Raw genomic sequence first — 72,089 nt, 5'->3', positions numbered from 1 at the left:
GTGGGCAGATGCATGGCAGATGCAGTATAATGTGTTTGAAAAGTCCGGGAGCAGAGCAAGGACGCCCGTTGGCTGAGCAGTAAAGTAAGTGCTAATCACAGTTCAACAGGCAGTTTAAAAAGAGCGCCAAAAGGAAGTAGTAGTCAGTTTGAAAAGTCCGGGAGCAGAGCAAGGACGCCCGTTGGCTGAGCAGTAAAGTAAGTGCTAATCACAGTTCAACAGGCAGTTTAAAAAGAGCGCCAAAAGGAAGTAGTAGTCAGTTTGAAAAGTCCGGGAGCAGAGCAAGGACGCCCGTTGGCTGAGCAGTAAAGTAAGTGCTAATCACAGTTCAACAGGCAGTTTAAAAAGAGCGCCAAAAGGAAGTAGTAGTCAGTTTGAAAAGTCCGGGAGCAGAGCAAGGACGCCCGTTGGCTGAGCAGTAAAGTAAGTGCTAATCACAGTTCAACAGGCAGTTTAAAAAGAGCGCCAAAAGGAAGTAGTAGTCAGTTTGAAAAGTCCGGGAGCAGAGCAAGGACGCCCGTTGGCTGAGCAGTAAAGTAAGTGCTAATCACAGTTCAACAGGCAGTTTAAAAAGAGCGCCAAAAGGAAGTAGTAGTCAGTTTGAAAAGTCCGGGAGCAGAGCAAGGACGCCCGTTGGCTGAGCAGTAAAGTAAGTGCTAATCACAGTTCAACAGGCAGTTTAAAAAGAGCGCCAAAAGGAAGTAGTAGTCAGTTTGAAAAGTCCGGGAGCAGAGCAAGGACGCCCGTTGGCTGAGCAGTAAAGTAAGTGCTAATCACAGTTCAACAGGCAGTTTAAAAAGAGCGCCAAAAGGAAGTAGTAGTCAGTTTGAAAAGTCCGGGAGCAGAGCAAGGACGCCCGTTGGCTGAGCAGTAAAGTAAGTGCTAATCACAGTTCAACAGGCAGTTTAAAAAGAGCGCCAAAAGGAAGTAGTAGTCAGTTTGAAAAGTCCGGGAGCAGAGCAAGGACGCCCGTTGGCTGAGCAGTAAAGTAAGTGCTAATCACAGTTCAACAGGCAGTTTAAGTGAGAAGTCAGGTAAATTGGACAATCAGGCAATTTAAATTGGTGATATAAGCAAGGCTCACAAAAGGGTGCAGCCCTGTTCAGGTGCAGCCCAGTGAGAAAAGTGCGAGTCTTTGGCTGCGAGTCTTCGGCGAGGAGGCTGAGGTGAGGAGGATACCATTGTTTTAAGCCAGAGCTGGTTATAGGCACAAGGTGATGGCGGAAAAGTTGGTGCGGTGTGTTTCCTGCAGGATGTGGGAAGACAGGGACGTCGCGGGAGCTTCTGGGAGCTACACCTGCAAGAACTGTGTCCAGGTGCAGCTCCTGAAGGGACGTGTGGTGGAGTTGGAGAGGCAGTTGGATGACCTCAGGGCCATCCGGGAATGCGAGAGTTTCCTCGACAGGACCTATTGTGAGGCTGTCACGCCAAGGGTCCAGGTCGAGCGAAGGTGGGAGACTGTTTCCGGGGGGAGTGGACGTGGACTACAGGAGACCCCAGTGGCTGTGCCTATTGCAAATAGGTATACCCTCTTGGGAACTGTCGGGGCAGAAGACGTTTCCAGTCCGAGTGGCGGACCTGTTGGCAAGGATACACGACAGGGGAGACCGAAGTCTGGAAGAGCCGTAGTGGTCGGTGACTCCATAGTCCGAGGTACGGATAGAAGATTCTGTGGCAGCAGGAGGGACTTGAGGATGGTCTGTTGCCTCCCTGGTGCCAGGGTTCAACACATCACAGACCGCCTTCAGAAAATCCTAGCGAGGGAAGGCGATCAACCTGAAGTCGTTGTGCACGTGGGCACGAATGACGTCGGGCGGAAGAGGAAGGAGGTGCTACAGCGGGAGTTTAGAGAGTTGGGAAAAACGCTGAGAAGTAGGACGTCGAAGGTAGTTATCTCTGGACTGCTACCGGTACCTCGTGCTGGTGAGGCCAGGAACAGAGAGATAGAGGGTATGAATTTATGGCTGAGGGACTGGTGCAGAGAGCAGGGATTTAGATTTCTGGACCACTGGGATCTCTTCTGGGCTAGGGGTGACTTGTACAAAAGGGACGGGTTGCATCTTAACAGCAGGGGGACAAACATTCTGGCAGGCAGGTTTGCTAGTGTGACACCTGTGGCTTTAAACTAAGTAGTGGGGGGGAGGGGTTAACAAATTGTGAATATGAAGATGAGGTAAAAGGGAATACAGGAGATATTGCAAAAGACTCTAGGAAGAATGGGAACAGAAGTTCCAGAGCGGAAAAGAAATTAAGGGCAGGGCCAATTGTGAACGATGTGAGAGGGGAGGTAAATACAGAAGTTAAAGTGTTGTACTTAAATGCGCGTAGTATAAAAAATAAAGTGGATGAGCTTGAGGCTCAGTTAGTCATGGGCAAGTATGATGTTGTAGGGATCACTGAGACATGGCTACAAGAGGACCAGGGCTGGGAACTGAATATTCAGGGGTACACAACGTATAGAAAAGACAGACAGGTGGGCAGAGGGGGTGGGGTTGCTCTGATGGTAAGGAATGATATTCATTCCCTTGCAAGGGGTGACATAGAATCAGGAGATGTTGAATCAGTATGGATAGAAATGAGAAATTGTAAGGGTAAAAAGACCCTAATGGGAGTTATCTATAGGCCCCCAAACAGTAGCCTCGACTTAGGGTGCAAGTTAAATCAGGAGATAAAATTGGCGTGTCAAAAATGTAATGCTACGGTGGTTATGGGAGATTTCAACATGCAGGTAGACTGGGAAAATCAGGTTGGAAATGGACCCCAGGAAAGAGAGTTTGTAGAGTGCCTTCGAGATGGATTCTTAGAACAGCTTGTACTGGAGCCTACCAGGGAGAAGGCAATTCTGGATTTAGTGTTGTGTAATGATCCTGATCTGGTAAGGGGACTAGAGGTAAAAGAGCCATTAGGAGGCAGTGATCACAACATGATAAGTTTTACTCTGCAAATGGAAAGGCAGAAGGGAAAATCGGAAGTGTCGGTATTGCAGTATAGCAAAGGGGATTACAGAGGCATGAGGCGGGAGCTGGCCAAAATTGATTGGAAGGAGGCCCTAGCAGGGAAGACGGTAGAACAGCAATGGCAGGTATTCCTGGGAATAATGCAGAGGTTGCAGGATCAATTTATTCCAAAGAGGTGGAAAGACTCTAAGGGGAGTAAGAGACACCTGTGGCTGACAAGGGAAGTCAGGGACAGCATAAAAATTAAGGAGAGGAAGTATAACATAGCAAAGAAGAGTGGGAAGACAGAGGATTGGGACTCTTTTAAAGAGCAACAAAAGTTAACTAAAAAGGCAATACGGGGAGAAAAGATGAGGTACGAGGGTAAACTAGCCAATAATATAAAGGAGGATAGCAAAAGTTTTTTTAGGTACGTGAAGAGGAAAAAAATAGTCAAGGCAAATGTGGGTCCCTTGAAGACAGAAGCAGGGGAATTTATTATGGGGAACAAAGAAATGGCAGACGAGTTAAACCGTTACTTTGGATCTGTCTTCACTGAGGAAGATACACACAATCTCCCAAATGTTCTAGGGGCTGGAGAACCTAGGGTGATGGAGGAACTGAAGGAAATCCACATTAGGCAGGAAATGGTTTTGGGTAGACTGATGGGACTGAAGGCTGATAAATCCCCAGGGCCTGATGGTCTGCATCCCAGAGTACTTAAGGAGGTGGCTCTAGAAATAGTGGAAGCATTGGAGATCATTTTTCAATGTTCTATAGATTCAGGATCAGTTCCTGTGGATTGGAGAATAGCAAATGTTATCCCACTTTTTAAGAAAGGAGGGAGAGAGAAAACGGGTAATTATAGACCAGTTAGTCTGACATCAGTGGTGGGGAAAATGCTGGAGTCAATTATAAAAGACGAAATTGCTGAGCATTTGGATAGCAGTAACGGGATCGTTCCGAGTCAGCATGGATTTACGAAGGGGAAATCATGCTTGACAAATCTACTGGAATTTTTTGAGGATGTAACTAGGAAAATTGACAAGGGAGAGTCAGTGGATGTGGTGTACCTCGACTTTCAGAAAGCCTTCGACAAGGTCCCACATAGGAGATTAGTGGGCAAAATTAGGGCACATGGTATTGGGGGTAGGGTACTGACATGGATAGAAAATTGGTTATCAGACAGAAAGCAAAGAGTGGGGATAAATGGGTCCCTTTCGGAATGGCAGGCAGTGACCAGTGGGGTACCGCAAGGTTCGGTGCTGGGACCCCAGCTATTTACGATATACATTAATGACTTAGACGAAGGGATTAAAAGTACCATTAGCAAATTTGCAGATGATACTAAGTTGGGGGGTAGTGTGAATTGTGAGGAAGATGCAATAAGGCTGCAGGGTGACCTGGACAGGTTGTGTGAGTGGGCGGATACATGGCAGATGCAGTTTAATGTAGATAAGTGTGAGGTTATTCACTTTGGAAGTAAGAATAGAAAGGCAGATTATTATCTGAATGGTGTCAAGTTAGGAGGAGGGGGAGTTCAACGAGATCTGGGTGTCCTAGTGCATCAGTCAATGAAAGGAAGCATGCAGGTTCAGCAGGCAGTGAAGAAAGCCAATGGAATGTTGGCCTTCGTAACAAGAGGAGTTGAGTATAGGAGCAAAGAGGTCCTTCTACAGTTGTACCGGGCCCTGGTGAGACCGCACCTGGAGTACTGTGTGCAGTTTTGGTCTCCAAATTTGAGGAAGGATATTCTTGCTATGGAGGGCGTGCAGCGTAGGTTCACTAGATTAATTCCCGGAATGGCGGGACTGTCGTATGTTGAAAGGCTGGAGCGATTGGGCTTGTATACACTGGAATTTAGAAGGATGAGGGGGGATCTTATTGAAACATATAAGATAATTAGGGGATTGGACACATTAGAGGCAGATAACATGTTCCCAATGTTGGGGGAGTCCAGAACAAGGGGCCACAGTTTGAGAATAAGGGGTAGGCCATTTAGAACGGAGATGAGGAAGAACTTTTTCAGTCAGAGGGTGGTGAAGGTGTGGAATTCTCTGCCTCAGAAGGCAGTGGAGGCCAGTTCGTTGGATGCTTTCAAGAGAGAGCTGGATAGAGCTCTTAAGGATAGCGGAGTGAGGGGGTATGGGGAGAAAGCAGGAACGGGGTACTGATTGATAGTGATCAGCCATGATCGCATTGAATGGCGGTGCTGGCTCGAAGGGCTGAATGGCCTACTCCTGCACCTATTGTCTATTGTCTATTGTCTATTAATGTGGGTAAATGTGAGGTTATCCGCTTTGGTGGCAAGAACAAAAAGGCAGATTATTATCTGAATGGTGTCAGTTTAGGAAAAGGGGAAGTGCAACGAGACCTGGGTGTCCTTGTACATCAGTCGCTGAAAGTAAGCATGCAGGTACAGCAGGCAGTGAAGAAAATTAATGGCATGTTAGCCATCATAACGAGAGGATTTGAGTATAGGAGCAACGAGGTCTTTCTGCAGTTGTACAGGGCCCTGGTGAGACCGCACCTGGAGTATTGAACGTAGTTTTGGTCTCCTACTTTGAGGAAGGACATTCTTGCTATTGAAGGAGTGCAGCGACGGTTCACCAGGTTAATTCCCGGAATGGCGGGACTGTCATATGATGAAAGAATGGAATGACTGGGCTTGTATCCACTGAAATTTAGAAGGATGAGAGGGGACTTTACAAAAAAATTATTAAGGGATTGGACACGTTAGATGCAGGAAACATGTTCCCGATGTCGGGGGAGCCCAGAACTAGGGGCCATAGTTTAAGAATATGGGGTAGGCCATTTAGAACTGAGATGAGGAAAAACCTTTTTCACCCAGAGTTGTGAATTTTTGGAATTCTCTGCCTCAGAAGGGAGTGGAGGTCGATTCACTGGATGCATTCAAAAGAGAGTTAGATAGAGCTCTTTGGGCTAGTGGATTCAAGGGATATGGAGAGAAGGCAGGAACGGGGTACTGAATGTGGATGATCAGCCATGCTGGCTAAAAGGTCTGAATGGCCTACTCCTGCACCTTTTTTCTATGTAAGTATGTATGTATGCTGGTTTAAACCAAAGATAGACACAAAATGCAGGAGTAACTCAGCAGAGTCTGAAGAAGGGTCTCGACCCGAAACGTCACCCATCCCTTCTCTCCAGAGATGCTGCCTGTCCCAGTGAGTTACTCCAGCATTTTGTGTCTATCTTTGATTTTCCCCAGTGATACCTGACTGGTGGGTAGGTCCCACTTCCCAGGCAGTCACTCGCTTATTCAAGTCCCACCACAGAGAAGTGATCGTAATATCAAAATATCAAGGATGATGCTTTTTCATTGCGCTCCTGAATGGCGGAAGTGGTATAATTTGAGCACCCGCCTCCATGCTTATTGTGAAAGATTGCAGACGTGACTAAAAGAAGTGAAAGGGAGATAATTTCTCTGTCCAGGGTAATCCCTTGACCAATATCACACTAGCAAAGAATCTACCCACAGTGCTCTTACGAAGTACTACTGCAGGCAAATTGTCTGCTTTCGTTCATACATTATAGTGGCCATTACACTTCAGAAGTGCTCAATTGGTTCTAAAGCATTTGGGATATTTAGAAAGTGATAATGAAAGAGGTTACATAGAACACAGAACATAGAAGAGTACAGCACAGGAACAGGCCCTTCGGTCCACAATGACCGTGCCGAACATAATGCCAAGATAAACTATTCTCATCTGCCTCCATAACCCCTCCATTCCCTACATATCCATGTACTACCCAAAAGCCTCTTAAACACCACTATTATATTTGCCTCCACCACTACCCCAGGCAGCATATTCCAGGCACCCAGCGCCCTCTGTGTAAAAAAATATATCCTTTAAACTTTCCCCCCTCGCACCTTAAATCTACGGCCTAAAACATGACCTAAACAGAAGTGCTTCTTGATTTCATGGTATGTCCAGGGTCAGTGAGCTAAACAGAGTTGGGTGCTTTAATGGACCTTACTGCCCCAGAACGAGCAGGGGAGAAATGACCCTGGGTTTCCCAATCCCCATGATTGCTACTGGCAACATATCACATAGTGATCAGCCATGATCACATTGAATGGCGGTGCTGGCTCGAAGGGCTGAATGGCCTACTCCTGCACCTATTGTCTATTGTCTATTGTCTATTATCACCAAAGGGACTCTAGCTTCCAGCTGAACACTGGAATGTGAATTATGTGGGCAAATTGCAGCTTCATTTACTTGGCTGATGCAATTATCTGACCTTTAGACATGAAGCATACACAAATGTAAAGGTAAGTGTTGCCACAGGAAGGGAAGGGAGAAAGAAGTGCTACTGGAGCAACCAGGTTAACCTTTAAGGAAAGTTGTCCTGAGCTGTAAAATAGATGGATGTATGAATGTGTTAAGAATAAGCATTCCACTGATTCTTTCAGTGAGGACGATGTTAATTGGGTCACATTCAAGACACAGCTCTATTTGGTGACTACAGGCAGTGAATAGCCTTTGGCACTCTGTCCAGTATAACCATGGTGTTTGAACTCTGACACAGAGTTGCATTGTCCTCCTTCACTTACATTCACCAAGTACGCAATGGGGAAGAAATGTATCTTTGTTTACAAGGGGGAAAGTATGTGAGAGTTTCGGGCGCTGGTTGTGTTCACCTCTGTTGCCCTCCGTGGAACTTAATGCGCAGAGGTTAGTACAACCTGTGACCTTAACCTCAATTGTGTTTAGTGCCTTCGGCCAAAGACAGATTTCTCACTATTTATCTTGAAGGAAAACAAAACAAACAGATGAATAATTCATTTTTATTTTTTCATGGCTAGAACTCCAAACTTGTTCGTCCTTTAAAATCATGTAAATTCTCTACAAAGTTGGGGATTTTTGTAGTTCCTCACGTTAGAACAGGGGAAACTGAATGGATATTGAACTGTGGCGCACAAAAAGCTGGAGTAACTCAGCGGGACAGGCAGCATCTCTAGATAGAAGGAATGTGTGGCGTTTCGGGTCGAGACCCTTCTTTCGACTCGAAACATCACCCATTCCTTCCATCCAGAGATGCTGCCTGTATCGTTGAGTTAATCCAGCATTTTGTGTCTATCTTTGGTGTAAACCAGCATCTGCAGTTCCTTCCTACACACGTGGACAAAATTATGAAGGGCTGAGAAAAAAAACAAGAAGGATCTATTTCCCTGAACATGGGACGGTAGAGGTTTAAATTTACTAGAAATACCAATAATACCATCTGGGGGATTGTGAGGAATTAAATCTCAATGTCTGGAAGGGTGGTGAGGCAGACATTCTCAGTGCATTTCAAGAGTATTAGATGTGGATTTGAAATGTGGAAACCAGCAGATTTATGGAGTATGAGCTGGGAGTTAGTTTAGACAGATGCTTTTTGAGGCTTAAAGACAAGAGGCCTCCTCTTGTCTTATGTGCCATATTTTATTATAGATGAAGAAAACTGGCATGGCATACAGTACTGAGAGGAAAGACTCTTCAAATGATGTAATTTTCTCAAAGTATCTCCGAAGGAATAGACCAGCACAGTGGTGCAGCGGGTGGAACTGCTGCCTCACAGCTCCAGAGTGCCAGGTTCGAGCCTGACCTCGGGTCAATAGTCAATAGTCGTTTATTTGTCACATACACATAAATGTGTAGTGAAATGAAACATTATCCGCAGTTCAACAGTAAGACCAATAAGAATAATCAATAAAAATGCAATAACACATACAATCATAAACTAACACCAAACAAAAGAAACATCCATCACAGTGAGTCTCCTCCAGTCCCTCCTCACTGTGATGGAAGGCCAGAATGTCTTTTCTCTTCCCCTGCCGTCTTCTCCTGTGGTCAGGCTGTTGAAGTTGCCACGTCGGGGCGGTCGGGGCTCCCGACATTGAAGCCCCCGCCGGACGGAGAAAATCCGCTGGTGTCGTTTGCATGGAGTTTGCATGTTCTCCCTGTGACCGTGTAGGTTTTCTCCGAGCGCTCCACTTTCGTCCCGCATTCTAACAATGTGCCGGTTTGCAGGTTGATTGGCCCTCTGTAAGTAACCTGAGTGTGTAAGGAGTAGATGCAAAAGTGATATAACATGGAACCAGTGTGAACGGGTTATCGAGGGTTGCCGTGAACGCAGCGGAGCGAAGGGGCTGTTTCCAAACTGTGTCTTTCAATCAATTCAATCAACACCTCTTGATTTCATTCTTTTTAAAATTTTCTATTTCCTTGCCTCAAAAGCTGCCAAGCTAACTCTTATCTAGGGTGGCCATGAACACAAGAGGCTCACAGCTTTTGTATCCTGCCCCATCTTAACATACGTGTTGGAAAGGCCTTTATATCATATTCTGAAGTACGTAGTGATGAATAAATTTCAATGCTCTATTAAGAAATAAGAAACAATAAAACCTTTAAATAAATATACATACACAGTTGAAATGATTTTTGCCTGTCCTTGAAGTTAAAAAAACCTCCATTTCAGTTCAACAATTCAATTAGTTTTATTCTTTGAATCTCAAATGTTTCATGCAGCTCAGAGGACACTCCACCTGCTTCAGAAGATGGACCTTCTATGGTGAGAGCGTGTGGAAGCATCCTCCCTCTCCCTCTCCCTCCCTCTCCCTCTCCCTCTCTCTTCCCCCCCTCTCTCTACCCCCTCTCTCCCCCACCTCTCTCTCCCCCCTCTTTCCCCCTCTCTATCTCCCTCCCTCTCCCTCTCCATCCCCTCTCTCTTTCCCTCCCTCTCTCTCCCCCCTCTCTCCCCCCTCTCTCCCCACCTCTACCTCCCTCTCTCTCTCCCCCTCCCCCTCTCCCTCTCCCCTCTCTTTCCCTCCCTCTCTCCCCCCCTCTCTCCCCCTCTCTCTCCCACCTCTCTCTCCCCCCCTCTCTACCTCCCTCCTCTCTCTCTCCCCCCTCTCCCTCCCCTCTCTCTCCCCCTCTCTCTCCACAACCTCTTTCTCCCCCCTCTCTACCTCCCTCCTCTCTCTCTCCCTCTCTACCTCCCTCTTCTCTCTCTCCCTCTCTCTCTCTTTCTCCCCTCTCTCTCTCTTTCTCCCCTCTCTCTCTCTCCCCTCCCTCTCCCCCTCCCTCTCCCCCCCTCTCTCCCCTCCTCTCTCTCCCACCACCCCCCCATTTCTCTCTCTCTCTCTCTCTCTCTCTCTCTCTATCTTCTGGCAATACAGCTGTGGAACCAATCCTGTTCATGTTTAAGTGGTACTTGATTCTAATTTACATAATGATTACCATACAGCCCCTGAGGTAATGTCATACTTACTAAATCAATTATAAATGTTACAATTCACATGTACCCGTCGTCCTTGTTCTAGATGATAGATGTTGTGTCTCTGTAAAACATTGTCACCGGAGCTTTGGTGAGCTGCTGCTGTACACCTTGTGTGTGGTCTGCACTGCAATCCCACTGAACCAGTGGTAGAGGGGAGTGAACTGAAAATGGAAGATAATGTATCAATCAAGTATGATTTCTTATTTGGCCTGCGTAACGGTGAGGTTCATGAGAATTGAAGCTGTGTCCATGCGGGCAATGATGGAAGCATTCCGTCACTGCCAGCTGTAGACAATGGAAAGCCTCTGGAGAATCAGTGGAGTGCCTCACTGAGCTTCCATACTCCTGGAGCGCCGTATTTGTGTGCGTTCGGTCTACTATATTCCAGAGAAGATAAACAGGGAACAACTACAACGTTAATGGATTGCAATATTATCCATGCTATTACCATTGAAAGTCAAGAACATGTGATTGGACTTGCAGTTATCTGGAGTTTATCTTTGTCTCACACTTTGTCTACACCCATCTCCTGCTCCTCATTTATTCACAAAATGCTGGAGTAACTCAGCAGGTCGGGCAGCATCTCGGGAGAGAAGGAATGGGTGACGTTTTGGGTCGAGACCCTTCTCCTGCTCCTCATTGCCCTTCAACCTGAAGCACACACATATTTCTCCCACCATCTCCCACCCCTCCCATCACCACGTTCCTCTCTCCTCCTCCATACGTTTGTCTCTCACCCCTCCCGTCTCTGAGTAGGGCATTTCCCGTTATGCCCCTTTTTCCCCCTCCCCCCCCCCTTCCTTTGGCTTTACATTTCACTCCACTTCTTCTTTCCTTATCAAACACTCATTTGTCTCCTTTTCACCTCTAACCTTTGTCACTAAGGTCATAAGGTCATAAGTGATAGGAGCAGAACTAGGCCATTCCACCCATCAAGTCTGCTCCGCCATTCAATCATGGCTGATCTATCTCTCCCTCCTAACCCCATTCTCCTGCCTTCTCCCCATACCTGGCACCTGTACTATCAAGAATCTATCTATCTCTGCTTTACAAATATCCATTGACGGCCTCCACAGCCTTCGGTGGAAAAGAAGCTCCACCCATCTGTCGATCACCCCCACCACCCACCCCTCACCTACATCCACCAAACACTTGCCAGGCTTTGCCCCACCTCCACCTCTCTTCCAGCTTTCTACCCCACTACAACATCAGACTGAAGAAGGGTCCCGATCCAAAACATCACCTGCCTATTCTCTCCACAGATGCTGCCTGACCCACTGAGTTCTTCCAGCATTTTGATTTTTTTTTGTTTGACACAAACTGTTTGACTCAAACCTTTTTTGGTACTTCAACGCTGAAAGTTTGCAAAGGACAAGGGCAGCTCCATCATCTGAGGAGATAAAACAGAATAATTGTCAGTGAATTTAGTTTTGTTTAGCGTGGAAACAGGTCCTTCGGCCATCGAGTCCGCACCTGATTACCCGTTCACGCTAGCTCTATCCTACACACTCGGGACAATTTACAGAAGCCAATTAACCTACAAACCTGCAGATCTTTGGAGTGTTGAAGGAAACCAGAGCACACGGTGAAAACCCACACGATCATAGGGAGAAGGTGCAAACTCCGTACAGACAGCACCCGCAGTCAGGATAGAACCCAGATCTCTAGCGCTGTAAGGCAGCAACTCTACCACTGTGTCACTGTGCAGCTTTTCTGACCTTATTCCCTATTCCTGACCTTATAATGATGGGAAGGATGCAGTTTAGAACACTGGGTCCAGAATACTGGGCCCTGTGGAGGGGAATCTCTACGATGTTCTCCTGTAGCTGAGCTGATTTGCTTCCAACAAACCAGCTTAAATTTATTTCTCTACTTCCATTACCTACTTCAATCTCACCCCTCTAAACGAACAGCCCTCCACTCACTCACCAACAATCCTAGCACTGTTATTCACCCAAACCCCCACTACAAACAGTCTGAAGAAGGGGCCCAACCAGAAACGCTAGCTATCCACGTCCTCCAAAGATGCGACCTAACCCACTGAATTACTTCAGCACTTTGTATCTTTCTTTGTAAACCAGCATCTGAAGTTCCTTGTTCAACAATTTACTCTTGCCCTGGATTGACTTCAACCATGGGGAGTCTACTCATATGTTCTCACTGATTTCAATTTTATTCGGTGTTCTTCATAGCTCATTTGGTTAAATAGATTCGTAGAGTGATACAGTGTGGAAACCGGCCCTTCAGCCCAACTTGCCCACACCGGCCAACATATCCCATCTGCACTCGTCCCAGCTTCCTGCGTTTGGCCTATATCCCTCTAAACCTGTCTTATCCATGTACCTGTCTAAATGTTTCTTACCTCTTGCCACTTGTTCCATACACCCACCATCCTTTGTGTGAAAATAAAAGAGTCCTTAACCTCATGGGCAGTCAGATTTGGAATTCCGTTCTCTTATTTGCATTTAGATCAAACTTTAAATGATTTCTAGAGCTGCTTGATCCTGGTGAGCCCCGACTGAGAAGGTTAGTACTGAATAAATGTAGGCTGATGCCACCAGGATAATCCTAAACATCACTTTATTAATGACACAGAGTAGGCTGGTAGGATGATCATTGACCAGTTTGGATCAGTTCTACTTTGGAGATGGATTTGCCTGGGTAATCGTTCACTCTGATGGGAATATTGTAGCTGCGTTGGAAAGGCTTGGACAAAGGTGCATCCTGGAACACATCGATAGGATATTAGTCACTAGAGTCTACAGATACTGGAATCTTGAGCAAAGATCAAAATACTGGAGGAAGTCAGTGGGTTAGGCAGCGTCTGTGGAGGGACTGGACAGATGATGTTTCAGATAAAGTCCCGACCTGAAACGTCATCTGTCTATTCATTCCACAGATGCTGTTTGACCCGCTGAGTTCCCCTAGCACTTTGTTTGTTGATGGAACGTTATCTGGCCTTGTAGTTGGATCCAATGTGCCCAGCCATTATTACTTGATGTTATGCGCAGTGAAAATTAATTGACTGAAGATAGATTTTTGTCATCGTGAGGATCTCAAGAAAGAACCTAGATGGACAGTTTTAATTGAAGATGGTTGCAAATACCCCAGCCTTGCTTTTGGCATTGACAGAAAGGGCCCAGTTCAATGCTGTGTTACGTCAATAGTCTTATCTTCCGCAGAATGCTCTAAAAGTAGCATTGCCTCAGGAATGACATAACTTGAAGGACAACAGATGTGAAAGTCATATCACGAGCAAGGGTGATGCATATCCAGAAGTGTCCGGTTGAAAGTCAGCATTGACACAAAATGACCTGGAACTTGCTGGGAGAAATTCATTTTCAGTTATATAATGCCAAAAAAAATAATGGTTAAGCAAATGCATTTTTAAATAACTCGGGAGACACACGCAAAAGTGGCAAAGGATTGGGTAATAAAATACCAGCCTAACAGTGAAAACTACATTCCACAAATGACAAAAGCTTCATATTTCACTGTTGACCACATCGCCTGATGCCTGACCTGAGCCACCACTCCATTGTTGAACAGACTGTTCCTGGGGTTTCAGTGCCTTGTGATTAAGAACCGCACAGACACTAGAAGTCAATGTACCCTTCCTGATGTAAAACCTTATGAATGCAGAAAACCGTACACCATTACTCACAGGTACTGTGTACTCACTTGCCCTGTGGTGAAGCCAAACTTAAGGATGATGTTTTGCAGTGTTATAAACTGAAGCTCAGTTAGCACACTCAACTTCGAAGTTAATGGAAATAAGCACGCTTCAAATTATTATGAAGCTATAATATAAAGAGTTATATAACTAAACGGGCTGCACGGTGGCGCAGCGGTAGAGTTGCTGCCTTTAAGCGAATGCAGCACCGGAGACTCAGGTTCGATCCTGACTACGGGCGCCGTCTGTATGAAGTTTGTACGTTCTCCCCGTGAGCTGCGTGGGTTTTCTCCGAGATCTTCGGTTTCCTCCCACACTCCAAAGACGTACAGGTATGTAGGTTAATTGGCTGGGCAAATGTAAAAAATTGTCCCTGATGTGTGTAGGATAGTGTTAATGTGCGGGGATCGCTGGGCGGCACGGACCCGGTGGGCTGAAGGGCCTGGTTCCGCGCTGTATATCTAAAATCTAAAAAAATATATTTTTAAAAAATCTAAACTTCGAAGAAGATTCAGCAACCTGAGCACTAAAATCTAGCCTGTACTCTTGTGCAGTACTAAGGGAGAGCTACATTAAACAGGACCTTTGGCCCAACTTCCCCCTGCCAACCAAGATGTCCCATTCACAACTACCTGCATTTGACCCATACCCCTTTAAACCTTTCCCATCTAACTACCTGTCCAGATGTCTTTTAAATGTCTTTATAGTACCTCCTCTGGCAGCTCATTTCATGTTCTATATTCTATCAGATGAGAAATGAAAATGAGGTAATTTCTGCTCGCTCATATATACAAAAAAGATCTTGAAGTAATGTGTTGCAATATTTAAAATAGGAACAGTAGATGATCCCTCTATAAAAAAAAATCTAAAACAGTTTATCTATTCATTATTATTTTGTGGTTTTTGGGACAAATGTGGTTATTATATTTAGCAATTACTACTTTTCAAAATGAATTCATTGGCCGTAAAGTGGTTCAGTGTATTCTGAATTCTACATAAAGGACACCACAAAAGTACATGTCCTTCCATGTTTCTTTTCAGTGGTGTTCAGTGGTGCATGGTGGGAGAATAACGTAAGCAATGCCTCGGGAAAACTGCCCTGTGTGTAATTAGTTCGGCCTCTTAACACACAGGTCAAAAGTAGGCATTCTGTTAAATTTCACTCACCAACGACTCAACCTGTAATGGAATGGAACCTATTTCTTAATAAGCATGCTTCATAATAATTTGCAGATGTATCCTGCATTCTCAGAATCAATAAAGAACCAGTCTTGTACAATCATAGCTTGGTACATGGTCCATCAGTAGAAAATCAAAACCCTGTTTAAATTTGTTCGCCATAATTTCCACAGGTCAAGAATGAAACATGCAATTATTCATTTTTGATTCCGTATATTATGCACTGCATCATGCTTAAACTGATTTATATGATGTCAAATGAATTTATTGTTATGTTTTTGCACTATGTGTAAGCATTATATAACTAAACCTGTCTTCTCCACTATTGGAAAAGGATCGTACCAAATAGGTGCAATGCATCATCCTTTTATCTGTAATCTAACACTGTGATGGTGTTATCACTCTCATTTTCAGAATGTTAAAGCTTTTCTTCATATTAACTTTTAATCTAAGCCCTTTTAGATTTCCCGAGCATTTGGGCTGTAGAAAATACCAAATAAATTAATAATGGTGTGCACTCAGGATTTCCTGCGAATCGGTCTGAAAGTTATTTTCATGATGTGTTAATAATAATAATAATAATAATAATATTCATTTATTGTCATTGCAACGAGTACAACGAAATTAAAAAAATAGCCAATCCTGACGGTGCGTACAAACATATATGCAATAAATGCAAAAACAAATAAATACATAAATACAATTAAATACAATTATATTAAGTACAAGATTTTTTAACGGTGTTGCCTAGTGCAAAGGTAGTGTTCAGTTCTCGTATGGCCCTGGGGTAAAAACTGTTCTTAAGTCTGTTTGTTCGGGATTTGATCGACCTTAAACGTCGACCAGAGGGCAGATGAACAAACAGACGGTGGCCGGGGTGGGATGGATCTTTTATTATTTTGCCTGCTCTACTGAGGCAGCGTAGGCTGAACAGGTGCTCCAGGGAGGGCAGTGAGCAGCCGATGATCTTCTGGGCCGTCGTGATGACCCTCTGAAGGGCCTTCCTGTCCTTTTCTGAGCAGCTGGCATACCATGTGGTTATACAGTATGCCAGCACACTCTCGATGGAGCAGCGATAGAAGGACAACATGAGCTTCTCCTGCAGGTTGGTTTTCCTGAGGATCCTCAGGAAGTGGAGTCTCTGCTGTGCCTTCTTTACTGTGGTGATGGTGTTGGTAGACCAGGTAAGATCCTCTGCGATGTGCGTACCCAGGAACCTGAAAGCTGGTACCCTTTCCACACAGACCCCATTGATGTAGAGTGGGTCGTAATCTCCACTGGTTTTTCTAAAGTCAATTATAAGTTCCTTTGTTTTGGAGGAGTTCAGGACCAGATTGTTCACTGAACACCATGCTGCCAGCCTTTGGATTTCATCCCTATAGGCTGTCTCATCTCCTTCTGAGATGAGTCCAACCACAGTCGTGTCATCCGCGAACTTGATGATGGTGTTGGTGGGATGGGTGGGGGCGCAGTCGTGAGTGTAGAGGGAGTAAAGGATGGGGCTCAACACACAGCCCTGTGGTGAGCCGGTGCTCAGTGTAATGGTGGAGGAGAGGTGAGGGCCTATTTTGACGGTCTGGGGGCGGTTGGTCAGGAAGTCCTTGATCCATTGGCAGATGGTTTGGGAAAATCCAAGGTCGGAAAGTTTGGTGACCAGTCTGCTCGGGATGACCGTGTTAAAGGCAGAGCTGAAGTCGAGGAAGAGCATCCTCACATAGCTCCCCTGGTGTTCAAGGTGGGTCAGTGCAGTGTGAAGAGCAGTGTCGATGGCATCCCCTGTAGACCTATTTGCTCTGTAGGCAAACTGGTGTGGGTCGAAGGTGGGTGGGAGGCTGGCTTTGATGTGCTGCAGGACCAGTCTCTCGAAGCACTTTGTGATGACCTGTGTGAGTGCTACCGGACGGTAGTCGTTAAGACCGCTGATGACAGACTTTTTCGGCAGTGGGATGATTGTGGCGGACTTCAGGCAGGGAGGGATGGTGGATTTTAAAAGGGACAGGTTGAAGATTTTTGTGAAGATCTCAGATAATTGGTCTGCACATTCCCTCAGCACTCTGCCCGTCACACCATCGGGGCCTGCAGCTTTCCTGGGATTCACTGCTCTGAGCACGCGCTTAACATCATACTCCTGCACAGTGAAGGTGTTGCTGTCAGGTGCTGGAGAGGGTGTAATATCTGCCACTGTAGCTTTCACCTCGAAACGAGCAAAGAAACAGTTAAGTTCCTCAGCCAGCGAGGCATCGCCGTCGGCAGTCGTGCGGTTGCTGGTCTTGTAGTTGGTGATGTGCTGGATGCCTTGCCATACCCGCCGTGGGTCATTGTTGGAAAAGTGGTCCTCAATCTTCCTCTTGTAGGACGCTTTGGAATCCTTGATGCCTCTCTTCAGGTTGGTTCTAGCAGCACTGTATAGAGCTCTATCACTAGACCTGAAGGCGGTGTTACGGTCCTTGAGGAGAGACCTGACATCCTTTGTCATCCAGGGTTTTTGATTGGGATACAACCGGATGCGTTTGTCGACGGTGACATTGTCAACACAGTTTTGGATGTAGCAAAGTACAGTTGATGTGTACTCCTCCAAGTCCTGATCCTCAAAAATATCCCAGTTGGTCCTTTCGAAGCAATCCTGCAGTTGCGAGGAAGCTCCTTCAGGCCATGTCTTAACAGTCTTTATGGTGACTGGAGCTTTCCTCCTGAGTGGGGTGTATGCTGGAGTTAGGAATATGGACAGGTGATCTGACTGCCCCAGGTGTGGTAGTGGTGCTGACCTGAAACCCTTCTTAATATTTGAGTAAACCTTGTCTAGTGTGTTTTTCCCCCTGGTAGCACATCTTATGTGTTGTTCAAGTTTCGGGAGAACTGACTTTAGGTCTGCATGGTTGAAGTCCCCGGCTATGATGTGGGCTGCTTCTGGATATGTGCTCTGTTGTGAGTTTATTGCACCGAGCAGGTAGCCTAAAGCTGTGCTAGCGTTAGCATTCGGTGGGATGTAGACTGCTGTTACTATAACCCCTGTAAATTCGCGAGGAAGGTAAAAAGGCCTGCATTTAACTGTTAGGGACTCCAGATCAGGAGAACAGTGGCTATCTATGATTTGGATGTTAGTGCACCAGCTGTTGTGCACGTAAATGCATAACCCCCCCCCCCCTTGCTCTTACCGGAGTCGATGTTTCTGTCCCAACGAAACGCTGTACGCCCGGCTAGCTCAATGGCTCCGTCTGGGATAAGTGGATGAAGCCATGTCTCTGTTACTAAGAGAATGCAACAGTCCTCCACGAGTTTGTTTGCTGATATCTGTAGTTTTAGTTCGTCCATTTTGTTGATGATGGATCTGGCGTTGGTGAGAAACATGCTGGGTAGCGGTGGTTTGTGTGGCTGTCTCTTTAGCTTGGCAAGTATACCGGACCGGCATCCTCGCTTTTGCTTCCTGTTTCTCCTCCGCCTGCGACGCCTGTTCGCGCCGACAACTATCCACGGAGCGCCCGGTGTCCTGGCTATCTCTTCCGGTATATTTCACGGGTGTGGAAATTCGCGCACAAGGTCCCGATTGCACTGGAATCCGATGATCAGAAGGTCCTTTCGGTTGTAGGTAGGATTTGCCTGATTTTCCTGGTTTGCATGACTAAAATTGACTAACAGACATAACACAGATAACACACATAAAACGCACCGAAAGGGAGAGCTGTGAGCCGCTGCGTCCGTGCGCGCCGCCATCAGAGAATTGAGAGCATAAGCAGTACCTTACCAGATATTCAGATGCGTGAGAAGGTTCCTTCACAGCTGTCGGCAAAGTAGCCATTGAAAGGATTTTGATTTCCTAATCTTTTGGGGCACATGTTGATAGATGACTTGAAGATCGTCAACCATGTGACCCTGATCATTTTTAAATCCCCATTTTCCCATTTTTAAACAATCTTGAAAATATGCTTTTGTTTGCAGAGTTCCCAGCGTTTTCTAAAATGATAACCTTGTCAATAATCAGCGGGTAATATTAGTAATCCATAATCAACCTGCTAAAGTGTGCACCAGTTTCAACTTAGAGGGGGATTCGTGTCTGTCAGGAACTGGTGAATTTGAAAATGGCATGGTCATAGAATAATTGCTGCATACTTGTCAAATAAAGCTGATATTGTATGTTAGAGTATCACCTTTTGGTACAGTTTCTCATTTGGATAATGGGCTCATGTAGGTTAGAATGAAAGATGTTGAGAAATATACACAATAGGTAGTTGGCATACAGGTAGATTACATATTTGTTCAAATAGTCTCTGGATTAATAAGCAACAATATTTTACAATCACCTACTTATCTTTATTAAGTTGAGAAACTAGTTTATCAGAATTGTGCCATTACCACATATGAGATTCAAATATATCCTGCTGGAACTCCAAATCTAGCCCTGATGATAGACACAAAATGCTGGAGTAACTCAGCGGGTCAGGCAGCATCTCTGGAGAGAAGGAATAGGTGACGTTTCGGGTCAAGACCCTTCTTCAGACTGATGTCAGGGGAGGGGGCGGGACAAAGATAGGATGTAGTCGGAGGCAGGAAGACAAGTAGGAGAACTGGGAAAGGGGAGGGAATAGAGAGGGGAGGCAGGGACTACCTGAAGTGGGAGGTCAATGTTCATACTGCTGGGGTGTAAACTGCCCAAGCGAAATATGAGGTGCTGTTCCTCCAATTTGCGCTGGGCCTCACACTGACAATGGAGGAGGCTCAGGACAGAAAGGTCAGATTGGGAATGGGAGGGGGAGTTGAAATGCTGAGCCACCAGGAGGTCAGGTTGCTTGAGACGGACTGAGCGGAGGTGTTCAGCGAAACGATCGCCGAGCTTGCGCTTGGTCTCAGCCATGATTGAATCCCGAAGAATTGATGAGCCGATTGGCCTAATTCTGCTCCTATAACTTATGAACATAAACTATTCATGTTCTCCAGAGATGTTGCCTGACACGTTAAGTTGTTTCAATACTTTGTCCTTTTTTAACTCCTCTTTAGTTGCCCTTTAACCAGTGAGTCCAATGTAAACATTTAGGTAGAGAACCAATAGGCCTGATTGGATTTGTCCACACCCAATAAATCAATAATGATGTGCATTCAGGATTTCCTATGAAACATTCTAAAGTTATTTTCATGATACGTTGGATGGGATAGCATAGAAATGACAACATGAACATTACCTGGGGTAATTGGTTTTGACCACATCGAAGAAATCAATAATGATATTAAAGATTTAGACAATGTAATTAAATGTAACATCTCCAAGTTTGCGGATGACACAAGGCTGGGTGGCAGTGTGAGCTGCGAAGAGGATGCTATGAGGCTGCAGGGTGACTTGGCTAGGTTGGGTGAGTGGGCAGGTGCATGGCAGAATAATGTGGATAAATGTGAGATTATCCACTTTGGTGGCAAGAACAAGAAGGCAGATTATTATCTGAATGATGTCAGATTAGGAAAAGGGGAGGTGCAACAAGACCTATGTGTCCTTGTACATCAGTCACTGAAAGTTAGCATGCAGGTACAGTAGGCAGTGAAGAAAGCTAATGGCACGTTGGCCTTCATAGCAAGAGGATTTGAGTAGAGGAGCAAGGAGGTCCTACTGCAATTGTACAGGGCCCTGGTGAGACCGCACCTGGAGTATTGTGTGCAGTTTTGTTCTCCTAATTTGAGGAAGGACATTCTTGCTATTGAGGGGGTGCAGCGAAGGTTCACCGGGATGACGGGATTGACATATGATGAAAGAATGGATCGACTGGGCTTATATTCACTGGAATTTAGAAGGATGAGAGGGGATATTACAGAAGCATATAAGATTCTTAAGGGATTGGACAGGCTTGATGCAGGAAAAATGTTCCCGATGTTGGGGGGAGTTCCGAACCAGGGATCACAGATTAAGAATAAGAGGTAGGCCATTTAGGACTGAGATGGGGAAAATCTTTTCCGGCCAGAGAGTTGTGAATCTGTGGAATTCTCTGCCACAGAAGGCAGTGGAGGCCAATTTACTGGATGTATTCAAGAGAGAATTAGATATAGCTCTTAGGACTAGCGGAATCAGGGATATGGGGAGAAAGCAGGAACAGGATACTGATTCTGGATGATCAGCCATGATCATATTGAATGGTGGAGTTGGCTCAGAGGGCTTAATGGCCTACTCCTGCACTTATTTTCGATGTTAGTTTTAGTTTACATACAGCGCGGAAACAGGCCCTTCGGCCCCTTGGGGTCTGCACCGACCAGCGATCCCTGCATATTAATATGATCCTACATACACTAGGGACAATTTTTTAAACATTTTACCAAGCCAATTAACCTACAAACCTGTACCTCTTAGGAGTGTGGGAGGGAAGCGAAGATAGACAATAGACAATAGACAATAGGTGCAGGACTAGGCCATTCGGCCCTTCGAGCCAGCACCACCATTCAATTTGATCATGGCTGATCATTCTCAATCAGTACCCCTTTCCTGCCTTCTCCCCATACCCCCTGACTCCACTATTCTTAAGGGCTCTATCTAGCTCTCTCTTGAATGCATTCAGAGAATTGGCCTCCACTGCCTTCTGAGGCAGAGAATTCCACAGATTTACAACTCTCTGACTGAAAAAGTTTTTCCTCATCACCGTTCAAAATGGCCTACCCCTTACCCCTTATTGTTAAATTGTGGCCAGTTTAAACTGTGGTCAGATCTCGGTGAAAACCCACACAGGTCATGGGGAGAACGTACAAACTCCATACAGACAGCTTAAACTGTGGCCAGATCTCAGAGAAAACCCGCACAGGTCACGGACAGAACGTACAAACTCCGTACAGACAACACCTGTAGTCGGGATCGAACCCTGATCTTCGGCGCTGCATTCGTTGTAAGGCAGCAACTCTACCGCTGCGCCACCGTGGCGTGCTGTGCATTCAGGATTTCTTGCTAACTATTACCTGAGGAGCTGCGCGGCGGGGGCCTTCCCGAGGTACCGTGGCCGTGGAACTGGGAATCCGCTGGAGGACCCGAAGACTTGGTCGGCCGCAGATCGGGGGCCGTCCTGAGGACCCAAAAAGCTCGGCAGATCGCAGAACCAGGAGAGAGCCGCTGGAGACGACGGACACGAGAAGCAAGGGCCGGTAGGTGGGTTATCGGGGGTAATGCCTGCGATGACTTCAAGGTCGGCTGCAGGAGGCACCCCCAGGACACATCAATGAGAGCAACGCTGGTTTGTGGGCCAATCTGGTGGAAGGCAATGAAGGAAGGCCCTGCAGGAGCCAGGGGCTTACCAGGATCAGGAACTGCTCCAGTAGGCCGAGCAGACTTTGCATTGTGGGAATGATGCCAAAACATGGAGGCACCCCCATGTGCATATATGCAAAAGGAATTTAACTGTGGAGTTGCACATGTGACAAATAAAGCATCATTGAACCATTGAACCATTGAACCTGAACAGATGTTGAGATGTGTGGGGAGGTTCCTTCACAGCTGTTAGCAAAGCAGCCATGGCTGATATATTTGAGTTGAATGAGGGTACAAGATCACTGGCTAAATATTCTGAGGAACACAAACTGTAAATCAAGTGTACGTCCTGTTTTAATAAAAGGGAGACCTCCTTAAATACACAACTTCATCATCTTGCAGCTCTTTCTGTGGCATGGAATGGGTCAAACTCCAACAGAGAGTTGTCAGTTGTAAGTTTCCCCTGGACTAAATAAAAACTCTGACACCAAGGTGGTTTTCTTTGAGATGATGTTCTGATCACACTCCATTAGTAATGAAGAAAGTAGAAACAAGGGATTGTAGATACTGGTTAATGCAGAAAAGGACATAAAGTGCTGGGGTAACTCAGCAGGTCAGGTAGCATCTCTGACGTTTCGGGTCAAGATGTCATTAGATCTGCCATGAGTGACAGGCAGAGTAGACATGATGGGCCACACGGCCTAATTCTGCTCCTACTACTTATGAAGACCCGAAACTTCACCTATCCATGTTCCCCAGATTTGCTGCCTGACCTGCTGAGTTACTCCAGCACTTTGTGTCCATTAGTAATGTTCAGCAGGTCATTACTTGCCGATATAAGTGATTCCCTATTACATTGAGAGATTCCAGTGAACGAAACATTAACAACTGTGAATAATATTAAAGATAAAATGGTGGATTCCCCATAAAACAGATAATAAATATCTCTCTCACGATTATTGTATACAGCAGAACCTTAGCAGAATCTATAAGGCAAATGCAATAATAAACTTGTTTCAAAGTATTTTGACATGAAACCTTGATAAGAAACAATGTCTTTGAGGTAGAATGATTTATCTGCTTCTGGTGAGACCAGGCAAAGCATTTCTTTTAACTTTTGACGGCTTTATTGTGTGTTTCTGTTTGGTTATCAGTAAATAGTGATTCAGTGGGGTATACAATGGTCCAGTGAACTCAGAACACTGTGGATTGCAGATGACCCTTTAGCCCTGAGAAATGATTGCAAAGACATTATGGAAGCAGACTGGAGGAGTCTCTGGATTGCACTCTATGCTGATCAAGGTTGCATCCTTTATCCAAATGTCTAATTCTGAGAAGAGTAACTTCAGCTTGAAAGAGGATTGCCTTTCAAGGGTTAACTTAAAGCCATCTCAGTCCGTAAGTTTAGCATTTTCTGCAGTGCAGCCATTACATATTTTTGACATGGTTTTTAGAGGAAAGTAGTGGATCATCTATACATTTTAGCCTTCCGAGTCTAAAAGAATTTAGAGATCCATTATGGATCCATGCCGACCAGTGATCCCTGTACACTGTTTCTATCTTACACACGCGGGACAATTTTTTGTTTACAGGAGCTGATTAACCTACAAACCTGTATGTCTTTGGGATGTGGGAGGAAACTGGAGCACCCGGAGAAAACCCACGTGGTCACCGGGAGAACACACAAACTCAGTACAGTCGGCACCCATACTCAGGGTTGAATCCGGGTCTCTGGCTCCATAAGGCAGCAACTCTACCATTGTGCCACTGTGCTGCCCTGGACAAACAACCTGAATATTAAAGTTTATAGACCGCTGCAGCCACTGTCTGAAGAAAGTGAATTTTGAAGCCCCTATGGCAAGCAAATTGGTTTGTTCTTGATCCTCAACACCTCAGCAGTCAGAGTACCTTTAGGTTTAGGTGTAGGTTTATTATTATTGCACATACAGTGGAAAGCATTATTTTGACCAGATCAGATCAGATTATACTTAACATAAGGACTATCAAGTCAAACTCATGTACAATAGGTAGAGCAAAGGGAACGAGACAGAGTGCAAAATATACTTCTCAACATTACAGCAAATCAGTTCCATAGACAATAGACAATAGGTGCAGGAGTAGGCCATTCGGTCCTTCGGCCCTTCGAGCCAGCACCACCATTCAATGTGATCATGGCTGATCATTCTCAATCAGTACCCCGTTCCTGCCTTCTCCCCATACCCCCTGACTCTGCTATCCTTAAGAGCTCTATCTAGCTCTCTCCTGAATGCATTCAGAGAATTGGCCTCCACTGCCTTCTGAGGCAGAGAATTCCACAGATTTATAACTCTCTGACTGAAGACAAAGTCCAATGTCCGCAATGGGGTAGAGGTGAATCAGACAGAGTCCTGGCTTATAGAACGACTGTTCAGAAGCCTGATAAGAGAGGGGAAGAAACTGCTCCCGAGCCTGGTGGTTCGTGCTTTCAAGCTTCTCTACCTTTTGCCCGGCGAGATCGGGGAGAAGAAAGCAGGGAAAAGAACGAATCTTCTCTTTGCAGAGTTCTCAGCTGGAATAAAGTATCAAGCCTGATAGAAACCTGACAGATCAGACCCTAGTGCATTTAGGGAATGAAGAACAGCCTATGCCAGACAGGTTGGTATCGATGTTTCTATTCTTTACAATTTATATAAATGACTGAGAACATCGAACATTGCACAGTTTAGCACAGGAATAGACCCTTTGGCCCATAATTTTTCTCTCAGGGAAGAAGTTTCTGATTTTCTACACTAAAAAGTGCCTCTTATCCTTTTATATACTTCTATCAGACCTCCCCTCAGCCTCCAACACAGCATGGAAAACAATCCAAGTTGGATGAATGATTGCTAAATTTTCCAATGGCACCAATGGGCAGGTAAGTTATGATCAGGACACAAGAAGACCTCAAGGGAATATAGACAATTTTAGTGAATAAAAGGCTCTGGCAAATGGAGTATAAGGTAGGAGAATATAACATTGTACAATTTGGTATGAAATGTTAAAAAGAAGCATATTTTCCAAATGGTGAGAGATTGTAGGGAGATTTGGGTTTCCTGGTGCATGATTTACAAAATATTTGAATAGAGATGCAGCAAGTTGTTAAGATAGTTAACAGAATATCATTGTTTTAGTGAAGGGGATTTTACACAAAAGTTGAGAGCAAAACACAGGAAGAAATGAGCAGGTCAGGTAACATCTAGGGAGCCAATAGACAGGCAATGTTTTGGGTCTCTTCAGAGTCTGAAGAAGGACCCTGACCCGAAACGTCGCCTATCCATTCCCTCCCCAGATGCTGCCTGACCTGCAGAATTCCTTCAGCACTTTGTGTTTTAAGGTTAGGCTTCAGTTACACAAGGCATTGGTGAGATCACATCTGGAGCACCATGTACGGTATTATCTCCCATGTAAGGACGTATGCAAATGTATTGGAAGCAGTTCAGAAAAAGTTAATTAGATCAATATATTGAATGGGTGGGTTGCCTTATGAGGAACAATTGGAGATATTAGCCTTGAACCAACTCGAGTTTGGAACAGTGAGAGACAAGTTGGTTGAAACTTGAGATCATGGGTAATCTCCACAGGGTGGAAATGAAGGCGGTCATGGTGGCACAGCGGTAGAGTTGCTGCCTTACAGCGAATGCAGCGCCAGACACCCAGGGTCTATCCCGACTAAGGCTGCTGTCTGTAAGGAGTTTGCACGTTCTCCCCGTGACCATGTGGGTTTTCTCCGAGACCTTCGGTTTCCTCCCACACTCCAAAGATGTACAGGTTTGTAGGTTAATTGGCTTGGTAAAATGTAAAAGAAATTGTCCCTAGTGGGTGTAGGATAGTGTTAATGTGCGGGAATCGCTGGTCGGCGTGGACCCAGTGGGCCTGTTTCCGCACTGTATCTCTAAACTAAACTAAATCTCTAAACTGAAGAAGATGCTTCCTATTGCAGGTGAGTTTAGAACGAGGCGTCACTGTTTAGAAATAAGTGTCATTCATTTCAGAAAGAGATGAGGTAATTTTTTTCTTTGTAGCTCTCTCCCTCATGGTAAGATGAAAGCAAGATCTCCGAATTTTTTGTAGCTGAGGTGGATAGATCCTTGATAAACAAGGGGTGACAAGTAATTTGGAATAAGCAGGGAAATGTCATTGAGATTACAGCCAGATCATCCATGGTTTTATGAAAGGCTTGAGGGGCTGAAAGGCCTATTGGTACTCCTAATTCATGTCTTCATATGTCTGCATGTTACTTCAGGCAGGGCTGTCAAGGGGATAAAATAAAATTCTGATTAAGCTCATGATTAAGAAATCTAATTGTGAGCTAATTGTACTTTTAATCCTAAACGGCTATTTTTTTTTGTTACCATGTAAACATTTTAAAGGGATCAGAATCGAAATTAGGGTCTAGTCAATATTTGGAAATTTTATAGTGAAGCCAGTTTTTGTTGATTCCCTGCATGATATGTGCACACCAACCTTCCTACAAAGACAACTGGACAACGATGAAGAGATTTGCTATGATTGTAGCCTTGGGCACTGCTCGTGCCTCCTTACCTAAGATCTGATAATTCACTAGAGACTAAGGTAGTACCTGAAACATACAGGTCTGGAGGGCTTTGCACTGGATTGTACATGGAGGAGGAATCGTTCCAGATAGGATTTTCTTCCCCCGCACACTATTCTGCTGCTGGAGAATTGGAATAGAGAACACACTGTTTGTTGTAGGCGCAGCCTATCAATAAATCTTAACATTCTTGAGGCCATGAGAGACTCCACAAATAAAACTAGAAATGAGAAAGAAATTGCAATGTTTTTTCCAAACTTTATTTACCCTGTGTTAGCAATTGAGCTTTGAGCAGAGAATGAAGACTCCAAAGGGCAAAAAAACCCTGATGGTTATAATTGAAAACATTCTTCACTCTCAAGTTACTTTGAGATATCTCAATAATTTGTTTTTTAACGGACAAATCTCTACATTTTCATTGAACAATTAATCATTTTGTGTGCAAAGACAAAATCTCACTTTGCTATCTGCCAAGAGTTTTCCTCCTAGTATTTTGGCAGACAGAGAAGGGAGGGAAGAGTATATACACATGCTCGGCACTTGACAAAATAGAGATTACTGCTGCTTTCTCAATTTGCTGCATCTCCAATTTCATTTTCCTCTCCCTTTAATTTGGCCCTAATTCCCACCTTTACTCTTTCTAACAGTCATTGCTATGCTGCTCAGTGCCTTGAATCAAAATGTAGATTAACTTTTCCACATTGATGGTTACAAGGACTGGGGTGCTATGCAAAGACTTCATGACGCAGAACAGACTCACTAAGAGTGAGGAAAGACACAAAGTGCTGGAGTGACTCAGCAAGTCAGGCAGCATTCCTGGAGAACATGGATAGGTGACATTTCGGGTTTGGGAACCTTCTTCAGACCCCTTCTCCAGGGATGCTGCCTGACCCGCTGAGTTACTCCAGCAGTTTCTTCATAAGTTATAGGAGCAGAATTAAGCCATACCCATCAAGTCTACTCCGCCATTCAATAATTGCTGATCTATCTTTCCCTCTCAACCTCATTCTCCTACCTTCTCCCCTTAACCCCTGACACCCTTACGAATCAAAAATCTGTAAATCTCTGCATTAAAAATACCCTCTGACTAAAGAAATTCCTCCTCATCTCCTTTCTACAGGTATGTCTTTTTATTCTGAGACTATGGCCTCTAGTCGCAGACTTTCCCACTAGTGGAAATATCCTCTCCAAACCCACTCTATTCAAGACTTTCACTATTTGGTAACTTTCAATGAGGTCCCCCCTCATCCTTTTAAACTCCAGCGAGTATAGGCCCAGTGCCATCAAATGCTAATCATATGTGAACCTAATCATTCCTGGGATCATTCTTGTAAACCTCCCCAATAACAACACATCCTTCCTCAGATATCGGGCCCAAAACTGCTCACAATACTCTGACTAATGCCTCATAAAGCCTCAGTATTGCAACCCTGTTTTTACATTCTAGTCCTCTTGAAATAAATGCCAGCTTCACTGAAAGTGTGGGTGGTTAGAGATTTAGGAACTGCTCTCTGAGCTTCCACCATCATTTGGATACAGATGTACATGTAGTGTAGACATGATGAAGCCATGTACCTCTTTTCTATCATTTTCATAGATCAAAGTTTCATCTGTAGTTGTTAATTGAAGCCGGGAGTAAGTTTAGATTTCTGTGGCTTCCAGGAAGAAGAGACTCAGAAATATAAGCAACAGAGAGGCTGAAGCAAGAGTCTCACCTTGGAACACTTCAGTGCCTGATTCAGTTTATGGATGTTCTGCAGTATAATAAACCCATTTGTTTTCTTGTTTTTTTTTAATATGAACCATACTATTTATTGAACTGGCACCTTAGGATTTTGAAATTCTGCTTTCAGATGCTCAGCTCCAGGTCTTTATACATAAATATTAAGAGCAGGTCAACATTAACACGAGGGATACCATTCTTCACTTTCTCCAATACAAAATTGCCTATTACAGCATGCCTTGGTTCATCTATATACTAAAACTCTCGTTTGTTTGTTTGTTCCTGAACTACAGCCAAAACAGTACACAATAGCGTAACAATTTTAGGCCCACCTTACTCACCGTCGTCCCTTTGGTGCCAATGGAAGCAGTTTCATTGAAATCGGTGTTATATTTTTTAAGTTATTCACATTTTAAAGTTTAAATCTATCTCCTAGGGAGGGAGGGGGGAGGGAGGGAGGGAGGAGGAGGGAGGATAAGGGGGGTTGAGGGGGATGTAGTGGGGGGGAGGGGAGGGAGAGGGGGAGGAGGGGGGAGTGGAGGAGGGAGGGGGGGAGGGGGGTGAGGAGGGAGGGAGGGGGAGGGGGGAGGGGAGGAAAGGGGAGGAAAGGGGAGGGGAGGGATGGAGCGGGGTAGGAGGAGGGGGGGAGGAGGGTGGGCGGATGGGGGTTTGGGGGGATGGGGGGAGAGAGGGGAGGGAGGGGGTATTGGGGGTAGGGGATGGGAGGGAGGGGGTAGGGGGGAGGGGAGGGGGAGAGGGGAGGGGGAGAGGGGAGGGGGAGAGGGGTGGAGAGGGTGCTGCACCAATGCAGGAGATGTTTGGGCCCAACTTGGGCTAGTCTTTTATAACTTTCCATGCTAACTGGATTTAACTTGATTATTTGTGGCTTACTTTTATCAGGAAATTAGACATGAGGCACTTTAACAAATTCTTTATGAAAATCCACTTTCGTGACATCCATTGCAATCAATTTATCAATAAACTTGTATGTTCCTCTAGGAACTGAGACACAGCTTGACGTTGACAAATTTGTGTTGGTTATCTTTAATTGGCCTTAATTTAGTGTTAATTTCATCCTGTATTTTTGCCTCTGGAAACTCACCACTTACTGTTGTTAGGCTGACAGAATCTTTTTGGTTACCTGGTTTATTGCTTTCTTTCTTTTTGACAGAGGTGTCACTTTGGCTCTCCTCCAGGTCTCTCGTGCAACTTTCATATCCAAGGACGTTGAGAGATTGTGTTCAGAGGCTCCATTGTTTCCTCTCTGATATCCCATGAGACGATAGAATGCGTGCCTTAAGCCTTTTTCTGCATTGACTGCCATTAATTTTTCAGTACTAATTCCTTGTCTATAGCTATCCTATCTAATTACTCTGCTTCCTCCTCTTGTACCATTTCACTGCCACAACCAGTCTTCTGTTAAAACTGATGCAAAGAACAGTCTGATGGTTCTGCTATTCCTTGGTCTATTTATCCTTTCCAATCAGCCCTACTTTTTTTTATTTTTAGACATTTCTTTCCTATTTATGTTTTTCTCTGGTTCATTTCTAATCTTACCTCATCTTATCTCTTAGCTTTTCTACTTTGCGTCTATCTTTTATTATTTTCAATATCCTATCTCACTTTTGCTTGTGTTATTACATTTTAAATTTGTCTTTCATCTGTCCTTGGGTCTAATATGTTTAATTTAGCCATTGTAAAAATTGCCTCAGATACACAGTCAAAAATAGAAATCATGATTTTATTTTATCATCTCTACGATAGCCACTGTTACTTTCATCTCCCATTAGCTTTTAGTTATTCCTTGCTCCAAATGTACCATTTTCTCTCTGAGGTGAAATCGGATGATATGTTTCATTCCATTTAATACATATGCAGAACATAAAAATATGTAGTCTTTAGTCTTACCATTTTGTTCCTTTTCCAAGAACCTACTATGTTTTAAATCCAAGACTGACCACACAAGATTACTGTAACCCAACTTATCTTGTCCTCATTTTATTCAGTCTTAGTATTGTGTTGTACCTTGGCTTCTTTTTCCTTGACCTATATTTCTCAGATTCTCATCTTGCTACATAATTTCAGAGACAGTGTTTTTTGCACCAGAGCCTTCAGACATTAGGTAATTCTGATTTTTAAAAAAAAGTTAAGCAAGTCACATACTTTGGAATAAGAGTAGATTTTTTGACCAGCTGCATCAGTTGCAGAGCAGACTCAAAGTGAGGGAAAGAAATAGCCGGGGCGGGTGGGAGGCATGTTTAATGCCAGGCTACTTTGTGCTGTTATTTTCAGGTTGGGTTCACTTAGTCCTGCTGGAGTTATTTCACACATTTTGTCCATGGCGTTATTAGAGTGGCCTGGAGCTATCCACAAATCTTTTAAAACATATTTGTCGCAGTAGTTAGACGCAAAGTGCTGGAGTAACTCAGTGGGTCCGGCAGCATCTCTGGAGGAAAGGAATAAGTGCGTTTTGTGTCGAGGCCCTTCATCGGACTGTCACAGTAGTGTAGTATGGGGTACATTAATGCAGTGGGTAAATTATTGAACTAGCAGATGCACTAATCGGCTAGAGGGAATGACAAGTCCCACTTCTGTCGGGGAGAAGGCACAGGTGCTTGAAAGCATGCACCACCAGACTCAGGAACAGCTCCGTCCCCTCGATTATCAGGCTTCTGAACGGTCCTTCCACAAGCTCAACAGGCTAAAGTCCTGATTCTCCAACCTAATATGGAGGAAGAAACTGCAGATGCTGGTTTAAACCGAAGAAAGACACAAAATGCTGGAGTAATTCAGCAGGACAGGCAGCATCTCTGCAGAGAAGGAAGGGGTGATGTTTCGGGTCGAGACCCTTCTTCAGATTAAAGAGATGCTGCCTGTCCCGCTGGGTTACTCCAGCATTTTGTGTCTATTTTCAATTCTCCAACCTATCTCATTGCCATCATTGGACTTTTTTTTGGAAGCGTTATGCTACAATGTTGAGAACTTTTGTCTGCACTCTGGTATCTTTCCCTTCGCTCTACCTATTGCACTTGAGTTTGGCTTGATTGTATTCAGGTTATGGTATTACCTGATTTGATTGACTAGCACGTAAACAATGCTTTTCACTGTACCTCAGTACATGTGACAATAATAAACCTAAACCTAAATCTCTGGATCATTGATTCAAATAAATGAGTTCAAATGCCACCAGAGCAAGAAAGGATTTGAAATTCAAGTAATTAAATAAATCTAGTTGCAGTAATAATAACCATGAAATTCTCAGATTTCTAAGTAAAACCCATTATGTTCACTTCTGTACTTCAGGAAAGGAATTCTGCGATCTTTACCTGGTCTGCACTCTACATGACCTCAGACCAATCAATATAGTTGACTCTTAAGGGTTTCTTCAAGTCAGGAGCAAATAGATATGAACAATAAATGTTCTCCACATCCTCTGATCACATTTAGTTTAGACATACAAACATAGAAACATAGAAAATAGGTGCAGGAGTAGGCCATTCGGCCATCCAATATGATCATGGCTGATCATCCAAAATCAGTACCCCGTTCCTGCTTTCTCCCCATATCCCGTGATTCCGTTAGCCCAAAGAGCGATATCTACCTCTCTCTTGAACACGTCATACAGTATAGAAATATGTATGGACATACATTATGGAATTAGGCCCTTCAGCTCTCTGAGTCTATGCTGGGTATCGATCACCCGGCCACACCAGTTATGTTACCCCATTTTCTCATCCACTCCCTGCACATTAGTGGCAATTTTACGGATGCCAATCAACCCACAAGCCCACACATATTTAGAATGGGGGAGGAAACCGGAGCACCTGGAGAAAACCCATGCGGTCACAAGGAGAACTTGCAAACTCCAAAGAAATAACGCCCAAGGTCAGCATCGAACCCAGGCCTCTGGTGCTGTGAGACAACAGCTCTACCAGCTGTGGAAAAGAGCTGTCCAAGTACATCAATTTATAAAAATACCAGCTTTCATATAGATATTGCTCTTTTTCTTTAAATTTTACTCTAAATGGGACAGTAAGAAAGCTTATAGCTTGCCCAAAAATTCTAACAGTGCACATTTAAAGAAAACATGAACATTGATGAACATTCATACAATTGAAATCCTACACCATTTTGTTTTTACCTTCTATAATGTTCATCACACATAAAAAGAAGGAATGCTTCCTAAACTAAACTTTTACAGGAGCTTGGGAGACCTAGGTGCTTATGATGTCTGTCAAACCAAAGCAAGATTAATGAGAGGGTTTGTTTCGGACATGGCCAAGTATAATATTTCATGATTCAAATGAAGCAACATAAAATAAAGTAGGCCGAGGAGATTGATGTACATTTGAGTCTATTTTTTTGCATTACCACGTCTTCCTGCAAATGATCAAGGGGAGAGATCAACAATCTCGGAGTCACTAGAGACACAAATGCCAAACCTTGACAACATAGTTTTGACTTCTTCATGTTGCCATCGCTGGTCAAAATTACCACCTCTACTGTATGTGAGGTTTTGTTTCTACATTGGCCTGATTCGAGAACAGCGAGTTGTATTAGGTGACATGTGATGCAGCAATATTCACAGCCCTTCTGTCTCCTTTTTCAACTAAAGGATCAAAAGAACATGAAAGTGTGTGTACATTTGAGGAAAAAAAACAATGAAGTTAGTGGCTAGCATGCTCCTGCACTTGTCTCCAACAGTACCAATTTCATCCAAACACTTCATAGCAAAACACAAAGTTTAGTTTAGTTTAATGTTTATTGTCACGTGTAACGAGGTACAGTGAAAAGCTTCTGTTGCGTGCTGTCCAGTCAGCGGAAAGACAATACATGATTACAATCGAGCCATTTACGGTGTAAGAAATGTTGCTGTAGGAATAGAGATTTAAGAGTGCGGAGCGATTGTAATACGTGACTGTAGATCTGCTTCTGTGGCTAGCACGCAAATATTCGCCTGGGTTGGCTGGAGGAACTCAGTAGCTCAGTAGGTCAGACAACATATATGGAGGAAATGGACTGAAGAATGGTCCTGACCCGAAACATTGTCTGTCCATTTCAGGAGATTCAGGGAATGCACAGAAGGTTTCAGGTCGGGACTGTTCAGTTCACTTCCTCCATAGATGTTGCCGGACTTACTCAGTTCCTCCAGCACGTTGTGTTTTGCTCAAGATTTTAACATCTGCAGTTCCATGTGGAACCAGTTAATAGCTCTAGTTCAGGTGACAATATTTCCCAGGCTCGCTAGCTGATATCAGTTAGGACTATTGATGCTGCACTATACTGTAGCACACCAGTAGTAGCGTTGGCTTGTCGCTCCTCCAGGCCCAAAATAATGGAAACGGAACAAACTGCTTGGGGCTGGTTTTACAATCTGTCAGAAATCCTACAGAATTGGTAGCTGTCAGACTTTGTGTTACGCTGTCCTGATGAGCACAGATCCCCAGCACAGTTCCATCCGTGCCGTGGGCCTTTTGATTTTGATATCACTGCCCGTCATCCATCTTGGAATGAGAAGGGGAATCCCTCCTTGTCTAACACAATCTCCACCATCACAATATTTTCAAGACATCCCTTTAAATTTTAATGTTCCTCACTAGCTGCCTAGGCAACGCTGGATGGCAGGAACACACCATCTGTCAGGTGAGGCTTTCTCATCATAAATGCCACATTAATTATAGATGAACGTATTCAATATGCATTGTCACTTGTTGTGGGAAATCCTGGAATTGGTGGGAGACGCTTGGAAGTTGGTTCCCCAGTTAATCTCCTGTCTGTAGCAAGGCAGTTTCTACAGTTCCACAGCTAGCATTTATTTCAAGAGGACTAGAATGCAAAAACAGGAATATAATGTTGAGGGTCTATAAGGTGATGGTCAGGCCACATTTGGAGTATTGTGAGCAATTTTGGGCACCATATCGGAGGAAGGATGTGCTGGCTCTGAAGAGGGTCCACAGGAGGTTTATGAGAATGATCCCAGGAATGAGTAGGTTAACATATGATGAGCGGTTGACGGCATTGGTCCTGTACTCACTGGAGTTTAGAAGGATGAGGGGGGACCTCATTGAAACTTATGGAATTGTGAACGGCCTGGCGAGAGTGGATGTGGAGAGGATGTTTCCACTAGTGGGAGAGTCTAGGGCCAGAATTAAAGGACGTTCCTTTAGGAAGATGAGGCGCAATTTCTTTTGTCAGAGGGTGGTGGATCTGTGGAATTCATTGCCACAGAAGGCTGTGGAGGCCGTCAATGGATATTTTTAATGCAGAGATCGATCGATTCTTGATTAGTACGGGTGTCAGGGGTTATGGGGAGAAGGCAGGAGAATGGGGTTAGGAGGGAGAGATAGATCAGCAGAGTAGACTTGATGGGCCGAATGGCTTAATTCTGCTCCTATCACATGACCTTATGAACAGTGAAAATGTAGACTCCTCCAATACATCCATATGACCATGGACAATGAGTGAGCGGTGCTGGCTCGAAGGGCCAAATGGCCCCCTTCTGCACCTATTTTCTATGTTTCCATGTTTCTATGTATCTCAGACATGTCAATAAAATGGTGTTGGATTACTGCCTCACCTGCCCCACAACCTGAGTCAGCACAACCCCACTGGCTTATATTTATGGTTTTGCAGTATGTATTCTGCATCAATCTTATCATGCAACCAATAAAGTTCTATTGGAATGTAGTCAATTTAAATTTAACTTGTAATCCATTCTGGGTGAGTGCAAGGGAGCGGCACGGTGGCGCAGTGGTGGAATTGCTGCCTTACGGCACCAGAGACCCGGGTCCGGTGCTGTCTGTACGGAGTTCATACGTTTAGCTTAGTTTAGTTTAGTTTGGAGGTACAGCGTCGAAACAGCCCCTTCGGCCAACCGCGACCGGGCCAACCAGCGATTCCCATGCACTAGCACTATCCTACATACTAGGGACAATTTACAATCTTTTTACCAAAGCCAATTAACCTACAAACCTGTGCGTCTTTAGAGTGTGGGAGGAAACCGGAGCACCTGGGATTAACCACGTGGTCACAGGGAGAACGTACAAACTCCGTGCTGACGGTAACCATAGTCAGAATTGAACCTGGGTCTTCGGTCGCTGTAAAGCAGCAACTCTACCGCTGCGCCACCATGCTGCCCTTTGTTCCCTGACATTCTCCCTGTGACCACGTGGATTTCCTCCTGGTGCTCCAGTTTCCTCCCACACTCCAAAGACATTCCGGTTTGTAGGTTAATTGGTTTCTGTAAATTGTAAATTGTCCCAAGAATGTAGGATAGTGCTAGTGTATGGGGTGATTGCTGGCCAGCATGGATTCGGTGGTCCGAAGGGCCTGTTTCCCCAGCTGTATCACTAAAGTCTAAAGTGACAACATCACCGTCCGGCGCGGCCTGAAATAGGCCGCGGGATTTTTCTCTGCTCGGCGGGGGCTTCAGTGTCGGGAGCCACGACCGCCCCGACGTGCAGCAACAGCGGCAGCGACAGCGTGTTCGCCCGTCCCGGATCGCGGGGCTGGGGTCGGCCCACTGCGGTCCTTTCACCGTCCGGCGCAGCCTGGAACGTGGCAACGACACCAGCCTGACCGCGGGAGAAGACGGCAGGGGAAGGGAAATGACATTCTGGCCTTCCATCACAGTGAGGAGGGGACTGGAGGAGACTCACTGTGATGGATGTTTCTTTTTTTTGTATGTTGGTTGGGGTTGTGTAATTTGCTTGTTTTATTGCTTTTATTATTGGACTGTGGGTGACTAAATTTCGTCCAAAAAACTTGTTTTTTGGATGACAAATAAAGATATCTTGAATCTTGAATCTATCTTGAATCTTGAATCTTGAATCTATATTATAATTATTTGATGTGCAAAGCATTTGGAAGTTGTGCGTGTGGAAAGACTTTCAATTGTAAAATGCATTGGGATATGATCCTTGCTGAGTTCTGGGTGAGGAAAAGACAGCTGCTCGTAATGGAGTCTAACAGTGAGTGTCAATGGTATCATTTTATGCACAAATAATTTTGCAACTTCAGGCAAGAGCAGACGCACAATTAAACCTGAAAATCCAAATGTTGCTGTCTGAGTCCCACTGTTCCAGTGTTAAGCTTTGTGAAAAAAAGGTCTTCCACTGCTTGGATTAACACTGCAATGCATTGACTGATGTGAAATTATTAAATTTGCATTGGAGATATGAATTAAACTCACCGCTGAGTTCGAGTTGGTTTGAAGTGAAGCAAAGAGTCTGTTACCAAACCATGTACCGTATATGTCTAACTAATTAAGACTGCTTTAGCCGTCAGAGATATTTTAACAAGGTTCTAATTATTAATTATTGCCCAATGAAGCTTGTGGGGGCCCAAATTTAACAATTATATCTATGGAATTCTATTTTTTCAGCTTTTAGTTATGGGATATTTTATGGGATATGTCGGACTTTACTGTTTAGTTTTATTTCTTCTGTCTATTTTATCTCTCCTTCCTGTAATGCAATCTTTCTCTTCCTCTCTCTTTTTCTTTCTAGACCTACTTTAAAAATAAATTCACCCACTCCAGATCACACTTCATTTTCAGTCCGATTCATTTCCACAGTGATTAGTCAGTTCATCCAGGACCTCAATGCCTGGTTCCCTGTGTTGTGATTTTTATTTTAGCTCATACTTCCAGCGACTTATAGTTCAAAATGCTGTTCAGATTAAATGAGCAAATGCAAGTCCGATTATTGGCACATACCATTAGTTTCATCCCTGTAGCAAATTATGACCCCCAATGAGTGCGATGATAGAATAAGCTGCAGTTTTATCATCTGACAGACAGCATGGAATCCAATCTTGGACAGTCTAATGGTTTGTGAACCTGATGCGTGACCTTAGGTTGGGATATAAATTTGAAGTATGCCATCTTCACTTTCTCCCTGTTTCTGCACACAGCCTGACTCCTATTTCTTAACAAACAAGACACAAAGCATGAATCATTGATGGAGATAAATACTTACGGTGCTAGAAATCTGAAGCAAAAAGAAAAATATGCCAGAACCCTTCACAATGTCAGGCATGAACCGATGATAAATAAATATGGAGCCAACCTTTCAGGGTCATCGAACCTTGTCAATCTGTTTTTCTCCCCAAAGATGCTGCCTGACCTGATGGGTATTTCCAGCATTTCTTGAATCAGGCAAAGTGAAAATGCCTGTTTTATTATGTGACATTTGCATTCAAAGCTGTCCACAGCATGACTTTGGAAACACATGTGCATGATTTCTTCTCATGCTCATTCCTCTTTGCATCCTCTGATCCAGTGAGTTCTGCAGAATTCTTCAGGTCGGGGGGACCGAGAATCCGGCCAAATATTTGTCGGGACGGATATTCTTGCTATTGAGAGCGTGCAGCATAGGTTTACTTGGTTAATTCCTGGAATGGCAGGACTGTCATATGTTGAAAGACTGGAGCGACTAGGCTTGTATACACTGGAATTTAGAAGGATGAGAGGGATCTTATTGAAACGTATAAGATTATTAAGGGGTTGGACACGTTAGAGGCAGAAAACATGTTCCCAATGTTGGGGGAGTCCAGAACCAGGGGCCACAGTTTACGAATAAGGGGTAGCCCATTTAGAACGGAAATGAGGAAAAGCTTTTTCAGTCAGAGAGTTGTGAATCTGTGGAATTCTCTGCCTCAGAAGGCAATGGAGGCCAATTCTCTGAATGGATTCAAGAGAGAGCTAGATAGAGCTCTTAAGGATAGCGGAGTCAGTGGGTATGGGGAAAAGGCAGGAACGAGGTACTGATTGAGAATGATCAGCCATGATCACATTGAATGGTGGCGCTGGCTCGAAGGGCCGAATGGCCTACTCCTGCACCTATTGTATATTGTCTATTGTCTATTGGGACCTCGGCCGAAGGCTGGTAGGTTGGCGGGACTCGCCCGAAGGCTTGTCAGACACCGTAACCGGGAGGGAGCTGGAGACGTCGGACACGAGGAGCAAGGGCTGGTAGGAGGGTGAACCGGGGTAATGCCTCCAGCGCCTTCAAGGTCGGCTGCAGGAGGTGCCCTGGGACACAAAGATGGCCGGGTGAGGAGAGGAGAGGAGAGGAGAGGAGAGGACCGTCGGTTCGCGGGAACTGCTCCAGTTCATCGTGCGGGCAGGCTGACCGGACTTTGAACTTTGAATATATGCAAAAAGAATGTTACTGTGCAGTTGCACATGTGACAAATAGAGCACCATTGAACCATTGAACCATTGAGGTTATCAGCACAAGGTTTGTTCATTTCTATATATACGCATAGGTCTACAAAATAACATTAGCTCTGTGTGTACATATTTGCAGGATATGTCACCCACAGAATAGGAAGAAAATAATGTCAACCATGTTAATATGAAGCTGTTATAGTAGTCAATGCTCCAATTCCTGCCCTCACTTCATTTCGTATGAATTGTGAAATTTGGAGGAATCAAAATTACTTACAAGTTAAATGCTAGAAATTGGCTGATTTCTTCCTCAACTGTTTTGTGCTTTGACTAGTTGTTGCAAGTTTCAGAAGTCTTCAGGGAATGCAACACTAAGCGCTGAAGGCCTTTCTGCTGACACAATGCTTTGCCATAAATCATTTGATCCCAGAGGTTCATTCATAGCTTTCCATTTGAAGTTTAGCCGAACTGAGAGAATGAACAGATCAGAGAAACTGCTGGGGGAGAGGAGAGTTCTAAACAGGAGACCATATTTGCCTTGAAAACGTTTATGGGTCGTGTACCACTACCCAAGTCCCAATGAGGTTTAAGATGCCTGGTGTGAGGGATAATATGTGTGCACTTCATAAGAACCTGCCGATTGATATCTAAACCCTGAAACAGTCACAACTGTAACCTCAGAGTAGAATAAGGGCATTATTCCCACTGGCCCTCAAGGTGACAATGACCATGAACTTTAATGTACTTTGTATCTTCCAGGTGGAATTGGATATATTTAATAAGATTTAAACATTTACCTTTTACTGTAAAGTATGGGTCGAGGTAGGGTGGAGATGGAGATGGGGTAGTGAGTCCCTATACCACAATCCCTAGACAGTTGGCCTTTCTTTCTTTCATGTTAGACAGCAGCAGGTGGAGAGCCAAGGCAGTGTTGTGGGCATTTCATTGTGACAATGGGAGTGAATATGACAGGAGATAGAAAGATGAGAGGAATAGATCCGGGAGATAGAGTCTCTTACACAGAGTAGGGGAATCGAGAACCAGAGGACACAGGTTTAAAGTGAGGGGGGAAAGATTTCATCGGAACCTGAGAGGTAACCTTTTCACGCTAACGGTGGTAGTTGTATGGAACAAGCTGCCGGAGGAGGTAGTTGAGGCAGGTACTTTCACAAGATTTAAGAGACAGGAACATGGATAGGACAGGTTTAGATGGATATGGGCTGAATCCAAGTAGATGGGACTAGTGTAGATGGCCGGTGTGGGCAAGTTCAGCCGTAGGGCCTGTTTCCACACTGTATGAATCTATGACTATAATAAACCAGAAGGTCATGGAAGGTAATAAAAAGGAACTGCAGATGCTGATTTATACCAAAGATAGACACAAAATGTTGGAGTAACTCAACAGGTCAGGCAAAATCTCTGGAGAAATTGGGGAGGTGAAGTTTCTGTGATGGAGAGGAGAGGTGACCCTTCTCCAGACAGAGAAGTTGATTCGTGGTGGATAATGCAAGAGGTGTCTGAGATAATTGTGGGTGATACGTGATCATGTAAGACATAGGGTGAAAGGGCACAATGGAAAGTAGATTGTTTTTCTGGAAATGAGGTGAAGCGGTGAGAGTAAAAATGTATGAAATCGAAAAGACAAAGCTGAAAGCATGTTGATTCTAAAGTAGGTTTTTTCATTTTATTTTTTTCATTTTCAGGATCTGGGTTTTACGACATGTATAGTCTTTCCTAAAGAAAGTTGGCGAAGAGCCTTCTTCAACCACTGGAGTCTGTCTGATCGAAGTATTCCCACAATGCTATTGGGCAGTGAGGTACACGATTTAAAGCTCGTGACATTGAAAGGCGGGTATTATGTTTACGCATCAAGAAAGTCTGCGATTTGGTCGAGAAGGTGTAGGTGCCAGTGCCCTGGTCATTCTTAGTAATAGCAGTCAGGAGTTTGCAAGGGCTGGCCAGATTGGTGCAGGTGAGTGATGGAAGATGGGCACACATTGCTGGTGTTGGGGGGAATGAATACTTAGAAAGCTTGATGGGGCACTGTTCCAGTGGGTTCTTTGTCCGCAGAGTAGCCCTGGGAGAACTGGGGAGTGGCTCACATTGTTCCTTTATTTAAGAAGGGAGAATCCAGGGAATTATAGGCCAGTGAGCATTATGCCAGGCAGTGAAGAAAGCTAATGGCATGTTGGCCTTCATTGTGAGAGGATTTGAGTGTGCAAGGAGGTGCTACTGCAGTTGTACAGGGCCCTGGTGAGGCCACACCTGGAGTATTGTGTGCCGTTTTGCTCTCCTAATTTGAGGAAGAACATTCTTGCTATTGAGGGAGTGCAGCGTAGGTTCACCAGATTAATTCCCAGAGTGGCGGGACTGACATATGATGAAAGAATGAGTTGACTGGGTTTGTATTCACTGGAATTTAGAAGGATGATAGGGGATCTTATATAAACATATAACATTCTTAAGGGATTGGACTTGTGTTCTTTTTTGTGTGTGACTGCTATGTAGTTTCGTTCGGTACCTTGGTACCGAATGACAAATAAAGCTCTGTTGAACTGTTGAACTGTTGAACATGCTAGATGCAAGAAAAATGTTCCCGATGTTGGGGAAGTCAAGAACCAGCGGTCAAAGTTTAAGAATAAGATGGTGGGCAATTTAGGACTGAGATGAGGAAAGACTTTTTCACCCAGAGAATTGTGAGTCTGTGGAATTCTCTGCCACAGAAGGCAGTGGAGGCCAATTCACTGGATGTTTTCAAGAGGGAGTTAGATTTAGCACTTAGGGCTAAAGGAATCAAGGGATTATGGGGAAAAAGCAGGAACGGAGTACTGATTTTAGATGATCAGCCATGATCATATTGAATGGCGGTGCTGGCTCAATTTGGCCTACTCCTGCACCTATTTGCAATGTTTCTATGTCGGTGATAGGGAAGCTTTTAGAGAGAATTCTTTGAGATAGGATTTACCCCCATTTGGAAGGGCATGGGTTAATTAGACAATATAGACAATAGACAATAGAAAATAGGTGCAGGAGAAGGCCATTCGGCCCTTCGAGCCAGCACCGCCATTCAATGTGATCATGGCTGATCATTCTCAATCAGTACCCCGTTCCTGCCTTCTCCCCATACCCCCTGACTCCGCTATCCTTAAGAGCTCTATCTAGCTCTCTCTTGAATGTATTCAGAGAATTGGCCTCCACTGCCCTCTGAGGCAGAGCATTCCACAGATTCACAACTCTCTGACTAAAAAAGTTTTTCCTCATCTCTGTTCTAAATGGCCCACTCCTTATTCTTAAACTGTGGCCCCTGGTTCTGGACTCCCCCAACATTGGGAACATGTTTCCTGCCTCTATCGTGTCCATCCCCTTAATAATTTTATACGTTTCGATAAGATCCCCTCTCATCCTTCTAAATTCCAGTGTATACAAACCTAGTCGCTCCAGTCTTTCAACATATGACAGTCCCGCCATTCCGGGAATTAACCTAGTAAACCTACGCTACACACCCTCAATAGCAAGAATATCCTTCCTCAAATTTGGAGACCAAAACTGCACACAGTACTCCAGGTGCGGTCTCACTAGGGCCCTGTACAACTGCAGAAGGACCTCTTTGCTCCTATACTCAACTCCTCTTGTTATGAAGGCCAACATTCCATTGGCTTTCTTCACTGCCTGCTGTACCTGCATGCTTCCTTTCAGTGACTGATGCACTAAGACACCCAGATCATGTTGTACGTCCCCTTTTCCTAACTTGACACCATTCAGATAATAATCTGCCTTCCTATTCTTACCACCAAAGTGGATAACCTCACACTTATCTACATTAAACTGCATCTGCCATGCATCCGCCCACTCACACAACCTGTCCAAGTCATCCTGCAACCTCATAGCATCTTCCTCACAGTTCACACTGCCACCTAGCTTTGTATCATCGGCAAATTTGCTAATGGTACTTTTAATCCCTTCATCCAAGTCATTGATGTATATTGTAAATAGCTGCGGTCCCAACACCGAGCCTTGCGGTACCCCACTTGTCACTGCCTGCCATTCTGAAAGGGGCCCATTCTGAAAGGGACAAATTAGGGACTTTGTACACAACAGGTCATGTCTTACTAACTTGATTGTTTTTTGAGGAGATAATGAAGGTGGAAAACAGAATTCCACTGTACCTTGGTACATGTGACAATAAAGAACCATTGAATATCATTGATTGGTGAGGGTAGGGCAGTGGGTGGTGTCCACATGGATTTTAGTGAGGCATTTGATAAAATCCCCCATGTCAGCTCTTTATGAACTGTCGTACATGCCTCAGCCATTTGAAGAAGGGTCTCGACCCCAAACATCACCCGTTCCTTCTCTCCAGAGATGCTGCCTGTTCCAGCATTGCTGAGTTACTCCAGCGTTTTGCAGTTCCTTCCTACACCGTTTTCCACATTGTTAGGTAGACTCTGGTGTTATACCTGTACTGGAGCAGCTCGGCTGGAGGCTGGACTAGTTCTAGATTCCAAGTATTACAGCTAGGGACTTGTCAGACCCTGTGATGCTGCCGTATCTCGTGCACTCTCTGTTTTTTTTTATATAGAAAGTGAATTGAATTGTCTGAAGCCCGGCTTCTGCGATGTGCGGATCTCAGGAGGAAACAGGGATGAATCATCTGTTTGAAACTTCTGTCTGAAGACAGTGGTGAATGCGTCAACTTGTTTTCTCGCTCTGCCTTTGTCGATGATAAGGATATTCTTGGCGCTTCCTCTTAATTGATTAATTGTCCACCATCATTCATGACCAGATGCTTTGGACTGCATATGTTTGATTGTAGTAAAAGAAACACTCATCAGAAGTACTGGTGCGTAGGTAACACCTTCAGAATAGATTTGGTGGAGAGAATGGGAAAATGGAATCAAGTTTTGACAGAAGATAAGATATGAGGGAATGCTGTCAAGGTAGTTGTGAGAGTTGGTGGATGTATAGTGAAGGCGACTTTATTTCTTGCCTCCTGTTCTTCAGGGATTGAAACTTGGAGTTGATCTCCAGTGATATCCCTGCTCACTGCCATTTCCATGCTAATAAAGAGCAAAGCTGGATGCTGAATTCATGAAAAACAATAGGCACCAAAGACGTGATGTATTGCTTGCATTCCACACATCTAGGGTGGGTTTATAATAAATTACAATCCCTGCCCATTTTGGAAAGCTATTGAATTTATTCCACTTGAAATCTCAAGAGCTATTTGGTGATAATGAGTCCCAACTACTCCATGTAATGGCTCCCATACCCAGAGCCATTGGTGCATTAATATTGCAACAGGTTATTTAATCTCTACTTACGTTTAACATTAGCTAAATTATCCGGTGAATAAACTGGTGTGCACATTTTACAATAAGGATACTTTACCCAAAAAAAGATCAGAGTTGAAACTTAAGATGAAGGTGGAGGTGAGAATGAATTAATTAGGGAAAGTCCCAGCCTACGATACAATGTTCTGAATTTTATCCACGTAATTATCCACTCTGCTGCTTTTGCCATGGTTTTGAAAACTATCGCCATACTGGGCTAAATCTTATTTCTGTAAAGGCAAGTGTTGAGACAGAAACAAATTGCAAAATTCTGGAACGGAAACCTGCCTCATCCAGTTTTAAAAGAGGAGATCTGAGTGGCCAATCTCTTCATGTGAACTGCGTTAGTCATTAAAACATTATATTGAGGTAGCCACCCTTCTAATTAACACTGGATCTATGTCTAACCGCAGACAGTTAGGTTGTTTAGGCTTGAGGGAATCTGGCATGTGGAAGACGGTGAGGGCTGACGATGCTTTAAATGCCACATAGTATACCGCGGGAGGTGGGAGAAGAAGTGGGCTTCCTTTAGACCCAACCAGCAACCCAGTAAATAGAACAATAGCAACAGTTGCTGGAGTTAGACACAAATAGACAATAGACAATAGACAATAGGTGCAGGAGTAGGCCATTCAGCCCTTCGAGCCAGCACCGCCATTCAATGCGATCATGGCTGATCACTCTCAATCAGTACCCCGTTCCTACCTTCTCCCCATACCCCCTCACTCCGCTATCCATAAAAGCTCTATCCAGCTGTCTCTTGAAAGCATCCAACGAACTGGCCTCCACTGCCTTCTGAGGCAGAGAATTCCACACCTTCACCACTCTCTGACTGAAAAAGTTTTTCCTCATCTCCGTTCTAAATGGCCTACCCCTTATTCTTAAACTGTGGCCCCTTGTTCTGGACTCCCCCAACATTGGGAACATGTTTCCTGCCTCTAATGTGTCCAATCCCCTAATTATCTTATATGTTTCAATAAGATCCCCCCTCATCCTTCTAAATTCCAGTGTAAAGTGGTGGAGTAACTCAGCAGATCAGGCAGCAACTCTGGAGAAAAGGGATGGGTGGCGTTTCAGGTCGGGACCTTTCTTCAGTATGAACGAAAAGGGGCTGAACTGAAGTTGTTCATTTGTACTTGCACTGCCATTTAGTCAACTCATGGCTGATCTGTCTTCGTGCCACTTCCCAGCACCAACATTGTATCACTTGATACAATGAACCTACCTGATCTCCTGGTTGCTAAGCACCGCTCATTCTCCTTCCCATTCCCACACAGACCTTTCTGTCCTAGGTCTCCTCCATTGTCAGAGTGAGGATAGACGCAAATTGGAGGAACAGCATCTCATATTTTGCTTGGGCAGCTTACAGCCCAGTGGTATGAATATTGATTTCTCTAACTTCAGGTAGCCCCGGCATTCCCTCTCTCTCTCTCTATCCCTCTCCCACCCAAGTCGCACTAGCTTCTTGTTTTCATCTAACAAACAGCTAACAATGGCCTGTTTCCTTTATCATCATTACTTTTTTGCACATCTTTCATTCATTGTTCTTTATCTCTCTACATCATCACCTATATCTCTCGTTTCCCTTATCCCTAACCAGTCTGAAGAAGGGTCTCGACCCAAAATGTCACCCATTCCTTCTCTCCAGAGATGCTGTCTCTCCCGCTGAGTTACTCCAGTTTTGTTGTGTTTATCTTCGGTTTAAACCAGCAGTTCCTTCCTAGGCATTGTATCACTTGAATGCCTTAACAGCTAACAATCTATCAACCTCTGTATTGAGTAAAATTATGGTCCTCTTGGGTGGAGAATGGTAAGGGTTCATTACTCTTTAGGTGAAGCAATTGAATAGCCAACTAAACTTTCAGACCATGACCCTTGGTCATTGACATCTTTGCCAGGGAAAACTAGTCTAAAATCTGACCAGTCAACCTCAGTGAGAATTTTATATGACTCAATAAAATGACCTCCCATTCCTGTAACATCAGAGGAGTTTAGGACCACTTTGTTTAATTTCTTCAGATACAACAAAACCACCATTCCAGGTTTAATCCTGTAATCCTTTGCTCTATTACAAGTGCACATTCCCTTTGGTTGGGAGACCAGACCTGCACACTTTGTTCCAAATGAACTTTTACCACGGCTCCACATAATTGGTGCAAGATGTCATTAGTGCTTTACGCAAACTGTTGGAAGTAGATCGAAATACAATTTGTCTTCCCAATTCGCTGATCTACCTGAATGGTAATTTAAGTGGTTTGTGTACAAGGATACCCAGTCCCACCAAATCATTTGAAGTCTCAACATGCAATACATATTCTGCATTTCTATTTTCCCCACCAAAGAATGTGATCTCACATTTTCCATATTATATTCAATTTTCCACGATCTGGTCTCTTTCGATCTCAACAAAAGCCTCCCCCTACCCTATTTTTGTATCTTCAGTAAATTTGGATATATTATACTTGATGCCTCATTCAAATTATTAATATTGCTTGTGACCATTGCAGCCCAGTACCATCTGCTGAATTGCTGAACAGTTTTCATGACTTTACACCAGGAAGATAACCATTTTGTTCCCTATTCATTAACTAATCCTCAATCCCGACCAAGATACTAAGATACATGTGCTCTCATTTTGTTTTATAGTCTCGTGTTTTACATTTGATTTATTTTATTTTAGTTTAGTTTAGTTAGTTTAGAAATATAGCGTGGGAACAGGCCCTTCGGCCCACCGAGTCCGTGTCAACCAGTAATCACCCATACACTACCTCTATCCTACACACAGAAACAACTTACAGAAGCCATTTAACCACATTATTTGGAATGTGGGAGAAAACATCATACTTTGAAAGACTGGAGCGACTCGGCTTGTATACACTGGAATTTAGAAGGATGAGAAGAGATCTTATCGAAACGTATATGATTATTAAGGGGTTGGACACGTTAGAGGCAGGAAACATGTTCCCAATGTTGGGGGAGTCCAGAACAAGGGGCCACAGTTTAAGAATAAGGGGTAGGCCATTTAGAACTGAGACGAGGAAAAACTTTTTCAGTCAGAGAGTTGTGAATCTGTGGAATTCTCTGCCTCAGAAGGCAGTGGAGGCCAATTCTCTGAATGCATTCAAGAGAGAGCTGGACAGAGCTCTTAAGGAGAGCAGAGTCAGGGGGTATGGGGAGAAGGCAGGAACGGGGAACTGATTGAGAATGATCAGCCATGATCACATTGAATGGCGGTGCTGGCTCGAAGGGCCGAATGGCCTCCTCCCGCACCTATTGTCTATTGTCTATTGTCTAAAAGTGGACCACCCAAAGAAAACCAATGCAGTCACAGGGAGAATGTACAAACTCCGTACTAACAGCACCCATAGATAGGATTGAACCCTAGTCTGGTGCTGTAAGGCAGCAGTTCTACTGCTGTACCACTGCGCCACCTTTATTGAAGATCTTATTGCAGATTTTTGGAATGTCTGTTAGTTTGTCCTCTTCTATTGTGCTACTCCTCTTTTCAAAAATTTCACATTTTCAAAACACCACATCGATCCAATCACATTGCTATTTTCTAAATGCACTGTTATCTCTTCTGTAAATATCAATGGTCTCGACCCGAAACATCACCTATTCCTTTTCTCCAGCGATGCTGTCTGACACGCTGGGTTACTCCAGCTTTTTGTGTCTATCTTTGGTTTAAACTAGCGTCGGTAGTTCCTTCCTACACAAATTCCAATTATTTTCTCTGCTACTTATGTCAGCTCATAGTTCCCTATTTTCTTTCGCCCTCCTTCTGAAACATTAATGTTATGTTTGCAATCTAGCAATCTGTGGCAACCATTCTAAAATTGACGGAGTTTGGAAGCCAAGTGCATCCATTATTTCTGCATTTTCCCCCCTGAAAATAATACAACATAGAGTCCATAGAACAGTACAGCACAAGAACAGGCACTTCAGCCCACAATGCCCTTGCCGAATATGATGTCAACACCAAGCCTTATTTGCTGGCACATAATCTATATCACTCCACAACTTTCACATTCATGGGCCTATCCAGATGGCTCCTAAATGCCAGCCTTCATACCAGCCTCCACAACCACCGCATCCATTCACCACCCTCTATGTGAAAAATGTTCCTGGGCCTGTACTCACGGGAGTTTAGAAGAATGACGGGACCTCGTTGAAACGTATAGAATAGTGAAAGGCTTGGATAGAGTGGATGTGGAGAGGATGTTTCCACTAATGGGAGAGTCTAGGACTAGAGGACATAGCCTCAGAATTAAAGGACGTTCTTTTAGGAAGGAGATGATGGCCCAGGCTGAATCTACTACTTGCAGCCTTTTGCATTCCTGTGCTTTGGAATTGCCATACCAGTCCATAATGCAACCTGGGCAAGAAGCATGGCCTATAAAGGGAAAACATGCTTATACTGTACCTTCTACAGTGCATCTGTATATGTTTGTTGGAGAATTCAGTGGCATGCCAAATCTCTTTCAACTTATAAGAAAGTGAAGGCACTGTCATGATCACATCTATGTGCTTGGCCCAGGACAAGTCAAAAGAGATGTTAACTCCCAGGAATTTGAAGCTGCCAACTCACTCCACCACTGACCTTCCAGTGAAAGCTAGCACATGGTCTCCTGACATCCCTTACTTGACTCAACGATTAGTTCCTTGGAGACGTGGACTGGACGATCGTTTCGCTGAACACCTTCGCTCAGTCCACCTGGACCTACCTGATCTCCCGGTTGCTAAACACTTTATTTCTCCTTTCCATCCCCAAACTGACCTTTCTGTCCTAGGTCTCCTCCATTATCAGAGTGAGGCTAAACGCAAATTGGAGGAGCAACGTATCATATTTCGCTTGGGCAGCTTACAGCGCAGTGGTATGAATATTGAAGACAGTGGGACAGGCAGCATCTCTGGAGAGAAGGATTTTTGATTTATTTTTTTAGATTTAGAGATACAGCGCAGAAACAGGCCCTTCGGCCCACCGGGTCCGCGCCGCCCAGCGATCCCCACACACTAACACTATCCTACACCCACTAGGGACAATTTTTACATTTGCTCAGCCAATTAACCTACATACCTGTACGTCTTTGGTGTGTGGGAGGAAACCGAAGATCTCGGAGAAAACCCACGCAGGTCACGGGGAGAACGTACAAACTCCGTACAGACAGCACCCGTAGTCAGGATCGAACCTGAGTCTCCGGCGCTGCATTCGCTGTAAGGCAGCAACTCTACCGCTGCGCCACCGTGCCGCTCCGTACATTAGGGTTAGGAATGGGTGACATTTCGGGTTGAGACCCTTCTTCAGACATATTGATTTCTCTAACTTCATGTAACCGCGGCATTCCCTCTCTCTCTCTCTATCCCTCCCCCACCCAAGTCGCACCAGCTTCTCGTTTTCACCCAAGAAACAGCTAACAATGACCTGGTTCCTTTATCATCGTTACTTTTTTGCATATCTTTCATTCATTGTTCTTGACCTCTCCACATCATCGTCTATATCTCTCATTTCCCTTTTCCCTGACTAGTCTGAAGAAGGATCTCAACCCGAAACGTCACCCATTCCTTCTCTCCGGAGATGCTGCCTGTCCCACTGAGTTACTCCAGCTTTTTGTGTCTATCTTTGATTATTTCCTTGGCTTTGTGGATAATGAACGAGTGGTTGTTGGTGGTGTTGTGGCACCTGCTGTTCCATCTCCTCCCGAATGTTTGCGTGTGATGTTTTATTCGGAATTTCAGTTTTAAAGAAAAATATAAATAATGAATTCCGTGCAGTTTTTTTAAAATCGTGAAACTTGTAGAATGATATCACTCTGTATGAAGTTGAAAAGCTGCCCATCCTATTACATCTCAAGCACACGGAGCAAAGAAAAATCAATGTGAAAGACATGGGGTTTGATGTTTTTTAAAGCTCCATCTGGAGTTTGGGATTTAGCAGCTAGTTTTCTGTCTGAAATGAAATGACAACAGCATGTAAAGACTTCCAACTTTTGAAGTTAAACCAAGGTTGACAAATAGTAAAAGCCCACGCTACGGTTTTTCTCCCCCTCTCTGGAAATATGGATTGTGATGGGAGCCCAGGCACATTAAGAGCACTGCGGCAGCACCTTCTTGTGCGTTTATACGACCGAGGTCTTTGAAATTCTGCTTGGAGCAACATCGGGAGCTTTGTTCCTGGACTGACAGAAATTTCAAAGGCCTCCATTTCACTACAAATCTTTCTGATTGGAGAAGACACATCGGATTCAATGCAAACCGATTCTGTCATTTGACTGTTCTTCAAAATGTGCTTTCCTATGAATTTGACCCCCGCCTCCCCCCCCACTCCTCATATTCAGAAATTTTCCCAAACTTTGAGAAAACCCATGAAACTATGTTCCATTCATAAATACTCAAACTGCCCTAGATTCTTTTCAAAAGGAACCAGCTCACAGCTTTAACCCTGGTTAGGTCTTGTTAGTCTGTACAACCTGGGCAAGAAGCATGGTCTATAAAGGGAAAACATGCTCATTTGAACCCAAATCAGATCACATTCCAAAGGGTAACCTATGAAGTTAATTCAGACAATATGGGACTTTTTAAACTGTATTCCTACTTGTTATTGAGGAGAGAATTCTGTTGTTAGTAAAGTCAATAATTCTGTCTAAAAAAGACAGAGTGCTGGAATAGCTCAGTCAGCATCTCCGGGGAACATGGATAGGCAATGTTTCAGGTTAGGACCCTTCTTCAGACTTAAACCCTTGAAGTCCTCAGAGATGCTGCCTGACCCGCTGTTACTCCAGTACTTTGTCTTTTCTTTGTAAACCATCATCTGCATTTCCTAGTTTCTACAATAGTTCTGTCTGTTTTCTTGCTGTTTGTGAAATCAAAGACACTTAATAATATCAAGCCCATACCATCTCACCAGACCCTCGTCATCCTGAACCCTTTAGAAAGACACAAGGCATCACAAGTGCATTTAGAAACTGGCAGATCCACATCAGAATCCTAACAGATTCATTTCTTACACCTTGGATTATTTTTAATTTTTGGTTAGATAGCGACCAATGGAAACACACGCCACAACACAAGATAATAAGAGTCACCTGCATTATTTATGTCAGTGTCAAATCTTTACACCCCTTCCATATATCATGATTCTAAGGAGTCTGACAACTCTTTTAGAGATGGTACTGAAAAGGCAAATGGATGGAGTTTTCCCTGTATCTGTGCTGAAACTGATCTGGCAAAATTTGAAAGAACAGTATTGATTACGCGTTACTGTGCATTTAGACTGTACGGCACTTGACTTGAGATTGCTCAATAAAGCAGGAGGGGATGTTTTTTCTTCATCTAATCTATAATACAGCTGACCATGGAGTATTTAATGCAACAATAGATTTAATTTTATGAAACATCTAACAGACTTTATACCGAAGTGCAAGTGCTTGGTGCAAAGTAGTAAGGGATAATTAATCTTAATCTGCATCGAGCCCCTTCATCAGACTTTGTTCTGTGTTTGACCTGCAATGGTTCAATTCACAGTGGGCAGCACAATGGTGCAGTGGTAGAGTTGCTGCCTTACAGTGCCAGAGTCCCGGGTTCGATCCTGACTACAAATGCTGCTTGTACGGAGTTTGTACATTCTCACTGTGACCGCATGGGTTTCCTCCCACACTTCAAAGACGTACAGGTTTGTAGGTTAATTGGATTCGGTAAAATTGCAAATTGTCCCTAGTGTGTCGGATAGTGCTAGTGATCGCTGGTTGGCGTGGACTCGGTGAGCCAAAGAGCCTGTTTCTGCTCTGTATCTCTAAGCTAAAAACTAAAACTCACGGTGGTGATAGCTTTAGTCTGGTTTTCGCCAATACTGTGTTTTCTACTGGAACACCCAAGATTTTTTACTCTCCATTTGACCAATATTGTGTCTAACGAAATTAGATAAAATGCCCTACTGACAATGATAAAATCAAACAAATGACCTGCTTCCAGCTATGGTTATGTCAAGTATTTAATATTTCTGAATATCTTGCATCTATTTTGAGGTTTACGCTACAGACCTGAATCAGATTGGAAATGTTTTTTGTTACTGGTGATTTGGGAATGCTGAGCCTTGTTGGTTGGAATATTGCCCACATATAATTGTTTGATTAAATTATTGGACTGTAGCCCACAGTGGTTTATTTCATTTGAAGGCAGCTTCGTGTACTCATCTCTTTGGTCTGCATTTTGACAAAGGTAAATGGTAGAATTTTATTACTTTTATTTCCTGCCTGAAATTCCTGTTAGACTCAAAGCTGATGTTTAAATCCGGGCAGAACGTTTAAAGCATTTATTTAATCAATGGTGTAAAAGATGGCGGAAAGATGGAGCTTAGATCGAGAATGCTTTGACTCTGGGAATGCTGACGGCATGGGAGAAATTGTGAGGTTGATGAAGTTCTTAAAATTTGTCCCATCCTTAAAAAACTCTTAAATCGAAGGAAAATCCAAACACCACAATGGTGGGCGATAGCATTGAGAGCAAGATTGCAATTCTGACACCACTCAAACAGATTATCCAACTCCCTCCTGATCAGGTCAAGACCTTTCTTCAGACTGAGAGTCAGGGGAGATGGAAAAGAGAGATATGGAAATGTACAGGGAATAAATGAATGAGAAGTATGCAAAATAACTCATCAAAGCCTGCAACGATGATCAAGAAAAAGGTGGAGCCCACAATGGCCCATTGTTGGCTGTGGAGAAGGTGATAACGATTGATACAAACAGTGAAACTAAGTACGATGACTAGGGTGGAGGAAGGACAAATGGAGAGAGGATGCAGGGGTTATTTGAAATTAGATTAATCAATATTCATGCTGCTGGGTTGTAAGTTGCCCAAGTGAAATATGAGGTGCTGTTCCTTTTTCGTGTGGCCTCACTCGGACAGTGGAGGAGATCTAGGACAGAGAGATCAGTATGGAAATGGCAAGGAGAGTTAAAGCGCAGAAAAAGGCCCTTTGGCCCACCGGGTCTGCCCTGACCAGTGATCCTCACACACTAACACTATTCTACACACACTAGGGACAATTTACATTTATACCAAGCTATTTAACCTACAAACCTGTACGTCTTTGGGGTGTGGGAGAAAACCAGAGCTTCTTAGAGAAAACTCAGGTGGTCACGGGGAGAATGTACAAACACCGTACAGACAGACAGCACCTGTAGTCAAGATCTCCGGCGATGTAAGGCAGCAACTCTAGTGCTGCACCACTGTGCCGCCTTGTTTGAGGATGGTTCATCAGTCATGTTGGCCAGCAAGCATGAGGCCTTTAATCTTTCCACATGTATCAAGACACAGTGAAAAGCTCTAGTTTGTTTGCTATCCAGTAAAAACAAAGACTGTACATGAATACAATCAAGCCGTCCAGAGATAAAGGATAAAAGGTACATTTTAATAAAATTCAATATAGAAACATAGAAACATAGAAAATAGGTGCTGGAGTAGGCCATTCGGCCCTTCAAGCCAGCACCGCCATTCAACATGATCATGGCTGATCATCCAAAATCAGCACCCCATTCCTGCTTTTTCCCCATATCCCTTGATTCCTTATGTAACATTGATGTCCGATAAAGCCCGATGATGAAAGTTCAGAGGTCTCCATTAAGGTAGATGGGAGATAGGTGGGAGGTCAGGGATGCACTTTATCTGATGAGAGGACCATTCAGTTGCCTGATGGCAGCTGGGAAGGAACTATTCCTGAATCTGGAGGTACTTGTTTTCAAACTGAAAACAGACACTAAAATTACTTTTAAGCACACAATGTTTGTTGGGGAACAATTGATGGGATGTTCCAACTCTTAGGTCTGGCGGTGAGTATCAGCAGGTCACCTCAGCTCTGGTTCTCCCCACACTCTTGACATTGGCTGGGTACAAATTGACGGGACTGGATGCTGACCAAGAATAGGAACCAGTTTATTGGACTGGAAGCTGATGTGTGTGCCTCTATGGTGCTTTAATGGATCTTAGTTTGGGTGAGGATAGGGCCCTTATAATTGCCCTCAGCACTTCTGCTCCTGTAAGAATGAATCCGTAAGTGTATCCTTGGTCAGCATCCAGTCCCGTCAATTTGTACCCAGCCAATATCAAGAGTGTGGGGGAAACCTGCTGCTACTCACAGCTAGACTAAGAGTTGAAACATCCCATCAATTGGACAGGGTAGCGGGGAGATACAATTCCATCTGTTATTAATGGGCAAGACTGTGTTCTGTAATCACAAACTTGTTGCAAAGAGCTATTCGGATCTAATTTCATTTGACAAAGATATACTGGAGTATTTTCTTTAGGCTTAGCCACAGAGATACCAATCAGCATCAGGCCCTGGCGGGCTCTGAACTACGAAACCTCTTGTTTCATATGAAATAAATCTTTTCGAAGGTCTCATTTTTGTTTATAACCGATCCGAATATAATACATACATTAATCATCATATCAAATAAAGCCAGCATAAGGCTCTACAGGAACTCCCCACTGTGTCTAACACACTGTGAAAAATCTAATTCATCATCGCTGTGTAGATAAATCAAAGTGTGAAGTCTGCAGTCAAACAACTTCATTTGCGCAGCTGTGCACAAATCAGCACAGCAGGGGAAGCAATAATCTTTCATTTCAAATCCTCTTTTTATTGCACTATGTTTTTTTCTAAGGTGAAAGAAGCCAGTTACAAATGTTCTGGTCAAATAATTATCCGACATGGACCAATTTCAGAATATAAGCAGTCAGTTTTATGACGCCAATAATCGCTTACTGTTTGATTAATTATCTTCCAGCACCAACACTATCCCGTCCCCCGACTACAATAAAATTCTCCACCTCATCTCGCAGTAGCTAAGGCTGGACAAACAGGAGCTGAGCTCGGACTGATAGTGGGCTCCCACCTGAATCAACTATATAAAGGTTGCTTTTTCAAGCCGAAGACTACTAAAACCAATTCTGGGGGAAAAAAAAACCAGCAGAAAACAACACGCAGGAATTGAACAGATGACATATTGAGCACGGCGTTTAGTTTTAGGCATGCAAATTGCAAGAGATATTTCAGTTTGCCAGCCTAATTCTTAATAATGAATAAGTGATCCTGGTGAAAATGAGCTTCTGTACCTGTTAATATTCCATGTTCCTTACTTTGAATAATTTCATGCTCGCAAAGTGTGATTTGGAGCTCACTTGCCTGGCGACTGCAAGAACTAAACAAAGCAACAAATCCTCAAGGAGTGTGGTATATAAATAAAAATGGCTCACTGTGTTTAGTGAACCAATTGCTCACTAAGACATCATAGGAATGTATTGATAGCTCTGCTCCCTCTGTTGAAAAGGACTATGAAGATCAGCTACAAGGTAAAGAGAGGGACTATAATACCACTGTATAGTAAATGTAAATGTTTGCGAGTCATTTATGATGTGCTACGTTATTTGGTCTTTACAGTGAGAGGGGAGCTCGTGGAATCTTTGAATAAACTAACTGCTCTGTTTGCTTTCCATGTCTCACTTGCTTCAGTCGCTATACACTGCGATGGACTGCTGGAGGTTAAGAACTGACTGAGTGTGCATAATTTACACAGATAGCATGATGGGATGGTGAAAAATCCTAAATATCGAAAGGAACAAAGGGCAGCACAGTGGCGTAGCAGTGGAATCCAGCGCCAGAGACTACGGGTGCAGAGACTACGGGTGAGTTTGTACCTGTGACCTTGTGGGTTTTCTCCGGGTGCACCGGTTTCCTCCAAAATTCAAAATACGTGCAGGATTGTAAGGTAATTGGCTTCTGTACATTGTCCCTAGTGTGTAGAATAGGACTAGGGTATGGGTGATTGCTGGTCAGCATTGACTCCATGGGCCGAAGGGGCTGTTTCCATGCTGCATTTCCAAATTACTGGGGACTTTGTGTGTTTACTAGACCAAGTGAACCCGTTGGGCCCAAACCTCTCCTGCATTGGTGCAGCACCCTCTCCTACCCTCTCCCCCTCTCACCCCTCCCCCCTTTCCTCTCCCCTCTCCCTCCCCCTCCCCTCCCCCTCCCTCCTCCCCCTCCCCTCCCCCTCCCTCCCCCTCTCTCCCCCTCTCTCCCCTTCCCCTCCCCCTCCCCCTCCCCCTCCCCCTCCCCCTCTCTCCCCTTCCCTCCCCCTCCCCCTCTCCAACCCCTCCCTCCCCTCCCCCTCCCCCTCCCCTTCCTCTTTCCCTCTTCCCCTCCCCCTACTCCATCCCCCTCAACCCCCCTATCCTTCCTCCTCTTCCCTCCCTCCCCACTCCCTCCACCCCCTCCCTCCCTCCCCCTCCCTCACTAGGAGATAGATTTAAACTTTAAAATGTGAATAACTTTAAAGATATAACAACGATTTCAATGAAATTTCTTCCATTAGCACCAAAGGGACGATGGTGAGTAATGTGTGCCAAAAATTGCCGCGCTATCGTGTACCGTTTTGGCTGTAGTTCAGGAACAAACAAACAAACAAGTTTTAGTATATAGATATGATTGTATTGGTAGAATAGGTCTGAATAGTTCACGATTAATTACAAGAAGTTTAAGGTGTATGAGGGGAGAAAAGCTATACATGAAAAATATTTTGCAAGAAAAAAGGCAAGTCTAGTAACAGCTGAATTGAAAGTCAATGGAATTGGTGTTCTGGTCTCCAAATAGTTAATATTGAAAATTTTGGAAGTTAGCAGAGGAACTTTTAATTTGTGCATCAAATAGACAGAAATTATCCTCAAGTAATGGATAGGGATGTAATTGCTTTGAACAAGGCCATAATTGAATGCAAGGAGGTGATCTGCAATCAGAGATCAGACAAAATGATTAGTGATTATGTAATTGTTCGAAAAAATCTGCGTGGCATTGCAATTTCAGTGTGTTCCTGGATCCCACACTGTGTGCTGAGTTTTGCGTCTCCATTAACTGAGGTGTATATCAACTCCAACTTGCCAAATCTGCCAAATCTAACATTTGAATATATATACTAATTATACTTGTGGAATTAAATTGAAAATGCAAAGGAATTTGTCTGGCACCGTCCCTCAATGTCAAACAGTCCAGCAGCAGCAGCAATAACTGAGCTCGGACTTCAAATCCAGGTTACGTGAGCTGGTCTGGCAGGAAACCCTGGCACAATTGCATTGGGAATCATTCGGCCCAAATGCATCAGTTCAGAACAGCAGACGGCTCTAATTGTAGAAAGCAATGGACACGACCTCTGCATTCCATGGCAGACAGAGTTGAGCGAGCCAAAGTGCTGCAAGTCAAACATAGTCCCTGGGAAAGGGGAACAATTACCACAGAAGAGAGATTTATCGAACGTTGAGTTGGATGAGCAATATAATTTTTAAGAAGCATACATGCATTTTTAGAGGCATTTCCACAGGTTTAACTATTTTATATGCCTCTTCAAGTGATGGATCTGGTGTGTTTAGTAACTTGGAGTCATTTTTTTTCTCAGTTCATCCACAAATAAACACTATCTCATAGTGATATACTCATCTCATCGCGATACTCAGAGAGATCTAAGAACACACTGAAGTTGCAATGGCCCATTGAGTTTTTTTAGAACAATATAATTAGTTTAGTTGAGTTTGGAGATGCAGCGCGGAAACAAGCCCTTCAGCCCACCAAGTCTGCGCCGACCAGCGATCATCCTGTACACTGACACTATCCTACACACTAGGGACAATTTATAATTCTTACCAAAGCCAATTAACCTGCAAACCTGTAGGTCTTTGGAATGTGGGCGGAAACCGGAGCTCCTAAAGATAACCCACATGGTCATGGGGAGAACGTACAAACTATATACAGACAGTACCCATAGTTAGGATTGAACCTGGGTCTCTGGTGTTGTAAGGCAACAACTCTACTGCTGTGCTCCTGACCATTCACCTGATCTCTGAATGTGGATCGCTATCTGTTGTTCAGAGCAACTTTGCCAAGGAAGATAGGCACAAAATGCTGGAGTACCTCAGCGGGCCAGGCAGCATCTCAGGAGAGAAGGAATGGGTGACGTTTCGAGTCGAGACGTTTCTTCAGACATGGAAGAGGTTGAGATGAACCGAAGCTGTGTCATCTTAGAAAGGGATAGATGTGAATAGAAGTTCAGAAAGATGCCATTAGGAAGGGACATCTTGAAGTTGAAAGAATGTTGTGGTGAACCATTGTGAACATTAGGACAATTAAAAATGGGTTATTCTTCAAAATGATCAAGGAGTAATTGATTCTTCTACAAGAGATTGGCTGAAAAAGTTGAGAATTAATTGGGAAAGATTTAGTTTTCCAATATCATAATCATGTTTAATGAGGCATCTGAAACAAAATGAAAATACATTACAGAATTCATATATGGGAATTGGATTCATAGAACTGTACAGAAGCAACCCCTTCGTCCAACTTATCCATTCCTTCCAAGACGCCCTATTCAAGCTAATTCCCTTCGCCCGCTTTTAGCCCACATCCCTTTTCCTTTCCATGCACCTGTCCAAATATCATTTAAATGTTGTTAATGTGCCTGCCTCAACTACTTTCTCTGGCAGATGGTTCTATATACCCATCTGTGGGAAACATTTGCCCCATAGGTTCCTGTTAAATCTTTCCCCTCTTACTTTAAACCTCTACTCCCTGGTTCTTGATTCCCCTACCCAGGGGAAACGACTCTGCACATGCACCATATCTATTCCCTCAATGATTTTATGCAGCTCAGGAATATCACCCCTCTGCTCCCTGCACTCCAAAGTCCTACCCTGCCCAACCTCTCCTGATAGCTTTGGCCCTCTTGTCCGCCTCCTCATAAATCTTCTCCCCACTCTCTCCAGCTTAATGGCATCGAATTAAAAGACGCCAAGCCCATATATTTATTAAACCAAATGCTAAACTGATCTACTGTAAATCTAAGCCAGTGCTGTTTGCGCTAAAATCTCAGGTAGAAGAAAGGCAAAAACAAATTGCACTGTCAGCGGTTATCAGTCAAAGTGACAGAGTGCATCAGGCATGAGGCATCGTGCCGGTACTTAGTAATGGCAAGAAAATCACGCAGCCTCATGGAGATTGTAAAGGGATGATGATCGATACATTTTACCCACACTTCCAGAATTATACATCAAATTAGCAGGTGTGAAGGTTTTTTTACTAAATGAGACCTTACTTATGCTGATGACCAGATTAGTATAAGCAAAGAAAGGCAAGGCTCTTTGACAATTGACACTCACAATTGGTTTGACTGAAATCAGTGTGTGTGATAAAATAATCAACCAAAAAATGAGATACTGCAAGAGATTCAGCATTATTCAAGATGAGGACGTTTTAACTGTGACGTTTACAGAGTATGAAAATCATTGGACACATGGAGTGCTGAGAAGAGTTCATCATCGTAATGTGAAGGTTATAACATGTAAATGTGCTATTATCCAGGAGGAAGTCATTAATTTAGTTCTGCCAGCACTTGAAAGTGGGCTGTAACCAGCTGAGAAGAAAATTGCAGCCATATTCAGAGCCGAAACAAACAAAACATCCCTGAACTGTGGTGATTCCATGCCACATAAGATTCTGCCCAACCTTCTCACAGTGTTCACTCCGATTCATCAAATGTTAAAGAAAGACGATTCCCGGTGATGGAGAAAGGATTAGCAAAACCATTGGGAATGTGAAAAAGTCTCTGTGGTGAGTGTTTTTTTCTTTTACTGTAATTATGTTAAACATGTCAGGGACTGCACAGAAGTAATTGTTCTCTGATCTCACCTCACTGATAACCTGTGGACTCCCAGCCTGAATAGCTGTAATCAATGAACAGTGTCCTTACATAGGTATTCTTCTTGTCAATGTGATCCAGGGATGAACGTAGTGCAAGAGAGATCATATCCTATGTATAGAAGATAGACTCAAAAAGCTGGAGTAACTCAGTGGGACAGGCAGCACCTCTGGAGAGAATGAATGGGTGTGTTTGGTGGTAAGAATGGGAAGGCAGAGTATTATCTGAATGGTGTCAAGTTAGGAACAGGGGACGTACAACGAGATCTGGGTGTCCTAGTGCATCAGTCATTGAAAGGAAGCATGCAGGTACAGCAGGCAGTGCAGAAAGCCAATAGAATGTTGGCCTTCATAACAAGAGGAGTTGAGTATAGGAGCAAAGAGGTCCTTCTGCAGTTGTACAAGGCCCTAGTGAGACCGCACCTGGAGTACTGTGTGCAGTTTCGGTCTCCAAATTTGAGGAAGGATATTCTTGCTATTGAGGGCGTGTAGCGTAGGTTTACTAGGTTAATTCCCGGAATGGCGGGACTGTCATATGTTGAAAGACTGGAGCAACTAGGCTTGTATACACTGGAATTTAGAAGGATGAGAGGTGATCTTATCGAAACGTATAAGATTATTAAGGGGTTGGACACGTTAGAGGCAGGAAACATGTTCCCAATGTTGGGGGAGTCCAGAACAAGGGGCCACAGTTTAAGAATAAGGGGTAGGCCATTTAGAAGCGGCACGGTAGCGCAGCGGTAGAGTTGCTGCTTTACAGCGAATGCAGCGCCGGAGACTCAGGTTCGATCCTGACTACGGGTGCTGCACTGTAAGGAGTTTGTACGTTCTCCCCGTGACCTGCGTGGGTTTTCTCCGAGATCTTCGGTTTCCTCCCACACTCCAAAGACGTGCAGGTATGTAGGTTAATTGGCTGGGTAAAATGTAAAAATTGTCCCTAGTGGGTGTAGGATAGTGTTAATGTGCGGGGATCACTGGGCGGCACGGACTTGGAGGGCCGAAAAGGCCTGTTTCCGGCTGTATATATATGATGATATGATGATGATGAGGAAAAACGTTTTTAGTCAGAGAGTTGTGAATCTGTGGAATTCTCTGCCTCAGAAGGCAGTGGAGGCCAATTCTCTGAATGCATTCAAGAGAGAGCTGGATAGAGCTCTTAAGGATAGTGGAGTCAGGGGGTATGGGGAGAAGGCAGGAACGGGGTACTGATTGAGAATGATCAGCCATGATCACATTGAATGGCGGTGCTGGCTCGAAGGGCCGAATGGCCTCCTCCTGCACCTATTGTCTATTGTCTATGTTTCAGTCTGAAGAAGGGTCTCAACCCATTCCTTCTCTCCACAGATGCTGCCTGGCCCGCTGAGTTACTCCAGCTTTTTGTGTCTATCTTCGGTTTAATCTAGCATATGCAATTCCTTCCTACACATATCCTATGTATACCTATTTTTCCTGTATGCAAAGGGTCTAAATTGCCATGAAGACTTATGCAGATTTGGCACATTGCCACTCTTTCAAATCACTTCATTATGGTGGTTGATGTTAGAGCTACTGGGCAGTAGTTATTGAGACGTCACGTTATTTTTCTTGAGGACAGGAATGATGGAGGTTCCTTGAAACAGAAGGGGACTGTAGATGTTACACTGAGAGATTAAAGATGTTGGCGAAGACTGTGGTTAGTTAACTGATTACTTGACAGAATAATGTTTCAGTATTCAGTTCAGTATTCACTGATCACAAGTCCTGGAACTGAAGTCCACTGTTGCTACAATGGTGGCATTGAGGATTCGGAGCTGGCTGAGTCATTTGTTCTGACAGAACTTATGACATTGAATTCAATGCATTTAACCCAAACACAACAAATGGCTTGGTGCGATTCACCACTTAAGAAGCGACAACAACAAAAAAGACGCAAAGTGCTGGAGTAATTCAGTGGGTAGGCCACATCTATGGAGAACATGGGTAGGTGACATACCCATGTATTCCAGAGATGCTGGCTGACCCACTGAGTTACCCCAGCACTTTGTAAACCAGCTTCTGCAGTTGCTTGTATCCACAACAAAAAAATATGCCTTGCAAGTGTTAGATATAATTTTCCATCACAGCAATGGAAATTGTTCCCCTTGTGCAAAATGCTACTGTGTAGACATACATTAAGTGGATGGATTAATTTTGACAGGCATCTGAACGAATGCAAGAGGCAATTTCACTATTAATGCTATGAGACAAACTTCCAATGGGTCCAAATAGATTTCTGTGAATAATGTTTCAGTATTGATCACCAGTCATTTTGTGGGTGAATGTGAAGAATATAAATTCATGCACTATCACAGCAAGCATGATAGAGGTTTTAATATCTATGTGGAAGAAGTCATATCAGACAACCACCCCTAGTTTAGATCAGTTCAATTTGAATAATTTACGAACAGTCATGGACAAGAGCACCATTTTGCTTTTTCCATCCACCCAGCTCCACATGAACGGCCAGTTCACATTGCACAGGGAACGCTGTAGAAACAGGTCACGGTATGTCAAGTGAACAAAACCATGAAATATCAACTTCCAGCATTTCTTCTAAGCTATAGAACAAATACCACGTTCCTCAATAGAAAACAGGAATGCCACTGCACAGAACACTCAGAATGCTGCAGAGTTTTGCTCAGACCAATTTGAGGAATTATAGATGAAATAACAAACATCAGTTCATAAACCACTGGATGAACAGGTTCAAAGTGCATGACGGGTTGTGTGCTGAGACCACACGGACAAGAGTCAAGTTGAGAGTGTTTTATTGTCATCCGTCCTAATATACAGTATATATATAATATATTATATCGCATATATAATATATTATATAGTGCATATTATGTAGTATATACTGTATATTATATATAATATATATAATATATATAATATATATAATATATATTATATGGGTATCACAAAATGCTGGAGTAACTCAGCGGGTCAGGCAGCATCTCAGGAGAGAAGGAATGGGTGATGTTTTGGGTCGAGACCCTTCTTCAGACTCAGTCTGAAGAAGGGTCTCGACCCAAAACGTCACCCATTCCTTCTCTCCTGAGATGCTGCCTGACCCGCTGAGTTACTCCGGCATTTTGTGATACCTTCGATTTGTACCAGCATCTGCAGTTATTTTCCTACACATATGTATTATATATGTATATATAGTACATATAAATGTCTGCCTTTTTGAGTCAGTGACTCTTGTAGATCCGGTCAATGGTGGGGAAGTCAGTACCCGTGATGGACTGGGCAGTGTTCAACACTTTTTGCAGTCATCTTTGTTCCTGGGCGTTCAAGTTGCCGAACCAGGCCGTGATGCAACCGGTCAATATGCTCTCTACTGTACACCTGCAGAAGTTCAAAAGTGCATTCGTTGACAATATGGGATTTCAGGGAATGATTGGAGGGAATCAATTCCAGGAATTATCACCTACTTTTAATGAGACCGTTAGCAAAGTTCAACAACATCCTTGATCTCAGTGGAAAATATTCTAGGAACATATTAAAGACTGTGGCATTGAAGAAGTTGCTGAAGTGAATGCCACATTTTTTCAGGAAGGGTAAACACCTAAAACTACTGTTTATAGTCAAGATTAGTCAGCATTAATCCAGAGATGGATGTTCAGACCTGTAGCATTGCAAATTCAACTTGCGTACCATCAGTTCTACTACAGGGATCTTAATAACTGTGAAAACTAATGACTCGGTTAAATTTATAAATATATAAATCATTTTGTTTGGTTAAGAAAAAAATATTCCTGTTTGCTATATTTAATTAACTGTAATTTTCATTATGGTCTGTTGTATTACATGTTCGTTATTAACAGAGGGACAGCTTATGTGAAACCATTGAATGAACCAAATTTGCCTTGTTTGATCTCCTTGGGTCTGATGGTTTTCCATCTGTAAACTGCAATGGACTTAGACGAAGGGATTAAAAGTACCATTAGCAAATTTGCAGATGATACTAAGTTGGGGGGTAGTGTGAATTGTGAGGAAGATGCAACAAGGCTGCAGGGTGACTTGGACAGGTTGTGTGAGTGGGCGGATACATGGCAGATGCAGTTTAATGTAGATAAGTGTGAGGTTATTCACTTTGGAAGTAAGAATAGAAAGGCAGATTATTATCTGAATGGTGTCAAGTTAGGAGGAGGGGGAGTTCAACGAGATCTGGGTGTCCTAGTGCATCAGTCAATGAAAGGAAGCATGCAGGTACAGCAGGCAGTGAAGAAAGCCAATGGAATGTTGGCCTTCATAACAAGAGGAGTTGAGTATAGGAGCAAAGAGGTCCTTCTACAGTTGTACCGGGCCCTGGTGAGACCGCACCTGGAGTACTGTGTGCAGTTTTGGTCTCCAAATTTGAGGAAGGATATTCTTGCTATGGAGGGCGTGCAGCGTAGGTTCACTAGGTTAATTCCCGGAATGGCGGGACTGTCGTATGTTGAAAGGCTGGAGCGATTGGGCTTGTATACACTGGCATTTAGAAGGATGAGGGGGGATCTTATTGAAACATATAAGATAATTAGGGGATTGGACACATTAGAGGCAGATAACATGTTCCCAATGTTGGGGGAGTCCAGAACAAGGGGCCACAGTTTGAGAATAAGGGGTAGGCCATTTAGAACGGAGATGAGGAAGAACTTTTTCAGTCAGAGGGTGGTGAAGGTGTGGAATTCTCTGCCTCAGAAGGCAGTGGAGGCCAGTTCGTTGGATGCTTTCAAGAGAGAGCTGGATAGAGCTCTTAAGGATAGCGGAGTGAGGGGGTATGGGGAGAAGGCAGGAACGGGGTACTGATTGAGAGTGATCAGCCATGATCGCATTGAATGGCGGTGCTGGCTCGAAGGGCTGAATGGCCTACTCCTGCACCTATTGTCTATTGTCTATTGTTTATTGACTTTGCAAGAAGTTAAATGCTGGGAATCCATTCCTCACATTTTGGGACTAAACGTCACTGCCACATAGAATAACATCTATTTGGTATATGATACTTGATCACAATTGAGGCAATGTTATCACTTGGGATGCAATATTATTGCTGAAGTAAAGAAGAATTGTGCTGCTGTCAGATACAAGGTCGTTTTCAGCTCTGAGTACATTCTCACTTAAGTAGAGACTCAGGAGTGTTGCTCGTCGTGGATTTGGCAATGATACTTCCACTGAATGTCAAAGGTAGATGGTTGAATTCTCTCTTTTTGAAAATGGCAATTGTGTGGAACTTTTGTAAAATATTTTATAAAATGGCATAAATGTTATTTGCCACTGAATGTTGGCTAAGTCATGCTACATGTCATAGAGTCATAGAATCATAGAGCATGGAAACAGGCCCTTTGGCCCAACTTGCCCACGTCGACCAACATGCCCCATCTACCTGCCTGCTTTTGGCCCATATCCCTCTAAACCTACCCTATCTATGTACCTGTTTAAATGTTTCTTAAACATCACAAAAGTACCTGCCTCTGCTACCTCCTCCGGCAGCTTGTTCCATACATCCACCATCCTTTGTATGAAAAAGTTATCCCTTAGGTTCCCGTTAAACTTTCCCCCCTCACCTTAAACCTATGACCTCTGGTTCTCGATTCCTCTACTCTTGGCAAAAGACCCGTTTACCCAATCTGTGCTTTACCCAATCTATTCCTCTCATGATTTTGTACACCTCTATAAGATCAAATATAATATGCCTATATCAAATATAAGATGCCTATGTAGGCATAGGTTTGTTCATCTGCTGATATGTTGCAGCCCAAGAACTTTCTCTTCTTGTTTCCCCTTATATCACAAGCAAATCAACTGAAATGGTGCAGTGCTCCAGCTGATCCAAGGTTTGATAGTACACATCTGGCATTCGTTGGCCTTTTAGGCATATTTCCAAGTGGCTGCCTGGTTCAGTCTAATCTAATCTATTTTCAGTTGTTTGCAATAATTTCCACAAATGGTTTCCCACTCAACCCGTGTTAGGCGAGAATTTACAAAATGCAATGTTTGTGCTTGAGGAAATGATTACAGACCAAGTCTGAGAATGCTAACCCAACAAGATACGATTCCATAGACACAGGCATTCATTCGGCACTTCAGCCAACTAACTGTGTGGTTAATCAGCCTGAACAGTGTGAAATAGCAAGATATTTTATCATAGTCTACATCAAGAATATGGTTTGGTCAGAAGGAAACAATATTCTTACATACATAGAAACAAGGAACTGCAGATGCTGGTTTACAAAAGAAGACACAGACTGCTGGAATAGCTCAGTGGGTCAGGCGGCATCTCAGGAGAACATGGATAGGTGGCGCTTTAGGTCGGGATGGTTCTAAGCCGAAACATCACCTATCATGTTCTCCTGAAATGATGCCTGACGTGATGTGCTACCCCATCATTCTATGTCTTCTTCTTACGTACGTATACACTTTCCAGCAGATAGACACAAGAGGCTGGAGTAACTTAGTGGACCAGGCAGCATCTCTGGGTAGAAGGAATGGGTGACGTTTCGGATCGAGACCCTTCTTCAGACCCATTCCCATTCCTTCTATCCAGAGATGCTGCCTGTTCTGCTGAGTTACTCTAGCATTTTATGTCTATCTTCGGTGTAAACCAGCATCTGCAGTTTCTTCCTATACACTTCCAGCAGCCTCACCAAAGACTGTGATCTGACGCTGCAACTCCCCATTCACGATATTAACCTCCACAGTCATTGAATAACATGATCAGTTATTATCCCATTAATTGCCTTAACTTGTTTGTTCCGTACAAATCAGTGACTTTGGCATCTTGTGGTTTGCATGGCTTGCATGCAGCTGTTGTTAGCTTTTCCAGTACATTTTTGAGGCCATGAATCATTTAAGATGAATCATGACCCATCATAACAATTCGTGTTGGGTGAAACTTTGCAGTAGGTACTACTTTAGTTCTTAATGGAAACATATCACTTAAATAAGCATCAAATGTTTGCACTAATGTCAGCTCATCAACACCTTCTTGAGGACAATTAAGGATCAGCAATAAGTGCAAGGTTTGCCTGGTCCATCAATGTTAATGTAGAATGATGAAGGCAGTATCTGCTTTACACATGGTCATTTCAATGGTATAATGAAAGTTTGATTTTTTTTTCATTTCCAGCATGTTCCAGCAAGAAAAAACCCACCAACTCAGCCAAAGTGAGATACCTGTGGTTGGTCTTTCCACATTGCACCTTAGTTGGCTAGTACTGTTGATTTCAATTGTCTGTTTAATATGATCATGCAGTGTCAAAACATTGAAAACTTTAAACGAAGCTGACCCCTTTAAGTTGACACAAAGATTTAGTTTAGTTTAGAGATACAGCACAGAAACAGGCACTTCAGTCCACCGAGTCTGCACCGACCAGCGATCCCCGCACATTAACACTATCCTACACACACTGGGAAACAATTTACACCGATACCAAGCCAATTAACCTACAAACCTGTACATCTTTGGAGTGTGGGAGGAAACTGAAGATCTCGGAGAAACCCCAAGCGGTCATGGGAAGAACGTACAAACTCCGTTCGGACAGCACCCGTATTCGGGATCAAACCCGGGTCTCCAATGCTGCAAGCACTGTAAGGCAGCAACTCTACCACTGTACCACCGTGCTGCCCAAATCTGAGGGGTAACTTTTTCACGCAAAAGGTGGTGGGTGTATGGAACGAGCTGCTGGAGGAGGTAGTTGAGGCAGGTACTATCACAATGTTTGAGAAACATTTAGACAGGTACATGGATAGGACAGGTTAAGAGGGATGTGGGCCAAACACAGGCAGGTGGGAATAGTGTAGATGGGACATGTTGGCAGGTGTGGTCAAGTTGGGCCGAAGGGCCTGTTTCCATGCTGTAAGACTCTATGACTCTCTATGACATCTTGTTGAAGTTACACTGAAGTATGGCATTAAGGCACTAATGTATTTATATGGAATTGTGTTCACAGAATATCAATTGCATATTTATTTAGACAATGTACCACTTTGCCAGTGTGCAGTGTCATTTCTACTTAAGTGGTGAGACCAAGTAATTACTCCAAAACCTTCTCTCATAGAGCCTTTCATTCAATTAAAATGCTCGTGAAAATTATCCTCACATCGCAATGCTCTTTCATTTTCCACGAAGAACACGTGGCTCCTAGTTTACCTCTTTGTGTGTGACAGTTTGGGGGAAAGTGTCCATAAAGAAATGCTGTTCAAGACAATGGAAGTATTAAATACACATTACACCATTCACTACAAGGAGACATAACGTAGCTGGATTTATATAGCAACTCTCCAATTTACAATGTGCCACAGACAATCAATTGCTTTGACATACATTGACTGCAGTGAAATAACATTGAAAAACATGGGAACTATTGTGACTAATTCTCATTTGCTCTCAGGCAGCCACAGACTTGTATTCTCTGCTCCATCCTAGTTATGCACCAATTTATGCATTCTTTCACGTGAAGGTATATCAGAGGTACGGCTCATTAACAATGATGTGCGACTCTTGGGCAAATGCATTGTTGGTGATGATTCATTTCCCTCATTATGCACATGCGATTATGCAGACACTTCCATGCAAAATATTCCAAATAATACAGGTCTGTCGGGATCACTTCCGACTGAAATGGAACATCCTTCACAGGAAACATCAAATGCGCAGATATTAAAGTATGCGGGGTACGGAATCCTGGTCTTGTGAAAATATCTTCTGGACTATAAATTGAATGGTCCATTAGAAATGATGGAGTAGTGGCATAAACCTGGGCAAATGCCACTTTTAATCAATTGCATTCTGACAGATTTACGCTCACTTTATACTTAGATCTGTAATTATAAACTGTGGACAAACATAGTATAAATAATCACATTTGATCATTCGTTCAACTGTACAGCAAGAAAAAAAAAGTTTGACACCTGTAAGAAAAAAACTAGAATTTTAAATGACCTTTTTCATAAACATTTTTCTTTGTGATTTTGTACATTAAAAAAGATTGGTTAAGGGCCTCTGGAAATCTGTGCCATGGAGCAAAGCAGAAAAGGATTTGTGACATAGGAATTAACAGAAGAAGGGTCTCGACCCAAAACGTCAAACATTCCTTCTCTCCAGAGATGCTGCCTGACCTGCTGAGTTACTCCAGCATTTTGTGATACCTACAATAGAAAACATTTGATCGATTTAGTTTAATATAGCGATACAGCCCGGAAACAGGTCCATGGGCCTTACCGAGTCCATGCTTACCAGCGATCCCCGCACACTAACACTATCCTACACATTGATGAAATTTTTACAATTTTTAACCGAAGCCAATTAACCTACAAATCTGTAAAGCAGCAACCCTACCGCTGCGCCACTGTGCAAGTTGAAATTGAATATAATTGGAGTGTATTTGGAAGGGTTTAGTAGCTGCCTTTGAATCTAAAACATATTAGATTCCACGAGCAGCCATGAATTCATAAAGGAGCTAAGATTCTGAGTGTCAACTGATAGGAAATGACTGAAAGATTACGGCATTCAGGGTCTCAAAGCCCAACGAGATAAAATGCTCCCAATTGCAGGTTGCAATACTTAACAAGACTTCATTGCCCAGGGAGTAACCTTAAATTATCCAGCTTCTCTGCTCTTGAGGTATGTACTTCAATCTTGCTAAAGGACTTCCTTTTACTGGAGACAATAAATGTATCTTGGGAACTAAATAGTTACGTTGGTAAAGTTGGAAAAAAATTGTAAGGAAGGGGAGAAATGAAAAGAGATGTGTTGTCAATTGCTAAAAAGAAGACAAATCAATATTTTTTCCTTATATTTCATCGGTACAGCAGGAGAAGAGGAGGCCTCGGGCTTAACTCTGGATAATCTGCTGACCTTTCACCTCCAATGCAGCAATGCCATGGAACCACAAGGGTAGATAAGCATGTTCTCTTTAGTCTGGAGGCATCAGATCTTTGTGTTTCAGCACAGGACAGATTCACCAATGAAACAACTGTGCTTGGAATGAACCATTTTTAATCATCCAAACCATCAAATTTCAAAGCGGGGATAATCTGAAAGAAGGAAATATAAGGAAAAAAAATGGAATTATGTGGCCTGGGATTTAAGTCATAAATTGCTAAGACCTGTCAACTTTATAAAATAACATAGTCTGTGGTTTGAATTCCGAAGATAAGAAGGTGTTGGGCTCTGTATATGAAGACTTTGTACATGAGGCATTGACACGTACAATATCAGATTGAGAAATAGATTGATGAAAGGTTGTCAACAAGCTAAATATGCTTATTTTTAGCAAGGCTAGAGTTGTGACACAGGTATGATATTTTGTTTGCTCAGGCCTTTGGCATTTCTCCTTTTAAACAAAAGTTAATAAAGATATAAATGATTTTCATATACAAGGTATTTCTCCACATAATACACTTTTGCAATTATCCAAAAGTTTTTACAGTCAATTTTGTAGAGTGGTGGCCATTGTCTGAAGGAAACATTTCAGATCATTTGTAAACAAAATCCCACACAGTGCAAATGTACTAATGACAAATTCACCTGCTGCGGAGGGAGTGGAGTGCTTCGACGGAGGAGTGGGCCGCTGGAGGCCCTGCAGCAGCCTGGGGCTCAGTTGGACCGGGTGTCGTTCCATGAGGCCACACACGTGGACCAGACATGACCCGCAGTGGTGGAGCAGCAGCGGAGGACACCACAGCTATGTTTGGCCGGGCTGACCCTGCAATACTGCCCTGCGGAGAACAATCCTTCATGGTCAGATCAAGGTCACTGCACTTACAGCAACTGGGACTTGAAAATGGTGCCAAACTGTCGACTCTGTATACTGTCTCAGGGTACTACTACTATATACTTGTACTGTATCTGGGATGCTTATGTACCTAAGTGCTTATGTATAGTGATACTTGTACTGAACAAAAATGAATTTCACTGTACCTCGGTACATATGACAAATAAAGAACCATACCATACCTGGTTTAGTATTGTTGAGTGGGGGATAAATATTGGCCAGAGCCCAGGGATAGCTCCCTGTCCTTCTTTGAACCTTCACGTCTATCTGTGAGATTATACACAGCCTCCGTTTCACGCATCACCTGAAAGACGATGCAGCCTTGTTGTCCATAATGCACTGATTGTTGGCTTAATCCTTGTGCTGAAAACTCCAGAGTGCTGGTAAGCTGAAGAACGGGAGACAGACCTAATGTCCTAAATTACAAGGCGGTTGCTAACAACCGAGCTACAGCTGTAGCTAATGCATCGACAACAGGAGGTCCAGTAGCAAGAGGGAAAAATAGATTTGTGTTCCAAAATTGACTGTGTTAGGCTTTAACATTTGGAAACTTTCATCTAACAAATTCTAAATCAAGTCTCTTTGATCAAAGGCCAGAATGTTGTCAACCTGAGGATTACTGTATGGATAACAGGATGTGGCTCTTATTAGTCCGAAAGCAAGGCAAGGAGTAGAAGTGAAATGATATCAGGAAAAGATTGTGGCTGCTAATTGATACTGTTCCTCGCCCCTCCACCTCAGCCCCAAAGCTCTCTCCTGGTTTTAATTCCCCATCCACTCCTCCTCCACAAGTCTATCTCGTTTTTTTCCCCCATCAGAGTTACAGACTCTGTCTCTAATGAGCGTGGAATTCTAACGTTACACAGGAAGCAGATATCAGAAAAGCCTCACCTCACATGATTAATTACAACAATTGTCCTGTGATTTTTTAACTTAGGCAATTACTCAAACCTGACGTGGCTGCCGCAGTCTTCTAATCAGCCCGAATTAGGAGGCAGATGAAAGGGACAATGATGCTTTTTTTTAATGGTTCAGGCTGGCATTGCAATTTAAAATGATCAGGTATCAGGCCTGCATTAACACGTTTTTGAAAGCCGTGATGTACGATAGTGGATGGAATAGATGTGCTCACTAATCACCCATCACAAACTTATAAATAAGGAAGGAAAACCTCGAGTTTAGTTTAGAGATGCAGCACGGAAACAGGCCCTTCGGCCCACCGAGTCCGTGCCGACCAGCGATCCCCGCACGCCAACGCTATCCTGCACAAACGAGGGACAATTGATCATTTTACCAAGCCAATTAGCCTGCAAACGAAGTCTTTTGTGTGGGTGGAAACCAGAGCAGCCACGCGGTAGGGGGAGAAGGTACAAACTCCGCACAGACAGCACCCATAGACAGGATCGAACCTGGGTCACTGGCACTGTAAAGCAGCAACTCTACCGCTGCTCCACCGTATATTATTCATTATGTATTAAATGTATTTAACACAAATGTAC

General features: G+C 43.7%; 1 long non-coding RNA gene across 1 annotated transcript; it reads left to right on the top strand.

Annotated features, from left to right (window-relative positions):
* The first annotated feature begins 55,017 nt into the window (after positions 1–55,017).
* Positions 55,018–67,843, top strand: LOC144600413 (uncharacterized). The gene is made up of 4 exons (XR_013548133.1): positions 55,018–55,422; positions 55,647–55,755; positions 59,474–59,722; positions 66,942–67,843. It is a non-coding gene; the product is annotated as an uncharacterized LOC144600413 (long non-coding RNA).
* The last annotated feature ends 4,246 nt before the right edge of the window (positions 67,844–72,089 follow it).

The sequence above is a fragment of the Rhinoraja longicauda genome, chromosome 15, assembly GCF_053455715.1.
Source record: "Rhinoraja longicauda isolate Sanriku21f chromosome 15, sRhiLon1.1, whole genome shotgun sequence".
In the NCBI taxonomy this organism is placed as follows: domain Eukaryota; kingdom Metazoa; phylum Chordata; class Chondrichthyes; order Rajiformes; family Arhynchobatidae; genus Rhinoraja; species Rhinoraja longicauda.
The sequence above is the reverse complement of the archived record's forward strand: the minus strand, read 5'-3'. Positions and strand labels throughout refer to the sequence as shown.